The following is a 54947-nucleotide window of genomic DNA, read 5'->3' as shown; positions in this document are numbered from 1 at the left end:
AACAGGAAATGCACCTTATATGATAAACATAATCCGATTTACATGACACTTATGTGTGGTCTACATGTGATACTGAGCCGCCGCCTATAATATAACCACTCCCACTTACTCAGGCCACGCCCCCTTTCATAACATTTGAACCGTTTAAGGTAGAGTCTTGTGTGAGGTGTCATTTAACTCAGCAGAGACTTCCTTATTCATTGGTGATGGTTTGGCCCGACCCCCTATGTTTAAGCCACGCCCCTTTTCACAGCTAATGAACTGTATGACTTGAAAATGAGTCTTGAGAGAGGTATTGGTGAACTCGGCAGGAAGTTCCCTTTTCATTGGTGACGATTTGCGGCGTCTGAGTGCCGCGCAAATGCATGGTCGCAAGGAGCGGCGTCCCCCGGTAACCCCTATGCGCGCAGAGGCGCGAGGGCCCGTCCATCGCTGCTTGCAGCTTTAATTTCAATTGTACTTGAGTAATATTTCATCAAAGTATTGGTCCTTTTACTTGAGTACAATATTTTTGTACCTTTTCTACCTCTGGTTTTTATTCAGCATCTTTAGAACTTGGTCATATACTTACATTTATAACATGCTAGCTACCTGTTTCCAGTTTTGATCCTAAATTAGGTGGCTAACTGGCTGGCAGTAGCTTCATATTTAGAGTGGTGTTGATCTTCTCATCTAATCAGTGAGAAAGTGTATTTGCCCCCCCAAAATGTCGTAACTACTCCTTTAACTTTGGTGTACTTGACGTGACTACATGACGCGCATGTAGTCACTATATCAACAAGCTTCCAGCACCACCAATTTCCTATTTGGCTCTTACTCTGCTCTCCACACACCTTTACCCTGCTGCTCCAGGCAACAGACTAACTGCTGGAATAAAACCAATCTATTTTTAGCAGATCACCTGCAAGGAAGGTCTATCAAATCTTTATAGTATCCAAAACCCCACTGGCCAACATGAACACTCTAATTAATCCTTCACTAATGCGTTTTTTCACTGGAACAGTGAAATTTGCAATAGCAATGGGATGATTTAGACCCGACTGGGCTGAGCCCCTCATATCTGCTGAGATGAAGCTTACTGTGCATGCACTGATGCCTACTTGAAGCTCATTGGTGGAAATCCAAATGAGGGCACATCACCCCAGATAGTATCCATATGTATCAGCCGACCAAAAGGGTTCAGGAGAGGCTGCAAAAGACCATCCAGCTGTTGTGCCAGTTGTGTGGTAAACACAGCAAGGATTAGCCCCTGCTCTAAAGCTTGGAGATAATGATTTGAAATGGCCCAGGGTCAAAGGTTGATTACAAGTGTCCTGTTCTGTGGGCAGCATATTATGCTCCCTGTATCTTGTCTGCATTCAGAAATAGAAAGACCTCTCATCCAGGTCAGTCCGCCGTCACATCAGATGGACGTCACATGCAAAAACAAGCTGACACACACACACACACACACAAACTCACATAATACAATATACAGCACGTCATTTCCTCTCTTTAATGAGCAAGAAAGGCCTAAAGTGACCTTACAAGCACTCTAAACCTCTGCATAAAGAGTATCATTTGCACCAGGTCATAAGAGGTCTTCATTAGCATAATGGACATTAATGAGTCAGCTTAGCCCATTAAAGTCAACTGATGAATATAACCTTCACTCAAATATTATATATAATACTATTGCACAATACCGTCAGATCGGAAAGAATAATGTCTCTCCGTAGTAGCTGTAGCAGCTGTAGTTATTTGATATATTCATAGTAAAATTCATCCAGTCCAGAGCTCAGAGAAATCCATACATGGCCATAATGTACCTTCAGAGTTTAAAGCAGTGAAAGGCTAGAGCAATTGTTGATGGTGGAAAGCAGAATTTTGTCAGACATGTCCTGCTTCAATGGCACACCTTCTTTCATATATCATATGTGTGATATATAGCCTAGTATAACAAGCATCTGCAGTAAGGGGTGAAAAATAGAGCTGTTATATTAGTAATGCACTACCTAGTCTCCCCGACATTCCACTTCCGGGATTGTTGTTGTAAATCCAGACACCTAGCTAGACTATCTGTCCAATCTGAGTGTTCTATTGCACGACCAGGGGCGCCGCCAGGAATTTTGGGCGCCATGACAAAAAATCAAATTGGGCCCCCTCTGCGCAGCTGTTACCATATCACCATATCTCTAGGACCTAACTGTCCCATTAAAAGCTTTACATAACTCTAATTAAAGGCTTGCAACTGTCTTGCTTCTTGTAGTTCACTACAGTTAATATTGTCTGTATCTTACATGCAGGCTCAGGTAAGCTACTCACTGTTTCCAACTGTCCAGCATCCAGTAGGTTGTTGTTTTTGTATTTTATTTCATAATGATCATTATGTGAGAAAATAATTGTTATTAATGTGTTTGAATTTCTGTCATTAATAAATATTTCATTTTCTTTTTTGTAATGGTAAAAAGAGCAAGAGAGACAGAGAAATCCCCACAGACTCCCTGCTATGATGCTAACTGGCATGTCATTGAACACAATGTTGCTCACCTTCTTCACTGGGACAGGGAAGGGCACAGTTAGGGGGAGACTGGGGTGCTGCTGACTCATCCATTGTTAAAGCAGCCATATTATGCTCATTTTCAGGTTCATAATTGTATTTTAAGGTTGTACCAGAATAGGTTTACATGGTTTCATTTTCAAAAAACACCATATTTTTGTTGTACTGCACCACTCTCTCTCACTGCTGCAGATCCTCTTTTCAGCTGGTCTCTGTTTTAGCTACAGAGTGAGACCTCTTTTCTTCTTCTTCTTCTGTACTATCTTTGATTGCACTGCACATGCCCAGTAGCTCAGATGTAGATCATGTCAGCTAGCTAGCTCCATAGACAGTAAAAGAAAGGCTGTTTCTACAACTTCAGTCAGTTACAAGGCAGGATTAGCTGGGAGACTTCTAAATGAGGGCGCACATGTAAGTAGTTCTTTTGTAGAACGAGGTAGCATGCTAGCGTTAGCATGCTAGCGTTAGCATGCTAGCGTTAGCATTAGCGTTAGCATGCTAACGCTACGAGCTAATGGTTGCGGTTAGCCTGCTCGTTTCGGCTTGTGACGTCACAAGCCGTGCCGATTTTGAACAGCTCACCCAGAGACTGAAGGCAGGACACATTCAGAAACCGTATCTCACTCTAAACAGCATGGATGGATTTTTTTCAAAGTTTGTATGTGTGTGGAAGCACCAGAGACACAAAATAACACCCCAAATCCCAGAAAAAGTGTTTTATTCATAATATGGGCACTTTAAGTCTGCTAAAAGGGGCAGGGACAATGATTTAATATGAATATCTTGCTAAACGTTTCCCTGCACTGATTAAATGGTGATTAAATGTAGGCTAACACTAGTCTGTAGCTAGCTAGCTTATTTCACTATGGACATTAAGCCAACAGGTTAATACCACTTACAGACTATAGGCTATCCACCTTTCTTGGTGAAAAACTGGGTTACAGTTTGACACCCTTTCCTTTGTCTTTCCTCTCTTTCCTTTTTTGAAAACCAGATTTTGATTTAACGTTACTTGGTAACATTGTGGTCACTGTAGTTCTGGCGCATCTACTGACTGCAACTAAACACCGTAACTGAGTGCGCTAAGGCAGGACCAAACCATGCAGATACAGGGGGGTGGTAGGTCAGTATGGATGTTTACTTTTTGGTCAATGGGGATATTTAACTTTTACTGCCAAAAACAAGTAAAAACAAAGAGATCATTAATTTTATTTGCATGTATATATACTGAATGATGATGGTTTAATAATTTTATATTAGTTTTTACCTATTTTTTGGGGGCCCTGTCAGTCATGGGCCCTTGGAATTGTCCTAACTTTTCCCCCCTATATGGCCAAGGGGGTAAGCTTCTCCTCGGACCGCGTAGCTCCTATGGCGACATTTTGATGCTACCAAGCCATCACCTCCCGTTAGCATCCCATTGACTGCCATTCATTTTGGCGCCACTTTGACAGCGAATAACTTCACATCTGAAGTGTTTAAAGACTCTATTTGTCCATTGTTTATTTCTAAAGAAACACGACAATGTATAAAAGGCTCCATTACCTTGTACCTCACGTTATGGCTCCATAGCAGGCGTTTTTGTAAAAATAGGCTAACGATTGTGTCATAACCACGCGACTTACTGTCGCACAGTAGAGGAATTACCGTATAGTACAGGAGAAGCTCGCAGGCAGTTTCGTCTCACATTAGCTGTTTAAGTGTAATTACTAATGTTAACTAGCATTTTAGTTAGCAATAATTAGCCTGTGCCTATGTTATCTCCTTACATATACCTACGCTCTCTGTCTCTGCAAGATTGGGAATGATTGAGATTTCTCTTGGCACAGCTACCAGAAGACTTACAACTTTCAGACACGTTGCTCACGGCACAATTACGTTGTCTCTCTCAGTTGGAGGCTGCGCAGTAACGCTCAGCCATCACCGGAAAAGTGCTTCTAATGGCCTTCACTGGTCTCCGTCCAGAGCAACGGGATCTGTTGGTCCACACTTATATACTGTCTATGTATACGGCCCCCCTGTGCACGACTAAAACAACCTTAAACAAGACAAAACAAGTTCCTTCCAGAGGCTATTTTGCAGATGCGCCGTCGCTTGCCAAGAAATCAGAGCACGTTTTTCTCCCAAGCATGAATGCTGTGTCGACTCGCCAGACCCTCTTCCGCAGCGCTGTGGGAGGAAGGTCTGGCAATGCGATACTACACTACTGCACTACTCTTATCACATTAACACTGGCAAAAACTCATTCCAATGTATCCCTGATTTAGTTCAGCAACTACCTTTAATTGTCTCTTTGACATCTTGTCATTTTTCTTACCGGTGAGATGCTTTGCTGCAGAAAGCTGCTGATTCAGTATAGCTCGAGGAGTCAGTGATTCGTTAATTAATTCGTTAATTCGTATTAAGAAGGATGAATTATCTCTTCCCAAAGTAAAACAATCCTAGCTCGAGGTCCACTACTAGCTTTTCCTTTTTGTGTCCCTGGTTGTCATGGAGCTGGGTCTGTTGATGCTAGCTCAGTAGTTGTTGTGATTGTACGTATATCACTTTATCCATGTTGTCTTAAAAGTCAAACATCAAAGTTAATTTGTTGACCTTGGGAACGGTAGTTGCACAAAAATCCATTCATCATCCAGATCCATCTCCATGACACCTAAACAAACTCTCGATGACGATCATGTGCTATATGGTTTAAAACTAGTACCAATAGCCTACTTTGGTTTTTTGACCTAAATCTGCAAATCTTATGACATGCCTATCAGCTGTAGCCATACTTTGTGTTTTGGTGCTAATTAGCAAATGTCAGCATGCTTACACGCTGAAGATGTAGGCCAAAAAATCGGGGCATTCACAAAATGTTGGGGGCACTTCTAAAAATAGTAGGCTAATTAGTGCATAACGTTACTGTTTTTTTTTTTATGTGAAATGAGCCCAGATTAAAATGCACACAGTAATCACCACGTTGTGCCAACATGAGTACATAAAAAGCATACTATTGCTATTATTAGTGCATTTAAACAGCGCTGTTTGTGTGAGTGTATGTTAAAGACGAAAATGGAAATTAAATGAATTGAGTGAAAATAAAATGATGGCTTGATGTATGATTAGAATATTGGTCAAATTTTTGCCCCTCACTCACGTTTTTTAGGGGCATTTTTGCCCTTTGCCCCCCATAATTTCTGACAATGGTAAACATTATAGCCTACTTGCTTAACATGAACATTTCAGCATTGTTACTGTAACCATGTTAGCATGCTGACATTAGCATTTAGCTCAAAGCACTCGCAGAGCTAGGCTGTAGACTCTTTTATTTGTTTATCTCTACATTGCTCTCTCTCTCTTTTGTGACTGTTAAAGGTCCATTGTGTAGGAATTTCTTCCATCTAGTGTTGAGATCATATATCGCAATCAACTCTCTCGCGCCACGCAGTTCAAAGTAAGTATTACAGCTACGGTAGCCTTCACTCTTTTTTTCTGATGACGCCGGTCTCTTGCTCTTTTCAATATCCTTTTTCTTTTTCTGGGCGAAGAAGAAGACTCCTGTTCCTGAAATTTAGATTTTGAATAAATGTGTGGTCCTCCATGTTTCCTTCTTCAAACTTGCCGGGGCCGGGAGGCAACGATACCGATTAGCAGCATTAGTAGCACCTGTGAGTTTATCATATGACAACGAAAACACGAAAGGCGGAGCAGTATGTCCTGTATGTCCCTTACCGGCTAACGTATTTCAAGATGGCGCATGAATATGGAGCGTCTACCCCAGTTCATGCGAATGCAAATGTAAAATTTCAAGCCAAAAGGAATACTTGGAATTGATGGTGGTGGTAAATATTCATGAAAAAGGTTGTTTTTGTGAACGGGCAACACAGATTTTGATAATGAACAACTAAACACGTTACACATTGAGCCTTTAATGTCCAGACCTTTAGTTATGTGTATGTTTTTGGCCTTTAAAAAGATTAGCAACTGCATCAGCAGTCTTTTATGTGATTCCTATGAACAACAAAAGAGTTAATGAATTATCAAATTCAGCTCATGTTTGTTTCCAAGAAAGTGTAGCCTACAGCATATGGGAGTACACCTCCTGAACAGCGATGCCAAATGAAGTAACAGATGAGTTCTGTCAACTCTGTCATGTCCAGTTACTTTCTACTGAAAAACCTGTTCGACAGACAGGACTTGTCTCGCACTCCGCTCACACAAACAGCTTTCCCTGCACAAACATGTTTCTTTTTAAAGAGTCTCCTACTCCCCTGAGGAGACAGGGAGTGAGCATGCATATTCATAATAGGAGTGTGTATTATCATGTTACAGCTAAAGACAGGAAAGCATGTACCTTCTAACCCTGCATTGGGTGATTCTTACAACACAAGTGCATGATGCACAGGAGGCCATGCAGAAAGATAGATCCAGACAATAATTATTGCGTAGTGCCAGTGGAAGAACGCAGCCTGTTTAAGAATGATAGCTGAAAGCCAAGCCATTATGAATGAATGAATGAATGCCTTTATTGTCATTGCATTTACGTACAATGAGATTGTAGAGCCACTCTAGTAAGGTGCATATAAAACTATACAGTATATATGTAAAACTCATCTCGCGGCACATTCATTGCGCACACACACACACACACACACACACACACACACACACACACACACACACACACACACACGTACCGAATACATCTCATCCATCATTCATACCAAACCCTCTCTCGTCTTTCCTGCAAGCACATCCTAACCATAACACAAAAGCATAAGAACACAACTTGCCCACACTCACACTAAGTGGATAGTGAATATTCTAATGTGATAAAGCGCTGAGTAACTGTGCAAACCGCATCATTAAAAAAGTTTAAGAGGTTTAGCTTCATAATTTAGGACTGTTATTGCTTTGAGAAAGAAGCTATTCCTAAATCTACTAGTCCTTGTTTATAGGACTAGTAGATTTAGGGGGCAAATCCATAATGCAGAAATCCCAAGGGGCAGCACCTGTCTGCTTATACAGGCCAAAACACACGTCTTTCCCAAGCACGCACACACGCACGCACACACACACACACACACACACACACACACACACACACACACAGAGAGAGAGAGCATGCAGGGCCAATGGAGGCTGTTGCTGTGTTGGAGTGAGGTGCAGAGTGGGGCCCCTCTTGGGCACTAGGTCTTTGTTCCTCTTTCATGGGCTCTGCTTCCCTCTGATGATGGCCCTATTGTCCGTGCTTCCAGTGGACCTGCACCATTCAGGCTCGCTGATAAAGCCCCCTTTCAGAAATCTGAAGCAGGGGAACAAGGAGGGAAAGAGGGAGAAAAGGGAGAGAAAGGCAGTGATGGAAGTGTGGAAAGGCAAAGGAGATGGGAAGTAAAAATGGAGCGATAAGCAGAGAGGGTTAAAGGCAGGAAAGAAAGGCTTGTGATGGAAGACAGACTTCTGGTGAGACTTTTAGAAGCTGGACTAAAAACCAGAATTAAAAGAATAAAAGAATAACTGGATTGGAGTAGAGTATTTGAAGGTGGATGAAAACTGGCTCCTCATCTGCTGATCTGAGATTAGCCATCAGGCGAACAGAAGCTCTTGTCTCTATAGTTGTTTCCAGCCTGTTAGATCACACACTGTGGAGACAAAACCAGCTCATATCCAGCGTGCATTGCATGACCCTGAATGTGTTTCCATCACTGTTTTTTTTCTGAACTTTGAGGAGAGCTTTATACCACCCTTAATGAGAGCTAACATCAGCGCTTGACTCGCAATACTCTTGGCTGCAGTTCAGAAAAACACAGATTATGTAATTATGCAGATTTATTTATTTATTGTGTGTAACCATGCGACTGAACCAAACATGGGTTCTTTTTGCTCGGAAAAGCGAGCGAAGAGAAGGAAGAGGAGGAGGAAGAGAAGGCAAAAAATGACCGCTGTCGCTGTCATGCGGAGCCGGAGGGGATGCTGCTGAGAATGTCACACAGTGTTCGGTCATACCAGCAGGGCTTGGCCTTGAGGCAGTCTCTCCCCTTTCTCCTCCACAGGATTAGAGGGGTGAGTGGTGAGCACTCATCATGGTCATGCTTGCTTCACAAGCGCACACAGGGAAAACGCACATGCAGAAAGTAATAAACAGTAGCCAAGTACCACAGGAACACATGGATTGGGGCCACAGGCCATGGAAGGACAAGGAAAGAGTGAGGCAGCTGGTCACTTCAGATGGTTAATGATCCAGTCGCCTTTCACTCTGACTAAAAAGCAAGAGACCAGAAATAACAGACTTGAGAGATGTTACATAAAGCAGATTTGTCCCAAAGATTTAATGAGATCTTTCCACCACTGAGATCTTTCTACCAAGAAGTTCATTAATCTGCCCTGATCTAAAAATAGTTGCCCTTACAATGAGAATGTGTCAAACTGATTCTGTGTACTATTTCTGGTTAAATCCTTGTGACGTGATACATTGCAGAAGAGGTGGTCATCATAACATAATCTGTACTGAGCCCGTCCAGAATGCTCCATGTCAGAGTATAATAGCTTTATCTAAGGCATCACACATTGATACTTATGTCCGACCATATAAACACACTTTTTATATTATGTAAAATGTCAAATAGGAGAAGTGAAAGAGCCATCCGAGAGCAAGCTGGTCTGTGCCAACACATAAGATTAAGATGCCCTCCTAGATACAGAAGAAAAAAATAAATCAAAGCTGATGACTCAGTTTGACAAGTCAAGCACTCTCATTTGGACTTTTTAAAGCTCAAATGTTCACCCACATCTGTGAGAGAAAACTAACAAATTGCTTTGCCTATCCTCATCAGAGGGACTTCAAAGCAGCCTGGTACATCACGCCGTTTAAGGTCAAAATAAAAAGTGAACTTTCTGCAACGTTAAAAATATTCAGAGATGATTACAAAGCCCTGCCAAAAGTGCATTAGTGTGTCAAAGCAATGAGCAATTAGAGAGGTGCAGTGTCCGTAGAGTTTGAATTTTCATTCAGTCATTTTAATTCAGTGACTGCACCCATTACATGTCTGATATCTTACAGGCTCATATGTGTGCGCAGGGGTCATTCAGAGGGCCAGAATAGATTTAACAGGTATCAGGAATAGAGCTGAACAATTATGTAAGCAAAGAGACCCACTAAATGAGCATTTGCATAAATCCTTACACAAATAGACATCTGAAAAAAATACGCTGTCGCTTAGACTCAGATGAAAATAGCCATTTTGTGAATGAAGAGGGGGTTGCAAATCCATAGGTTACGATGGTAATTACAGGCGGGCTAGAGGGGAAGACAGGAAGAGCTGAAACTGAGCGTTGAGTGAAGCCGCAGGGAGGATATGTTTTTAGAGGAGACGTGGATGTGTTCAGGACTTCCATCCGCACAGCAACAGGCACTGGGACAAAACAACAAGAAGAGAAAACAAGAAATGTGGAAGGAGGAGAGGAAAAGGAGGATGAGGAGCTGTGATAGGGAAAAGAGAAAAAACAGAGAGGACTATGGAGGAACTAGTGTCTTATGACTTCAATATGTAATTCTGACAGTTGTGGTACTGTATGCGACTTGGATTTAAATTAAATCATACTCAACAAATATGATGCTAATAACTCGCTCAAAGTATATTTCAACCAAATGAACAAAAAGCAGATTCAAGAATGCAAAGTGGAGAGACAGAAAGATTAATGCCATTTGAGCAACAGCGGTATAGAGAGAGAGATAGGGGAAGTTAAGGAAGGCGGAGGGAAAAGGACGGAGCAGGAGGGGTAGGTTAAGTACAAATTTGGAACCACACAAGCCAACCACACACTGAAAGACTGTAATTTGGATTTTCCCAGAATAGCCAGTAAACGAGGGAGAGAGGAGGGACGGAATAACATAAACTCTTTAGCAGCACGCAAGACGCACAACAACACACTCACCAGGACAGCCATCATATCTCACACACACACACACACACACACACACACACACACACATATATAGGCATACATACATATAGGCAATGCATACACCACTGTACTTATATGTGTACACCCCCAAAGGATTAGAAAGTTACATGTACATGTACAGAAACAAAACAGTGTGTGTAGACCGTGAAACTCCCTCTGTTGAAAACGTTGCAAGGAATAGTTTGACATTTTGAGAAATACACTCTTTCTTGCCAAGACTGATACCACTCTGATGTCTGTACAGTGAATGCTAAGCTACAGCTAGAAGCACGTTAGCTTAGCTTAGCACAAAGACTGGAAACTAGGAAATGGAACAGAATCCGCCTACCAGCACCTCTAAAGCTGTTTCTTCTCGTCTTGAGGTCTCTGCTAGAAAGCGAGTATACACCCAGAATGTCAAACTATTCCTTTAATCTTTTGTGTAACTCTCATGTGACCTTGAACTGGATTTTAAGTATAAATGTAACGATACATTAACCTTCCGCTCAACAGAATTTCTCTGCACTCAGCCCCGAAAAAAGGAAATGATGTCACATTTCTGATGTGGGTGATAAATTATTGAGCAAAGTGATCACAAACTGTAAACAGTGTTTGAGACCAATCACACAGTTTGTAGTCTGGTAGTGTAATATTGTACAAAACAAGGTGATGATGCACCTGCAAAGTAATTGGTTTTAGCACAGATTAAACAAATGAGATATACCTAGTTAATTAGTGAGCTTTAGAGGCGCTGGTAGGCCCATTTTGTTAGCTTTGACGGAACCAGGCTAGCTGTTTCCCCCTGCTTCCAGTCTTTATACTAAGCTAAGCTGGCTGGGGCTTTAGTGTGCAGACATGAGAGTGGTATCAAGCTCAGGAGTTGGGATCAACCAAACAATATCCTTGGCACTCAGGTCTGCACGATGTCTTGAGATTTGGGAGGTGTCGGCTCCTCTGCAGTCCTCTACATAACACCCTTCACTTCATAGACCCACAGAGACGTTTTTGTGCATCCTCAGAGAACCATAATTCCAGCCTTAGACTTTCCAATGGCGGTTGCTGTAAAGCTAACAACACAATTGATTTATTCTTAAATTTTTCTTTTTTTTCCCTCCTGTTTTTCTTGCTGTGGTCATTGTTGTTCTTTACTGACACAAATGTCTCTGTAACCGATCACGCCACTTCTACAAGTAATTAATAGTCCTGGTATGTCCTAAAACAGCTGAAACTAATAATCTCATCAGCAGCAGTAGTGTCACAGCTGATTTATGACTTTGCGTTTAACACTCCTACACAGGCCTGCAAAGTGGTGCACACAGTGAGCTCTAGATATCCATCTCTGTGGAGGTTATGTCCTCGTCAAGACCCTTTCAGCTGCATGTCAGTTGTGCAGACAATGCGCAGAGATGTGTGGCTTCCAGCAGCTGTCTATCATGCTTGCCGATAGTTTTAAATATATGCATTCAGCATAACTGGACACAGATGTTGTGAAAAAACTCTGCAGGATTTGACAAACTGTCTAAAACCTTAACGGCATGGATTGCAGAGAAGTATAAACAAAGTGTCATTCACCACACAGCACTGAAAAAAGATGGAAAATCAGCTCTAATATGTCAAGCCTCACCATATCTCTTTTTCATGCAGCTTTACTTCATTATCATTTTGTGAATGGATTTTATGATAGCACGATTCTGACTGGAAGGTAGCTGGTTTCAATTCTGGCCCTGCTGGGGAAATCTTAATGGGGAAGAATAAAAACCGTTAAAAACTGCTCTGTTTAATTTCAGTAAATGCTGCCCTTTAGCAATGTATCAACAGTGGTATGTTGTGGGTGAATGAGGCAGCTGTGTACTTGAAGCAAGGCAGCAAAATAGTAGCAAGCTTTGGTCCCACTGATAAAGGAGTAAAACAAAAGACTGCTTTGGTGTTTGACCCTTCAAGGAGGTACATGGACATAATTACACATAAAAAAAAAACTGTAGCCCAGTAATGGGCAAATGCAGAAAGAAGAAAATGATTAGAAAATAAATAGTGTTGAATCATTTTTAAATTAAGAGTCCTATACTATCTTTCAACTAATCTCTTATTGTCAAAACCAAGACAAACTAATGTATAATGATACTCTTAAACTTGATCTCTTGTCAAACATAAAGTACATTTCTTTGGACCATAGTCACGTTAATATCTCTTTTTTTTAAATTGGCAGATTATGACTACACACCTACATTTAGACTGATTAGTAAGCTAAAAGAAATGTTTTTCCAAAACAAAATGAGTCTTAAACAACTATAGTCATAGTAGCTGAGAGTTACTATAAACCTCATCATGCCAATCCTAAAGATCCATATCGTTGAGTACAAGGTTAACCTGAAATGTAATGTATTCTTGATTGACATCTCCATGTTCGTGCCATAAATGTAATAAACCACATTCATTTAGATGAAGCTTGCTTATCTATTTTTAATGTATGTGTTGGCTTGTCATACCGGCAGAAATATTTACACAGTCACTGCTGTGCTCTCTCTGGAGTAGAACCTTTTTATTCATGTTCACCTTGTCTGACTCACTGTGCATTTACATCTAATCGCTAGTTTAGATGGAGAATGAAAACAGTGAAAAAAGCTCACGAAGACCGTGGCGATGCTGTAAGCCCTCCGCCCAATGCTCTGTTACAGCAGGTCAAGCGTAAGAAGTAGGTCAGCTGTTGATTGAAACTGGGTCAGGTTGGCCTATTGCTGATGGCCCTCGGGCCAGCCAATGTGGGTATTAAGTATATATGCTTCCCTCATTAACAAACAATAATGTTCACTGCAGGATTAACACCCTATGGTCCTACTCGTTGACTTAACCTAATGTCATTTTGACTGTTAAAACTAGAAACTGGCTTGAGGATGGAAAGAGATTAAGGTTCGTTCACTTTTAGATTCTAGGCACTTAGCAGAAGCTTTGAAGTGCATCACTAGAATTCAATTCCTAAATCAGCAGAATTACATGCAGCAGCCAATAGTATTTCCTCACAATATGAATGGGCTGGGTAGTGCTGTATCTACAGGAGTTTTTTTTAGCAGGAATCATTTGAATGAAAAAAAAAGAGTTTCAGTGAGTTTACATCTTTTTGGCCAAGAGTTAGATGAGAAGATTGATACTACTCTCGTGTCTATACATAAATATGAAGCTACAGACAGCAGTCGGTTAGCTTAGCTTAGCACAAAGACTGGAAATAGGGGGGAGACGGCTAGCATGGCTCTGTCCACAGGTATTACAATGTTTTTGTACTGAATAAACAAACTAAAATATGAACATGTTAGTGAGCTTTAGAGGTGCTGGTAGGCTGATTTTGTTACATTCGGACTGAGCCAGGCTAGCTCTTTTCCCTTTGTTTCCAGTCTTTATGCTAAGCTAAGCTAAGCTAACAGGTTGCTGTCAGCTGTTAGCTTCATATTTTCAGACTTCACTTTGCAGCAGTTCAGGTTGTTTTCAGATGTCCTACCTCATTAATCAGTGACTTTAACCACTGAGGAAAGCCTTCCTTCCTGTGGGATAGTATTCACTTGCTTAAACACATTTGTGAGTTTATTGGCTCGGAGTGTGTGTTATTACCACAATGTTCTTCTTCTCCATGGTTTCTGAAAAAGCAGCCCGGCGTGCTAGTCACTGCTGAGATGAGTCAGCCCATCAGAGAAAACCCATATCACCACCAGCCATGTGTCATTATGTATTCCCTGAACTTCCTTTCATAGTTCTGTGGTCGTCCTTCATTGTGTTTCCAGATTTTGAAAGACATTCAACACATCTGTGATTTTCATCCTTCATTAGGCAAAGCAAATAATCTAAAGGTAGAGCATCAGGGCTAAACCACAAAGACATGGCTTCACTTGTTTGGTTTGATTTGATGCAAGATTGAATTTCTTGCCAGCAGTAAACAAGCTGGAGGGCACACTTGACATCAGGGGAAAAAAAAACCTTGGTTGTCATGACAAGTCATGGAGATGGGCTTGATGGCATTGTTTTGCACAAAGCGTGGGGCATCATCAGTCAAATGTTGGGAAGGTTTTTTTGTTTTGGTTCTGCACGATGATTGCTCTTTTGCCATGATGCCAAAATCAGTCAGGGGGTGCAGTGGGTAAGATCATACTGGCTCTCTGTTAGTCATTTAAGCAACATTGTACATTTAATAGGGCTGACATACACCCTAATTGTTGCTGAGGACACTTTGTTTCCATGTGGGACATCATTCTCTTCATGTAGATGTGACCACATCATTTTGCTGTCTGTGAAAGTATCCCCATACAAAACTCATTATTTTAGTTCCCAAGGTCATTTCATTCTTCAATTAAGAAATAAAGACATTTTTGGCAAGCCCTGAACCACGCTTGGATGAGAATAAATCATTCTGACAGTTAGGAATCTTTTAGTGGCTTTCATGCAGCTTTGAGCCAAATGTCCAGGATAATTATATTTGATCCAAGGATCTCCTCGTCACAGGTTTCTCTGCTTTAAAAAAACAAACATAGTGAATAGAGCTAGATGAAAGATTGTTATCACCAAGCTGAATGTGCTCAGGTGTGTTTGTTCTTCATGCAAAGGTGCTGCAGGCCATTTACACAGCCATCAAACATGCACAAATGCAGACAAAGCAACATTTAATCACACGAGATGCACACATGTTCATACACATGCCTGTACGCACTAGCACTTTGTCTACATTACATAGAGGCACATGATTTATTATCAACGCTCATGATTATATCAACAAATATACTTTTCGGTTTGAAATCCTTTTTGCCGCAAACTGTTTAGCTGGTTGAATTTCTACCCCGTCACAAAAACAAAGATAATTATTCTTGGCAAAGGAACAAAACTCCCCTCATTTTTCCACAAAACACATATCAATGCATCATGTCCAAACTGTGCTTAAAGCTCATGCCAGTTGCTTGTGTCTGGTTTAGTCCTGCTGTTGGCTACAGTCACACCCAACACTTTCACAAAATTGACAGATGAATTGAACCGTTTATTTTGGAACTCTCATTTCCATCCATTTTACTTCCGCTGCCTCCCTGCCACCGGCAGTGCTGAGTCCTTTCAATTTGATTAGTATATTCTCTGTCATGTCAATAAAGTTTTTAAAGAAAAAATCACATCCCCTCATGCCTGGGGGATCCTCTGTGCCAAAAACAACAAAATATTCTAAGAAAAAGTCTTTTAATTTATGCTTCATCCATAAATATGTACTGAATTTTCGTTGGGTTATTGTTGATCTAAAAGCATACTGACCTGTTTTCCAAAAAGACTGAACTCTCCACTGATATTCCAGTTTGTGTTTGGTCTCCTAGTGACATCCCCATGTCTTTGTGTTATTTTGTCCTGACCAATGACTGTATTTACTTAAGTTGTTTTTTCTGTGTTTTGTGGTCTTTTGTGTTTGGTATTACATAGTGAGTGTTTTGTTTGACGATTTGTAATGTGGTCAGCACTCACACGAGAGACATGTCCAGTGGAGGGTGGTTGGATGATTATTGCGAGCGTGTGAACTGAGCTGTACAACTGAATAAAAATATCTGCATTTTTGGGTTTAGGTTTGTCCAAAATGTATGCATCTCTACATTTCTAAATGTGTGTGTCTCTGCAGTTCTAGGAAAGTCTTCTCCTTCTTTCTTTCTCTTAACTTTCCATCTGCATGTGTTTGTATGTTTGCATTGGGAGAAACCTGGGAATGGCCAGCGTCTGGACAAACCAGGCAGACAGACGGATGAACATGCCAAAATGTGACCAAGAGAGAGGAAGGCGATGTTAAAAACAAGGGAGGACAAGAGGAGGAAAAGGCAGAGAGAACTTGGACGGTGGAGAAAGTGGAGAGAGATGGGGCCCCTGACCTGACCACACCGACACACTCGGGTCTCTCTCTCCTTGCCAGCTGTGCATTGTGGTCGATTTGTAGAGGACACACATGCACACACATATACTTATCTACGCATGCTGAGGATGAGGACATACTTGGCCTGTATGCATGTGTGTGTTTGAGTGTGTGTTTGGATGTGACAGCCTATCCATGCGTGCTAAAGAGAGTGTGGATGCTACCAAAAATCCTACCGTCTGTGTTTGTTTTCCTTCCAGCCTTTGTGCCTTTGTGCTCATGTCCCTGAACCTGTATGCACATCTGTGTGTGTATACGTATATTTACACGTCTGCTGGAGTGTGCTGGTGCTCATTTCCATCTGTTTTTCTTGCTCGGCAGCCATGAGCGGGCAGGATATTGGTGTGTAGAGTGTCCCCATGTACCACTCCATCATCTCAGCCTCTTCGCTGTGTCTCCACATGTGTGTCACGTCTGCGAACCATTAGCAATGTCGAGCACAAACGGAGTAATTAGGAATAAGTGCTCAAAGGTGCAACAGTTAGACCCCGCAAACCCCCCAAAGATACCTTCCCACAATGCTTTGCCGCATTCTCAGGCCACCGTTCCCACCACTGGAGTCTGACTGTTACCCAATGCTCTCGTCTCTGCAAATAGAAATGGTGCTACTAACAGGCTATGTGGGCACCCTGTGTTTCCAGAGTGGGCCCCAGGGAGTGCTGACTGGCCCTCGAAGGGGTTATTTTTACTGTGTGTGGAGTTCTGTTGGACTGGCAGCAGAGATGTGCAGGAAATGCAGCATGGTCAAAGAGTCAAGAAGGGGAAAGTTCCCTCTTAACACAGCAGTTTGTCATGTGTGTGTTTCATTCTGAGTGTAGTGCACATGATTGTGTTTATGTGTATCTATGGGTGTGTATGTGTACATTACACTGTAACCAAATGCGGGTGGGCTTTTACAGTATGTGCGCGCTGTGTTTAGGCAAGGAGAACTGCCGGTGTGTTTGTTTGTACGAGTGTTGTGTGTGTTTGTCTCCCCCATTTCTAGGAAACAGGCTTTCCTTAGCAAAGCCGACAAATCTGCTGTAACCTCTGTAACCCCCACCCACCACAACCATCACCACCACCTCCACCCTTCCCTTCCTGGAGACAAGCTGGAAATCGATACTCAGCAATCTGAAGAAGTGAGCGTGCCAGCATCCGTAAGCTGAGGTTTTGGGCACGGAACATCAGTCAGTTACATATGCGCATTGGAGCATCCAAACAAATACACGTAAACACACACGCATGCACGCGCACACACTGCGCACACATGTTAATGTTTGTGTGGACAAGGGGACTTCCCACACAAGCTCATGACATCTTAATTCAGCATCACCGAGTGCAAAGTGGTACACAGCGGAGAGAATAACAGAATGGAAAAACTGTATTGCTCCAGCTGAGGTCAGTTTTGGAGACGAAACCCCTAGATAAGTGAGCAAAGTAAAAACCTGAACTATGTGCCTTAATCGCTGTCCTTACTCTGCCCTCCAACGATACGTGCTTCTGCTCGAGTCAAACAAAGGACGAAAAGGGAAATCAGCACAAACATATTTGCATATGCTCACAGTTTACTCTTGAGCGAATGCAAATGTTGTGTGGGAAATGGATCTAAACAATTGTAGGCGTAGTCTAATTAAGATAACGCTTTTTCCATTGGTTCTGAACAGTTGCACATATAAACAAATGTGCCTGCTATGCATAGATTTTATGGATAAACACACCTACTCATACACACAATCTCACATACACACAAACGTAAACACACTGAGGCCACCATAAATTACAGTCGTCCCATCTGGGAGCATTAAGAAGCTGTTAATGAATAGGGTGCTGGAGCAGCAGCCACAAGTGGAGCAAGGCAGCTGGAGGAGGGAGGCATGGTGGAGGCAGGGAGGATGGGGGGCTGGGTAGCATCTGGGCAACAGATATGTGTGTAGTCATGTAAAAAAGGTTGCGGTAACAGTGCACGTCTTGGGGGAGGAGAGGAATCAAAAGATGTGTTTTGAAGCCAGTGCTCTCTGTGACCTGCCGGGTAGAAAATGTGCTCTGTGAGTGTAACAAATGCAAATAATAACTATAATCACAATAATGTTTCTTCATAAAAAATAAATTCTGTGGAAGGTCAAACATGAGTGCTCACATTTTAAGCTCAAACCTTTAACATTGTATTAATAAGATCGGAAATTCAGATAAACTCAGTAACCCTGCACACTCCCCATACTGCTGAATGGGCTCACACAGAAGTGGGGCTGCAGGGAAAGGGCAGCTCAGCTCCAGACTAATGGCTTCACCTTATCTATGCGAGGTGTCGGAGGAGGTGTGGCAACAGAAGGGCCAGTTATCTTAAGTGACCTTTTAATACCCTTGGCCCGTTCACAATACCTCCACTGGCGGGCATTCAAAGTGGACACATTGGCAATATACGGAGCAGAAGTGTGCCTCAGAAGAAGACAAAAGACACCACCTGTATGCTAATGCATTGTGAGGCTTTCAGAGAGAGGCCAGTGCTGCAGAAGCAGAAGGATGAAGTGTGCCGCTCCTTTGGAGAAGGCCCGGGGCTGTAAAATGAAAGCAGAGGCCAAGAAATTGATTTTGGACCCTCTTTTTTTGAACAAGTAGAAAGGGAAGAAACAAGAAAAATCTGAAGTGTGCCACTTTGTGAGGGAGAGGGTGCTGTAAAATTGATTTTCTCCTTCTTTAAGGTTGCAAAGGAGAGAGACAATAAGAGCAATGTGGATGAGTAACTACAGGGTGGTGCTGAAGAGAGAAGAAAGGGCATGGGCAGTAAAATTCATTTCCAATCTTTGTGTTAAGTAATGAGAAAGAGAGAGAGTGGTGGAGTGTGCCACTTTAGATGGGAGGCAGGGGGTGTCTGAGGAGACAGATAGGACCAAAGGCTGTAAAATTCATTTTCCCTTCCTCTCTTTAAGTAATGGGAAAGCAGAAGTCGCTGAGGGTGAGTGTGTCATTAAGCAGAGGGAGTTAAAACGGGGTAATAAAATTCATTTCCTCTCTTCTTATTCTGTATTTTCTTAAGAAAGAGAGAGGTTTGACTAGCAGAGTGTGCCGTGGCAGAGGGACAGCTGTTCATATGGAAAAAAGGAAGCGAGGTCAGAAGCTGTAAAAGTCTTTCACTTGTTTCCTCAAGTAATAAGTAGCAGCATGTGCCTGTTTGAATGGAGGGTGGAGTAATTGCTATTAAGCAGATTTTTTAGCACGGCACACAGGGACACAGCAGCAGAGACAGTTCCTCCCTTTAGAGCCCTAGACCACATATGCACACTCTTTGCTCATTCATAAACACACGTATGTAAACACATCTTCAGCATACACACAAGCTCACCATTTGTGTCAGTTGGATTTACCACTATCTCTGGGCTCCTCCAGCAGCAGCTTTTTTATTCACACTATCTTGTTTCAGCTGAAAAGCCCCGAGCCATCTATTTACCACACTGTCTCTCAGTGTGTATACATCCAGACCTTGTCACTGCATAGTTTTTCACACCATCTATTGCTATGTGTCTGCAAACCATCTTCAATTATACAACGCTCTATCAAAACATGATTTTTTTCCCCCGCTTTCACACTATCAGCAAAACAAGTTGCAAAAGGAAACATCAGAAAGTTGCATGAATACTATTTCCCATCTGTCAGCAGGAATCAGCAGCAATGCCACTGCAGCCGTAGAGCGAACGTGTCTGTAAAGTATAACCTCTTGTTAGCAATGGTGTCACTTGCTGTTGCTGTCAGTGTGACAGTCACTACGGCACAAATTCTGGGCATGCCAACTGCCTATGTCTCCTCTCTCTCTCGGCGCCCAGGGCCTATCATTGCTGAAAAGATCTGGGCACTTTGGACAGATCGCTGCTCTTTGGGGGAAGGCAGAGCATGTCACTTTCAATTCAACATATTTCAGGGGGTAATGATCAAACGTGGACGGCTTGGGCTTCTTCAAAATTGACAGCGTGGGTACATGCTGTTCTCTCTCAAATCTGGTTATGTTGACTCCTCTCTGGGATCAGGTGCATCTAGCCTACTCTTCCAAAAAAAAACAAGGCTCTGCAAACCTTGTCATTGCTATTAAGCTTCCTTTCTGCCTTTATTCTCTGGAGAAAGGTGCTCAGCTGGCCCCTGTGAGATTGTTAGAGCTTACTGTATAAGTGTAATGTGGTGCTGGGTTGTTTACCAAGCGATATGATTTTGGTTTCCCTTTTCACTTCACAGTCTTGTATTTGCTGTAATGATGTAATTGTGCTTTGGCGTGTCGTTGTAATTTAGCTGGGCAGGTTATTCACGCTGAGCCTCCTATACACTGCCAGGCTGTTGTGTTGTTGTGTCAAGGAATAGCAGGGGATGGTAAACAGAGCCTCTGGGTGGTCCCCTTTCTCTGGACTCAGACTCCCTGGACACACCGTAAAGTCTATTGACAGGAGAAGAGCTCTTTTCTTTTCAACACAACCTGCGTAGCTGCTCTTCTCTCCTTTCTGTTCTGTCGCTTGTTTGTGGCTGCCGGAGTCTATGGAACTGCTCTCATACATATTGAAGGGGCTTTTGAGAAATCTACCAGTGTGCGGCTATTTAATCCAGCCTACCCTCCTCTCCCTATTTACATTTGAGTGTCAATCTCCCTCTCTTTCTCTCTGCGTCTGTCTGTATCTCTCTTAAAAGTACTTTTGCATTCCACTATTCAATTTCTGTTTTTCTCTCTCTCTTCCACCTGCCCACTTCGATGCAAGCCCCCGTCACCCCTCCCTTTCTCACACCACTTAGCTACAAATTTCTTTCTGCTTCAAATTTTTTTGCCTTTAGTTTTTTAGATCAAAACTCTTGAGTGAGCATCTCTCAAAGCCTGCCTACCTTAACTCATACTCCTCTCCATCTTTTTCCCTCTAAATCTCTCTCCCCACTCACATTTCAATAAATCTCTGTTTCTCACTGTCTTCTTAAATTGTTTTCTTGAAAACTATATCTTTTATGCTTTCAAACACTTTCTTTCTTATCTTTGCTATTTTCTCCTTCTCCTTCTCCTTCTGCTCAAAATGTCCTGTGGTAAATACAATAATAATCTATTTCCGCTTTATTAAATCATACTCATACGTCTCCTCACTTCCTCTTTATTATCTTGTTCCATCTTTCCAGCCTCACTCTTGCATGCTGCCTCCCTATCTTTGTATTTGTAAGTTATTCCTCATCTGAACATCTTATTAAATCTTGTGCCTCTCCTCTATCCCTCTGTCCTTTTTTGTTTCCTGTCTATTTCTATCTTTCTCACTGTCCTCGCCGGCACCCTCCTATTCATTTGGCATCCATCCCTGCTTCCGCTTCTTCTCTGCACTCACTTTCGCCTCAAATATATTTACGTTTACACACTAAGTCTCTTTTCACCTTTATTTTAAACCTTCCTCCTTCTTATTTCCTCCTCGTTATTACACTTCCTGTCGAATTCTATCTCACATGTAGAATCGTTGGTGTTTTTGCACTGCTCAAAGCTGGATGAACGGGATGGATGAGGCCTCCATTTGCTGCTACTATCCAGCCTTTCCAAATGACTCTGCATTTCCCAAGAGAAGGCACTGCATTGTTCATTTGTTTGTCTGTGAGTCACCTGCAATATCTCAGACACCACTTACTCGTTTTGACAGTCTAAGGGAAATGATGCATCGCACCTCTAAAATTTTAATTTGCCCGAGGGAGGGAGCCATAATTACAGGTCAGTAAAGGTAACATGTTTGCTAATTACTGGCCCAAAGGTTTCTCTGCATCATTTATAGGTGAAAACATGTTTATTGTTGCCTCATGGTATATCCCTCCTTTGCATATTGTCCTTCTTAAGTGCATCTTTTTTAAGCTTGTCACTCTCATCTCACACGCCTCCTTAATTTTTCTTTCATTCTTGGTCTTACACTCTCGTTATCTAACATTGTGTTTGCATTTCTCCTCAATCCTCCTCCTCCTCATCCGCCTCCTTCTCAGCTGCTCTTTGTCTCTCAGTTTGGCTTGTACGGTGGGTATGCAGGCGTACATTTTTGTGCGTCTGTGTGTGTGGGTGTGGGTGTGTGTGTGTGTATGTGTGTGTATGTGTGTGCCTTCCTAAATGTCTAAGCACGGCGACTGCCTGGCTGTCAGCAAGGCCACTCGCTACGATGTCATCTTAATAGTCTTTCCTGAACTCCAATCTCTCAGCTGACACAGTGATCATTGGATACGGCTATGCATAATCAACCACCTCTTTGTTTACCTCTGATAATTAACTACAGTTAATTAAGAGCTGGCACTTATCACTTTATCTCTTTGCTGTAACGCACGGGTTACTTACTGATTACCTTTGTTTTGCTTTAAAATTGCTCCACCTAATCATTAACTTTGCTTCTATTGCCTCGGGAAAGTCAAAGGAAAATCAACAATCGTGCCAGAGCAGACAAAAACAAGACCATGAACAAACTTGTTTTTTATAGGCAAACTATTGGTAGGATGGTTAAGCTACCTTTACTGCATCTCTATTTCATAAGAGGAGGTAGATCTGTACAATGCTAATTACAGGACACGCTTTATTTCCATTGTTTGCAAAGAAAGAGCTCATAGGTTTAGGAACAACTCCTGCAGAGGAGCTGCATTGACTAACAATGGAGGCTGATGCGACACACACTGACTGGACCGAGCGCTGCTGGGCTGCTGCACAGTTTACGCCAACACAGTTCTCTTATTTAAATAGATTGTGGTGTTGTTTGGGGATGGGAAGATGATGATAGTCTATCATTAAAGCTAACATCACAGCGAAGGCACCACCAAACACTTCTCTCTCCTTTAATGGCCATGCTGTAGAGCAAGAAGGAAGAATGTGGCAACAAGCTTCAACACAAGAAGGCGACTCACTGCACATTAATGTTTGATAACATATTAAACAATTTGAATCATGCAGCAGGTTATAAGAACTGTCCCTCGTGTAGGTGGTTCTCATACAGAGGCATATATTCTTTATAATTTTCAGAGATTTTGGAGTGAAAAAGTTATCGAGTTTTGATTTCTCTTTTCAGGATCACAGAAAGTGCAACTCTATGACATCATCTAATTACTCTGGTTGAAATGGTCGACAAAAACAAATTATGGACAGTCAAGTTCCCATGCCTACATGAAAAGGTTTTCCCTATCATTTTCCTATATCTTATTTTCATGCCGCAGAACAGGCTCAGTGCAAATTCTGTCAGGATTTGAGGTGGATAGGGGTGTGTTTATGTGTGTATATGCGACTGCGTTTGTGTCTATGTGAACGTGCAAGCCTGCAGAGATCCATGCATGTGTGTTTGTGTGTGTCTGTCTGCTGTAGAAAATACATATATCAGGGCTGAGCTGCAGCCTTTCGTTCCACTTCATCTTTCTATTTACTCATTCAGTATTTCAGGTTTTAAATTAAAGGTCTACTCATTTGGCTCCTGATAGAGTTTTGACATAAATGTCTGTGGCGTGGCGAAAGCTTTTCCACAACAATTTTCGATTGCAATGCAAATGACAATTATGTTGGCAGTCTCTCTAACCCTTTTATCTTCCCACCGAGCCAGAAAAAACAATTGGACTCTAAAAAATTGATCCACTGGGATGAGCACTCTTCATGAATACAAAACACATTATTTAGGACGACCTGCTTGACACTGAATAGCACACAATTACCATATATATGTGCCTTTCTGCGTTTGTAAATCTGAAATGGTTTGTCAGTTTGGATTGAATTTTTAAATGACAATTGCCTGAACTTTGAATACTCAGAACCAGTGAACATAGAATATATTGCCTGTAATATACAGAGAGAACTCCACTTGAGTTTTTTGCTACATAATGTAAATACTGAAAATAAAGGCATTATGTAAAACGCTTGACGAAATAGTGTGGGTGTCTCATAGAGGTGATTATTCAAAGACAAGGACAACACAGCACAGAGTCGGACAGGAGATGAAAATAGATATTAGTAGTTGCTTAGTCTGGTTGGAGCACCAGATGAGTGGGATGTAATTGCACTGTGACAATTAAACTGTCAGATAAACTGTTGATTTGCAATCAGCAGTCTACCTGACAGTTTAATCATCTTGCGAAAACGTTGGGCCTTCTGTGACAGCCGCAACCTTCTAACATTTCATGCACTGTCTCCTGTGGCCAGCCCAGTCTAGATGAGATCACCTAAAGCAAAAACATCAAATCTTAAAGGCTCCATCTCAGGGCTGCACATAGCCTCATATAATGTAAGAATACCTGATTTATTTCATTCTTTTTTTATGTGCAATGGGATACCTTACAGATTAAATGTCACATTATGGCTATCCCGCTCTCTTTGCATTCCTTCACTGCTTTCTTAAATATGGACCAAATCCCTGCAGAGTTTCACATCCCTAAATATTTTGTATATATATATTTGTCCTAAAATGGAGTCAATCCTCCAAACTATGTGCAGTTAGCTGTTTGAATGTATTACAGTATCCAGAATGGTTTCCCCTTTTTTTACTTATTTTTCTTTACTTTTTGTTGATATCTTTTAAGCTGTTGTGCTGCAAAGCAGGCATAGCAAATAAAGTGCCATGTCAAGCAGAAGCAGGCTTGAAACCCCCCCTCTGGCAATATGGCTCACTAGGCTGAACAAGCAGCTTGCAGTCCAGATTATCCTTGTCAATAGAACAGAAAATGAGAATCGGGATTTACAATGTATCTAACAGCATGGAGGTTAAATGCTTCCAGTTGACGGTACAGTCTTGACTATCTACATTTGCCATTTTATAAATGATTTCAAAGGCTCAAAATGCCATCATATTCAAAGTTAAGGGGGATTTTACTTCCATGCTGATATTACAAATGAACACATAGTGAAAAAGAGTCATAGAAAACCTATAGATAAGATAGATAAAAAGAAATAACTGCGCAAACACACCAGATACGGTACTCAGCAAGGCTGGTGCACTTCAGTGAATGCACCACCCTTGCATTCAACATTGGAATGAATAGCTGGAACAACTGTACAAGGAAATGCAATAGCCTTGCAACAAATACAATAAAATAATGTTTTGCAGCTTTTAATGTTCAGGATTAATTTACAATGTGCAGAGAGCTGCTTAAATAACTTAAATTTTTTAGGCTGTATTTTGTGTTTTTAAGTGTTCATGTTTTTGTCTCTCCTGTAGGAGAGAATTTATGTTTCATAAGTGCAATGAAAATGTTTAATTAACATGCCAATAACGTAAAAATATATATATCATATGAATAAATGATGAGTGATTTCCTGTTTTACAACACTTTTTTATATGCAACATAATAAAGGCAGTGACTCATTGTGGTTTATACCTGTAGCTATTCTCAGAGCATGATCTGATCAACTTTCTAGAGCTGGTATAATCCTTGAGGAAAGAATTTAAAAGTATAGGGTACTAAAGAATTGTAGGTATACTATAAAATCTGCACAGTGACATTTTATTACATTAAAAAAACACCATGAAGTATGATACGGTAACTGTAAGCACACATTCAACTGTCCAAAGAAATCCAGAAAAATATTTCTAAATGTTATGTTGCAGGGCAATTTCAACATACTGTACATGCTGGGCTTGTAATAATGTGTACAACACGTAAACATACATACAGTATACAGTGAAACCTGCGGAGCTCGCGTCTCTCGGACAGCCCTCTGATTGGTCCCTCCGGTAGAAAAGGCGGGGCTCGTGGCTGTGTGCGTTTCACAAAACCAGCCACCACGCAACTCGAGCGTTCATTCACTACGGATTTGTCGAGTTGCCCATACCTCTCTACGGTTTTTATTCCTGTACGAATCTATTTGCTTTTTTCTTGTATACCTACTGCATGCGTAAAGTGTTTTTAATCACGCAGTCTCCAGGTGCGCGGACAAGTTCTTCTCGGTGAACTTTTTGGTGTTTTTTTTTCTCAACCTACCTGAGTTGTTTCCTCTCTGCACGCCTCCACTCCTCTCCACCATGGATTTGGTTTGGATTGTGGGCTTCGTTGTGAGCGTCTGCGCCTGGTTTGCTTCAGCGGAGCGACACAGCGTCTACTGGAACAGCACGAATTCAAAGTAAGTATCTCATTTAATTAGTGTTTTCCCGTGTTAATTTAGGGCTCTTGAACCCACCCTTGCACTCACTTCTTTATTTATCAATGCACAAAGTTGCATAGTGTTGTTTTAAATATACAAGGACTTGTAACCTAATTCTCAGTGCCGATTAGATCATTATGATCCATACTCAGATGCATTTGAATACTTGCAACTCATGCATATTCAGCGAGCTTGTTGTGATGAATTTGTGATGGAAGCAACTGGCTGCTGTTGTCATGATAATGCAAGACAGTTGGGAGTCTCTCCCCCTCCCTCCCTCCATTTCTGGGCTCGAACCTGTTATTATCTGGCAGTTTACCTGTAATACTTTGTCGAACCTGTTCAGATTTAATCACAATGTTTCACAATATCTGTGTATGCAGCAGGATTAGTTACACCAGGTAATGTCATCTATTTATCTTTGTGAACTGACAGTGAGCTAATAGCACATACTTTTCAGGCGATAGCTCCTTTAAAGGAGGTTTCATGGACAGAGAAATGCAAGAATGTTGTTTTTTTTTCTTCTATATTTCAGGACATGATTGAGTATGACCTTTGGATACTACTAAAATACATCTTATTTGGACTCTTTATGCACACATATGTGTCTTTTCTGCATTGTCTTCTGAGTTTATTTATTGCAGGAGTGCAGCAATAATTTAGCAGTGCAGCACTCAGTTTAAATACACTGTTAAAAGTCAGTGAATTTGTGTTATATTGGTTCTGTTGCGTCTTCATTCAAAGGCCAGAAATCTTATAGGGGATGATTTTTCCCTTAAGAGTTATATATTTTTTGTGTTGGTTTTACAGGTAGGACTCACAGCACAACGTGTTGAAATATCAGTTGCAATATCCTCCCCATCTGACAGAGTCCTAACCTTTGTGTGGAGTGCAGCAGATCCTAAATCAAGAGATATCACATGGGGTTTGCGTGGCTGTCAGGGAGACATAGGGGTGTTCATATTTCAGGTGGTGAGACGAGTAATAATGGTGTATGACAGAGACAGAAGAGGTAACTTGAGGCCTGCCCAGTAGGTCACGCTGTGGGAGAGAGATGGATTGCTCAGGGAGAAGAAATTGGAGCTGAAATTGTTGGGGCGAGGGGCCATTCGGAATAAGTGGGGGTCAATTAGAATTATGTTTGATGATGGCTGGGGTGAAATGGCTCAGGGGTACCAGGAGGGTTAGGTTTATACACCACAAATGAACTTCTATATGCACCCACACACAACCCACCCATTTGCTCAATCGGACGGGCAAGCACAAACCAAACTCCTGGCAGACAATCACTCAATCACAAACTAGGACACTCAATCACACCAACTGACTAAATCTAAATCAATCAGTGTTGGGCTCACACGCTCTCTCTGCTGTACAAACAGATGCTTTGTCTTGGTTGCAAACACCCAGATATTCAAATATTCTCCCACAAGCTTAAATACAACCACTGTAACCCTGTGGTTAAAGCTACAGCATTTACTGCTATAGAAAGGTCACAATTACAGCGACAAAACCTTTCACTGAAAATAAGAAATAAAGTCCCAGATGGAAAGGCGTTTTGTATTCCAGCCGTGGAACGACCATGATCATTCCTGTATATATAGGCTACTGGTAATCCTCCCTTTTGCACTTGCTATTTTTTTTCCGGATGACTGTGCTAAATCTCTCTATTTGGCTACTTTTAATCCTGTATTCGCAGAAAAAGCACAGAGTCTCTGAGATGTTTTCATTTGGTACTTTTCATCATTCCTGGTAATCTGCTCTCCCCTCTGACCCGTTACTTGATCCAGTGTGTTGACGTCCATCTTTTCTCTCCTGAGATGTGTTTTCCCTCTGTGTGTTGTTCCATCCCGTTGGTCAGAAAGCTGGCGTTAATCAAATTAATCTCAGATTGATCACGTTGATCCATGTGGTGCAGGCTCATTTCCTATTTTGTGTGTATGTGTGTGTGTATGTATATATGTGTGTGTGTGTGTGTGTATATATATATATATATATATATATATATATATATATATATATATATATATATATATATATATATATATATATATATATATATATAATAAATATATTATATTTGTATTATATTTGTAACCTTTTGTGTCTAATTAGCAACAGCTTAATTACCAGCACCGGTTTCTTTCCCAGAAAGAGGCTCCCCAGTATGCCCAGTCCGTTCGGGTCCCTGCATGCAAGTATGTGTACGTGTCTTTTGTGAAGGGAGTGTCTGTGCAGAAGCCCGCGTATGTGTGTGAGCACTCACAACATCACCAGATTCGAGTGACTCACACACTCTCTTACACATTAACCCCAGTCATACACACACACACACACACACGTCACATAGTTGTGAGTGATGCTAACATCATCCCAGGAGCCCTCTGGACTCTACAGCTCCGATGTGAGGCAATAATCTGCTCATTCACTGCTTCTTCCTCCCTTTTCCCTGCTGACAGAGCATGAGTAGACCACCAACCTCCTTCTCTGCTTTGTACCTGTCTCCCCCTCTCTCCAGCACCTCCCTCCCCCTCTTCTTGGCCAAGTTCCCTTTTCAACTTCTGTTCTATGGTCTCCAGTTTTGCGAGTCTGTTAACCATTTCATGGCTGTCTCATGAGAGAAGTTTGAGCCACTGTTTATTTTAACTATCATCCCCATCATCACCTTTTCAGTTTTTGGTAACCCATTTTTAAGATAATCTGTTCTAACTATGAAGTCTTGGTTTTTGCTATGCCTTTTTTAATCAGCTTTTTGATTTTGTTAAAACGCTTCCAGATCATTTCATCTTACCATTGCTGGTGCAGTGGTTTAATTCATTCAATTGAATATGCTTTTGTGCTGTGTTGACTCAAATGAGGGAGGTATTTAAGGCATGTTTCACCCACATGAAGTTTTTTTTGTGGTATTTACCACTAAAAATATGGTTGTTTTGTGATGCTTCCCATACAAATTGTGATGTGTTTTGTGATGCTTCCCATACAAATTGGGGAATAGTCTTCACGGTGAGCCACAGAAAGAGAATAGTAACTGGTGTGACCGATTGGGGGTCAGAGTTCGCTATGTGATGAAGTGGCACAGCCTCTATCAATCTGTCAGTCATTCTGTCACGGCGGTGGTCCCTGAATACTGGCTGCCACTCAGGCCAGCCCCTCTTCACACGGCCGTGGCTCTGCCTCTGGGAAACTCTCATTCTTCCCCCTCCTGTCTTTTCGGTCCCCTTTACTCCTTCACCAGCTTTTATCTCAACTTTACAAGCTGTCCCTTTTCAGTCTATTATTTCCTTACCTCCAACTCTGGCTCACGGAGCAGGGGGGAAGGAGGGAAGCATGCTAAGAGGTGTGGAATTTTTATATCGTTCTTGGCACCCATGGCGATCCGTCACAAGGCACTTTGCCCTTTCCTTCATGCTTTTTTTTTTTTTTTTCCCTCCCTCAGCTTTTTCTTAAAGCTTCCTTATTCTATCTCCCCATGAAAAGCCACTCTAGTCTTCCCAGCAAACCTGTTTCTTTTTTTCCCTCTTGTCTGTGTGTGCTTCTCCCCTCTTCTTGAGTGTCTTGCTGAAGCAGTGGAAGTGGTAGAGCCAGTCTGAGAACTCAAACCATGTAAGGACAGTACTTAAATGAAGAAAAAAAAACAAAGGTATACATGTAGGAGTGGGTTAACATGTCTGTTTGCCTTCCGTGCATGTGAGTGTGCACGTTTGAGAGATGAAGAGTAAGATTGGGTAGTCAGTGGGTGTGATTATGTGACCACAACAGATATGGGATTGCTGCGATTTCCAATTAATCTGAACCGAAGCTACTTTCCTTTTTAAAAACTGCATGTTTCCAGCCTATGCTCTAACCCCCTCCACCACCACATCTATTCTTCAGTAAAGTTCTAAATCTATCTAAAAAAATCAGTCTTTTTCTTGCATTGTCTGCCCCCTCCCACCACCCTTAATCTGTCTTTATAATCTGTCTGGTGAAATCAATCTGGGGAAAAAACTCTGAGATGGTCAAATGGATGGTAATCGCCTCTTATAGGTTCAATGTGCATTGAACCTATAACCTATGAACGCGTTTCCTATCTTATACAGTCTGTAATTGTCTGTAAGAAGACTTTACCTTAGTGACCAAATTGACAACGGTTCCAAAAACTGATTGTTCGATATTCCCACTTTTGTCAGTGTCAAGGGCAGGAGGGTTTGTTTTATTGACTGCACTAGATAAAGAATCAGGCCAAATGTTTTAACTTAACTGTCGGCATTACCAAAGTCTGCACACTGTCTGCTGTGTATTTCCCTATGAAGTGCTGCACTTCCTGGCTACGTCTTTTCCCGGGAAAACAGCGTATCCTGTCTGCACAATAAACAATACAGTTCTCACACCAACACACGCAAGACTGTAAAAGTCTGGACTCTGGAGTTGATTGAATTTCCCAGGCTTGTATGAGAAACAAATTTGTTCAAACTCTGAGAATAGGTATATTATTTGTTGAGGGATTTTTAATAGTGATTGATTTTATGAGGGATGTGCTCAGCTGTCGAGCTTTGAGGATGATTTGGGATCCGCCTCCCTGCCTGCGCTGCTGTCAAATCTCTGTGTCTCTATTTGGGGTTCTCCTCTGATCAGTGTCACCCCCGCCAGTGTTTCTCTGCCCCCTGCCCATCCTCATGTCCCTACCTTATCTTCGCAGCAGACTTCCTCTCTCCTTTCCACTTTGCTCCTCCTTTCTGCACTGCTTCACAACTCTATAACCCCACACAAAAATGAAAGAGGAAGACAAACTCCATTAGTACACAGATTTATGATTAATAAGTGGAGCCTGCACTATCATTCTCATAGTATGTGAGGCAGAGATAGTGTGTGTGTGTGTGTGTGTGTGTGTGTCCTCATAAACTTGTTTGTCAAATCTTGGTTACATTCAACAGCGTTGTATCTGTTTGAATGAGATAGCAAGAGTTAGATATTATCTCTGAAAATGAACCATTGTGTTTGTTTTGTTGTGTAAATAAGGGTCATTGTGTAACTTTTGTTTTTCTCTTTCCTTTTTTCTCCTGTTTGTTAGATGTCTAGGCTAGTGTGTAAACATATCCCCACAGCAAATACTGCCACCCCCTAGAGGTCAGTTGTGTTATTGCCATTATTACTATTAGATATCTGTAAAGAAGAACTACTAAAAAAAAATCAATTTATTAACTGTGGCCTGTACTCACATATTGTTTCCCCATGGAATTCATTAAGCCACAAGCTCAGACTGTGTTTGCAGAAAAAAAGAAACATGAGCATGAAAGATTCGCCTTGTGGAAATCAATCCAGCAAAATCGATTTTCTTGTACAGATATTTGCCCCCTGAGAAATGTGATGTCAGTGGTGACCTTTGTGTTCTGGTCCTTCTTTTTAAGATACAAATGGCTCAGGGGACAGCTTGAGACAGTTGGAAAGAGCATATATATTCATCTAAGCCTTCTTATTGCAGTGGAATCAGCCAATTATTTCTCTGCTGGACTTAAAGCTTTGTCACTTTGCTGGGTGGCAGAAGGAGCTATGCAAGTTCAGCCAGGAATGCCGGCAGAATGACCAATGTTCCGGACAGACAAAGGTTGAATGACAGACGGGAGAAATCTGATTGAGATGGATGACAAAAAGTCAAACGGTGCAAAGAATGAAAGCTGAAATATTATGTTAAAAAGGAGGAGCAAAATGAGTTGGACCATATTTGTTTCTATGACAACCCCAGCATACCCACGCTACATTGTGCTCTGCAGAACGGTAGGTCAGAAAGTTGCATATTTGGAATACCACCAGAAACTGTTTAGTGATTGGTTTTGCAAGTCTGGGGTGGGGGAGGGACAGAGTTGACATGAGGATCTGGTTTGCTTATTGAGTGATGAAAGACGGACAGAGAGTGGGAGGGGACGGGTGACATTGATGGATGAATAGATAGACAGATCAAACAAAAAGAGTTTGAGCAAGAACATTAAACAGTCTGGCTTAACTAAACTCATGATGCATCTCTAAAAGGCTTCACCTCCATCTGATGTGCCACCTCCCTTGTGGAGTCGTGTAGAAAGGCTCCCTTGTGTTACTCTTTTAACACCTCTCACTTTCCCCTCTGCAACCATGGACACACTTTTACATACACATTCATATGTCTCTTTTTGAACTCCCAAAACTCCAGTGTAAAGAAGTAATACCCCTTCTCTGTGTGAGAACAATAGGGATGGAAAAAATACTCCACCCTGCCTATCTCACCCTCACTCTGTCCCCAGCCCTTCAGCCCCTGCTCTGGGCCTCCCTGTCCACTTTAAGCCCCTGTATTAAGCAGGGTCTGGTGCTGATGAATGGACCAGAGCTGAGCCTCTGCTCCACCCAATAATCCAGGCTTGGACGAGCCGATTAGGCGGTCCCCACATTCCGGTTCACTCATCTGTGACGCAGGCCAGTCACCTTTTACTTCGCATTAATGGCGTGTGTAAAATCCAGGAGGAAAATAATCGTGGTTATATGGTTTGGGTGACAGCACAGGTTAAGTAGACTAGAGCTCCTGTTTTTAGATGTAGTGGTGGATATATGCGGTTTGTCCTTTGCCTTTTATGGGCCTTAAAATAGTTGTGAATCGATCTTTTAAAGAGAGCGGTTCCCGTCATTGCACCTGTCTATAGAATTTGAAATGCACAAGGCCCCTTCTTGCTGACTGTTCATGTATAAAATTCTCTGGTGCTGACTTGGCGATTGTCCGACCTTTGATCCACATTGCGGCCTCTTCGCACCAGAGGTCCAGCATTCCACAGGGCGATAGAGTGCAGAGATGAGAGGGTGATGGATGGATGAAAGGAGGGGCTAGAGGTGGAGAAGAAAGCAAAATGCTGGCCAGAGAGATTAAAGAAGAGAGATTAGACTCCTGCTCCTGAAGAGGCTCCAGTAAATCAGGAATTCCTACGTAGGAAGGGAGGAAGAGTGGCCCGGAACAGCCTGTAGTCTAATTTTCACCAGACTGTGCGTTCACATACACACATTACTGACATTTATTATCCACCTTATCATGACTGAAACACACTCCCAGATTCTTCAGAGCTCTACAGACGCAACACGCACATACTCCAACACAGTCACACATTTAAACGTCTCCGGCTAAGACAGACACACAAGCACATAATCCCTGCTGCATATCTGCCATACCTCAACAAATCATCCTTAAGTAGAGAATACAACCCCTCCATGCTGTTACATCTGCTGAAATTTCAAGCATCACTGTCATTTAAAGAGGGCATCCTGGGATAAACAATGGGAATAAATCAGACGTCCTGTTGGCAGAGAGATGGATACAGTCTGGTGGTGTAACAGGGCAGATGATTTTGTTTGCTAAAGTGAAGGTGGCATGATTTGACTTTGTCAGCTAAACCTTTTCACACAAATGCCTAAGCTCTCTTTGAAGTGTGTTACTCCAATCAGTTAATTAAGCAGATGATGTGGAACGTTTCAATGCATAGGCGTTAGAGGGGAACAAAAGGCAGCAGGATAATCAAAACTATTTGCCATTAATAAAAGGGGCTTGACCAGCCTCCCCGGGTGTATTCAGCCACTGTTCTCTCTGCTAAGTGATGTATTCCATCAGCATAGCCATGTTGTGAATAGAGACACTGTATGAAACGGTGGCATTGATAAAGCAACTGTAGCACTTTCATAGATACTTTTACTGAGAGAAACTTCAAAAGCCAATTCCAACTCAAGCCCTTTGACCCCGCCCACGCCTATTCATGCCCTCTGCCTCCCCCGAAAAAGGGGCTGGGAAGTGGGGAGCAGGAGTGCATAATTACCCCCTCCAGGGCAACTTTAATACCCTTTTTTGTGTTTTAATTGCACCCCCCCTTCAACCCCCCTTTGAACACATTGGGAGCATACCACAACCAGTTTGTAATCCGGGCTTGGAGGGAGGGATTGGTATAGGGAGTTTGTTTGTGTGTGTTTTCAGTGTTTGCAGGGGGGTGATAACTCTGACAACAGTGTTTGTTCAATAGTGTTATCGATTCGACTGGAATTGAAAGTGGCAGGGGGAAAAAACACTTTTGCTCCAATCTGGTAAACAGAGCGTGGCAGGCAAACTGCAGATAAGCACTAAGCTGTCTGGAACATGGCAAAATGATAATTATTGCCCCTACCCCCAAAAGTTGGCTGGGGCCCACTATTATCAGCCCAGTTAGATGGAAGTTTCATCACTATACTGAAAAGGTGGTTGTTTTCTAATAGGCCCGTGCTGCTGTTGTAATGGCGTTGCTGGCTAATCTGGTCATCAGTATTGAGGGAATGCAGTCAGGCGGAGAGGGAAAAGGGATGGGGGGAGCAGGAGTCAGGGCCCGGTGTTTGGAGCCACAGCGTCTGTCCTTTTTACCAGGGGGTACCAGGGAGACCCCTGGCCAAAAACAACAACAACAGCAGCTAACCAACAACAGGGGCCTGTGCACTTTGATCGTTAGTCACACATATGGACCTTGTCACACAAACTCCCCAAATGCTGCTTGTTACATTCAGGGGGTTTTATGAGAAAAACTCTAGAAGAAACATCTACTCCTGTGTTGAGGTTTTTTTTTTCCTGTGAAATTTGACATTACTCCGATTGGCACCCTGCAGGCTTTTGGGAACTCATAACTCTTTGAGATCTATAGATCTGATTAAATAGCAGTCCGTAACTCACACTGGCTGCCTGACTCTTTTTTTGGGGTTGTTGAAAACCTGATGAACCATTCATGTATTCATTGCAAAAGCAACAAAACCCTATATTAGACACACATTCTTCTTGTGTGTTGTGAAAATATTGAAGTCTGTCAAATTTCATCCATTCTCGGAGAACCCCTGGTGATCCAGAACAGTAGTAGATGGTAAACTGATAGGCATTTCTTTGGGGGGAGGGGCGGGGTGTATGGGTGCAAATAGTGGGTAGCTATGCTTTAGGTTGTTGAGAGATGGGAATTACTGGGAAGTGTGTGTGAGTTTGTGTGTGTTGCTAGTGGCCAGCTACTGCTCTAGGCTGGTGATAGATGGCTTTGGCTGAGAAGAGAGCATTAGCTGTGAGCCGCCCTTGGAGCAGTCACTCAGTCAGGGGGAAGGGAACAAAGCTGAAATACCTTTTTAGTGACAATTCCCTGGAGATAAATTCATAATATCTCTGAAAGAAATTCCAGGAGGGGGAAGGAATCATGGACAGTTGAGATAAAGCTCATTTAAACATATATTATACATTTGAAGCATGCTGAAATAAGATTTCTGCGAGTGCTTCTTTGACCTACGTCCAAGGGGAGAGTTTACTGAAGACCATCATAAAGAGGGTGGAGGAGGGAAGGGAGAGATGCAGGGAGGAATGGAGGGGAGGCAGACAGTCTGACTGTGTCTCTCTATTTGTAATGAGAGGGAGTGTGGTGGGAGACGGTTACAGGCCGTCAGCAGACTCATTTTGAATGTGTCCGCCTGTCTCTCTGACCCTAATGAATGGCTTAAAACATGTGACTTTTTACTCTTATCCCGATCTTTAGTATACTTTGGTGTGTGTCTGCTTCTGTTAAAGTGAATCTGTAATCATGCATTCTGCCTCTTTATCTGTGGGTGTTGGTGTGTAGCTTTGCAGATGTCGATACTCATCTCCTGTCTTGACGGGCTGACTGCTAATGTTTCTCTGTAAACATCATTTAACTCCTGTGGGACGTAGGATCAATGTGCACTCGTTACTAACTCAACATGGCAGCAAGTAGCAGCAGCAGCAGCAGCTACACTGGCCTCACGTTCATCCATATTTATGCACATGTTCTCTGCAGATCATTCTTCCCCTTAGTGCTTTTTCCCCTCTTCATTCCACTCCAACACACACATGTATCCTCACTCACAAACTCTTTCTCCTGCTCTCTATCTCTCATTCCCAGGCCTCTCATTCTTTCCTCTGATTTCCCTGTTGTACGCTGGCGTGTAGCCGATCAATATATAATCACAGGTTTTGAGGCTTATATTTATTACTGCTCCGATGCTATAACCACGGCTATCAGTCTCCTGCCACTTGCATAACCGTCCCCTTCTGCCTCCTCCCTGTAGGTTTCTCTGGGACGACTACACCGTGGAGGTGAAACTCAATGACTACCTGGACATCGTTTGCCCCCATTACCCTCAGGGTGAGGTGCCATTGCTGGATGCTGAGCGATACGTGCTCTACATGGTGGAGCATGAGGACTATGAATCCTGCAAGCCCCAATCATACGACCAAATGCGCTGGGAGTGTGGCCATCCGTTTGCTCCTCACGCCCCTGAGAAGTTCTCGGAAAAGTTCCAGCGTTTTACTCCATTTACTCTGGGAAAGGAGTTCCGCCAAGGAGAAAGCTACTATTATATCTGTAAGTGTCAATATAGCCAAAATTATTAGAATTAATCTTGAGGGGGACTCGAATGTGTGTACCAAATTTAATGGCAACCCATCCGATACATAGGATTCGTCATATGGGAACAATATCATGGCAGTCTTAGAATTGAGATATTTCAGTCTGGTGTTAGACTGACCGACTGAAGGAATTGAGGGCAAAGTTCTGCATTTTTGCTATGTTTTTCTACTAACTGTGATATGCTGGACCTAAGCCTAACATGGACATTTAACTGGGGTGTCAGCTGAGTTTGCCAGGTTTATTCAACACTTACCCTGCTAGAATGTAACCACAAAGAGCAAGCAGTGTTGTCACACTGACCATAGCTGTAATTAGATAAACTGCAGGACAAGACACACTTCGCCTGGTCACAGATGGCTTCCTAAGCTTTGTACATGCTCCTGTCTGTTGCCAAGTGTTTGTGTGTGGGCGCATGCATGAAGGTGAATTAAGGAGCCAGTGGAGTATAAGTGCATTAGTTAGGATGTTAACGCCTGTGTGGTTTCTGCCCGGCAGCCAAACCTTTGCACCACCATGGACAGGAGTGCCTCAGGCTCAGGGTGGACGTCGTAGCTGCTGATGGTGAGTTTAAACTCCTTTCTGGCTGTAAGGAGAGCAGTTCTGATAGTTGTAAGGCTATACCCAAGCAGAGTAATTGAAGGCATTCTTCTTTTCCTTCAGGCTCTCAAGAAGCCAGAGTGGCTAAAGGAGGCACAGGTGAGGCTGAAGTTGAAGCTGGGGGTGGGGTTCACAACCCGTCCAACAGACTGCCTGCAGGTATGTTAACCAACCATGCGTCCTTTCTAATTATCCCTGACCATAAAACAATCAAGGCACATTCAGGATTACTTTGGGGTGTCAATATGTGGTGCTAATGTGTATTCTTTATCTCCCATCTTCAAGCAGATGACCCAGTGGTAATTCTGCCAGATGTCCAGAAGAGTGTACGGTCAAACTCTGAAGTGACATCCCTCTCAATCCTCTCATTGCTAGTCCCATCATTACTGCTATTGTTGCACTGAGAGTACATGAAAGGACTGCTGTTGGCAGACTTTTTTTTTTTTTTCAGGGACTACAATGAAGACAGTCCGTGGGGATGAAACCACTGACTCAAAAAGACAGTTATCCATGCCCAGTGCTGGCCACAGGGAGAGACTTTTGAAGCTTGTAAAGTACAGATGGACTCTCTTGCACTACATGTGCTGAGTAACTCCTGAGCATTTGAGACAAAGTATGTGTGCTTAGTCTTATTTTCCAAAAGGTGACAGTATTTTTCTTTTCATGGAAAGACCCAAGTTCTCCTTGATTTGTATTTTTTTAGGGCTCTGTCAAAAAAAAACAAAAAAAACATGAACCTCTTTTGGATGACAACCCTATAGAAGAAAATATGAAGAAGTTGAAGAGGAACCTAAAGCGGCCGAAGAACAATCAAGAGCAAAGGCACCAACTCTGTTTGAATTACATAAATTTAGATGGGATGAATCCACATTCAATGGAAAAATACCTTACCTTACCTTTTGAGCCAAAGATCAGTCATCTCTCCAACTTGTACACTATTCCACCCTTGAGTATCGTGTACTTTTTGTTGTATTGTTATCGTAATGGTATTGAGTGGCTGATGTCCCAAGTGATTACTTTCTCTAAATGTAGCATTGGCAGACACAGGGGCTCTTCTCGTGACTACCATTCCTTTGCGAACTCGACCATGTGCTTATATACTGTAGCACTAATACTGCACAGTACAGATACACCAAGATACACTCCACAACACTGTTACACACACACACACACACACATACACACACACACTGACATCATAAGACATGAAAACACACCACATTGAACTGTGTTATGTGTACATTCTGTGAAGATAATTTATAACATTTGCAGCTGAGATGTTTTACTGTATATACCATGTGCTCACGAAAAAAACATGTTTACTGTTGGCAATGGGGAGAGCTTTTTTCTCTCTCCCTCTCCCCCTCCTGGTAGAGTGTGAAAGGAAAAATGTGTGAGTTGTAGCGAGAGTAAGAAAAGGGAGCAATTGATTGAAAAGAGTGATAAGACAAAATGTTTTTCTGCCAAAAGCAAACACTGAGATGTTGTGTGTATCGCAGAGAGGCTGGACTTCTCTGTTTGTTGAATCTTGCCGCTGTATTGGTTAAACTGTCTGACATGAAGTGCTGGTATCTTTCATTACAACAGGAACCAACCTTGTGTATCATGGTGCTTTCCTTCATAAGTTCAACACCCAGCATATACTTCTAAACACAAAGTGAAATTATTTACACTTTCAGAATAATGATCACAGTTTTGGATGATTTGAAAATGTTATAGTTCACAACAGACTAGACACGGCATCACCCCGAGTTGCCAAGCACATCTTCACCTGACAGCCTGGCTGGCTTGATCAACAAAGCACAACAGTGTATGACTACCATTGAAGTCAGTCTTTTTTTATCTGAATTCTTATTACCTAATTCTTTTGTACATGTGTAAGTAGGAAAATTGTATAATATGTATATATTTATATATATATATATATAGAATATTATATAAAAAGACCTGTTTGATAAATATGCTAAATGTGAAAATTTCATGTGAAATAAAAGATATTTTTGGAAATCCAGAACGGCTTTCTTATGATTATTTTCAGCTATGGCTTGCATGTCTAGGCATGGTATGGCTTGCATGGCTCTAGGGATGTTGGTCTGTCTGTTTTGTGGTTTGAGTGAAGTGTCTCAACAACTATTTGATGAATTGCCATTAAATTTAGTTTAGACATTCATATCCTCAGGATGAACTGTAATAACTCTGATGATCCCTTAACTTATTTTATTTAGCACCATCATCAGGTCGAACTGTTAACTTGTCTAATGCTATGTTATTAGACCAAATAAATGTTAGACCTGCAAAACTAATGACATTACCATCAGCCACAGCTGCACTTTGTGTTTAGTGCTAATTACAAAATGTTAAATGTATGCTAACACGCTAAACCAAGATGTTGAACATGGTTAACATACCTGCTAAATATCATTATGTTAACATTGCCATTGTAAGTATATTACCATGCAAGCTTTAGCATTTATAGCTCACAGCATCACTGCCAAAGTCCAGCCTCACCAGCTGCTAACAGGACTAGGAGTCTTGTTCACACATAATTTTAAATACGTGTTTAATTATCTACCTTAATAAAGAACTTTTTGGTGCTAAAAAGCTTTTTAGGAAACCCAGCCCATTTCTACTTTTGATTACACTGAAAAAAAGATCTCCACAGAAGGAGCAATAGCTTAGATAATGACTCGCACACACTAATGTGACAGGAGATGAATAGAATAAAGGCCAAGGTGGCCGAAGACCAGCTACAATAGAGAGATTTAAAAAAAAAACAGGTAAGGCCTATGTTTATCATTACCATTAAGGTTGCCTTTTGGCATGAAGACTAAACACGTGTGATCCATCTACTGTCTTTATCTCAACCTTCTGGCGAGCCTCCACCCTGAATTACAACACACCCCTCCCAACACACACCTCATCTTTTCTCCAGCCATGATACTTTGCTCGTCTGCAAGTTGCATGACAAGCGATTGTTCTCATCTCTCCTTCTCTTGCCTCTCCCTTCCCAGGGGAGCTTTACGGCCGTGACAGTAAAAACAGCTGTAGCACCAAAAACTGGTGCCACTGCCTCACAACTCCCCAATGTTTTCAAAGGGATGGCCATAAATTAAGGCCGGCCAACAGGCCCCTTAACCGCCCGACCCCGAGAAGAGGCTTCACTGAGTATAGCTCGTCAAGAGGGGACAATTCTTTTTTATTTACTCGTTCGGCGTACCAGCTTGAGTATATGTGAACAGCAAGTGTGAAACCTTTAATGCTGTAGTAAATGTTAAGGGCAGTCAAGAGACAACCAACAAACTTGGAGCACAGAAAACAAGAACATCCTGAAGGCAATGTTTTCACATGCCTAAAGGAAGAAAAAAAAACTATACATAATGTTCATATATCAGATGCATTACAAGCGGTAGCAAAGACAGCATGAAGGCAAGATGCTGTATAATAGTGTGTATTTAAATCTAGCCTCAGTTTGTATATCTCATTTATTACCATTACATTATATTCATACCTAAACTTTCTTTTTTTTTTTTTAAACATCTAGAGCTGTTCTGAAGGTATCTTCAAAATCCTCAAAGACTTTCAATCATCTGGTGGAAAAGGAAAGCATGTCTGCTGCATGATGAAGACGATATTTCTCCCATTTCTCAAGCTGCTACTATATTTCCTATAGAAATTACATATCTTCTTGCTTTCTCCTCCTTTTGTACAATACAAGAAAAACATAAACACATTATTTTGTATTAAAGTATGAAATGATACAGTGTTACATCAATATAGAGAAATATAACTGTGTTTGTTTCACACTGTAGGCTACAATATGAGCATGGCCATACAGTACGTAATTTCTGGCTATGGGTAAACCGGTAAAAAGAAAATCTTTTTTTATCATGCACTCACTGTCTTTATGTAGACTTTAAGGATTCTTGAAATTCCTTCAGAAAAGCGGTAAATGTTGTTAAACAAACTTATGGTTTATTTAGTCATGCTGGCGGCACGGCTCTATGGGCTGCAATTTTGGTCTCTCAGCCCAGAGCAAACCCCCAGGAAGTGTGCTGGGCTTTGAAACAAATTTAACATAGTGGCCAAACGGTGGAATTACAACGCCTGGTTCGTCACATGATGCCCTCTGGCCCAAAAAAACTTTCCCATAGACTCACATGCCGAAAGACACGTCTATAAATCAGTTTTTTTAGCCTCACAACGCCTGAGAAATGACTTGTTCCACTATGAGAATTTGATCCATTCAGTGTGTTGGAAAGTCTAGAAGAGCCGCACAATTAAATAATTTAATCCCCATTCAAGTTAGGGGAGCTCTGAACTGGAAGTAGCCGGCTCAGCCGGCAGCAGTCTCTAGTGCACCTGCTCTATGGGCCGCACAATGTGAAAGCAGTGCCAATCATCTAGGTAAATTTTACTTCATGATGGCTTCATGCTTGTTGTTCATGCGCTTTGTTTGAGACCTGTTTCTGTCTCAGGAACAAATTATCGTGAGATTTGGCAACACAGATGAGCTAACATCAACTAACGTTCCCCAAACGCTGTAACAAACCTAATTTTTGTAATGCTAAATATCGCTTTTAGCTGTGTAAATATCTAATGTTAGCGAACGAAAATATAAATACATTTAGCGAATATAACTTTTCATTTATCCACACGATGTTCACTACAGTTTCAAATGAGGCCATGCCCATTTAGGACTAGGAGACAGGAATTGTGTACCGTTTTATACCATTGGGGCAGCTTGTAATGCTCTATCTTTATTTATAGAGAATCTTTGGTCGGTCCACCAGTTTGATTCAGACTGACATATCTCAAAAACTATTGGATAGATGAATCCTACTGACTTTGGTAATTTTCTGACATTTCATCTCGCGCTATCAGCAGGTCAAAATATTCACTTATCCTGTGAAATATCTCAAAATCTACTGGAATGATTGCCACCACATTCATGGTCACCAGATGATGAATCCATACAGACTTTGACAACCCCCTGACTTTTCCTCTTCCATGAGGTTGAATTTGTGGTTTTAAGTAAAATGTCTTGACAAAAATTGGATCGATTGCCATGAAATTTGGCACACATTTCTACCCCCCTGAGGGTGAATTGTTACAGCATTGTGAGAACTTTTCTGCGCCGATGTTAGCATTTAGCTCAAAGCACCACTGTGCCTAAATAAAGCCTTACATAGCTACTAGCATGGCTGTAGACTCTTAGGTTTGTTCAGAGATGACAGTATTGGGTCAACCTCTAACTCTTCCGGTAGAGTGTGCGGCCTGTAGCCTGAGTCCTTAGCAGCAGCCTGGGTTCAAATCCATCCTGCAGCCCTTTGCTGCATGTCATCCCCCCCATTTCCAATGTATCTGCACTATCTAAAAATAAAATAATAAAATAAATAAAAGATGCCAGTATCAATATTTCTAACAAACAAATGATTATGACTAATGTAATTGCAATACAGATGCACAAACTGGAGCTATATTTAGTTTAGTTTATTAGTTTATAATGTTGTGGACAGTTCCCTTTAATTAACTGCAAAGTAAAAGGAGCAGCTTTAGCCTCTATGGCTAATTTCCAGCTGTAGTCCCTGGCCAGCTGACAATAGGCATCCTAAAATATATATTAAATCAAACTAAGAAAAAAAAAGACATTTGTCAATTTATCGGTCGTCATTGTGTAACCGAGAGAGAGCTGAGCCAACATTGTGTGTAACTAAAAACTGGTAGGAGGTCATAAGACGCAGCAAGAAAAAATCCACAATTCAGAGCAGGTTTGGCATGCCCAGCTGGTCTCTCTTTGCATCTCTGGACTGAGTCATACCTCACTATCAGCAGGAGACATGAAGACCAGTCCCTGTCTGCCTGCTAGCGTATGTTACTACTCGGAAGAGCCAGGAGTATCTGCTTTACAGGGCCTCTGGGAGGTTACCTAATGTTATTGTAGCTATTTGTAGCATTTATAATCTTCATGCTGCCCTAGAATGGGCACCTGGTGTCTTGTAAGTATCAAAGCAGCTGTTTATGAGCAGCGAAAAAAAACAATAGGCTAACCAATAAGTGACTTTTTAACCTCCCTCACATCATTTTTATTCAGCGATGATGCACTGCATGCTCGGATTAAATGTTTTATTGTAGCGGCAAGCTCCTTTATTTCCTCTTTTGTTTGAGTCCTGCTTTAGTGCCTGTAAAAGCTTTAGATAACAGCAGGGTCAGACAGGGCTGATGGGAAGGAAACACCTTGGTTATACAGAGTAAGTCTGAGCCTCTGGGCCAATCAGGGCACATTTTGGTCCCCTGCCATCGCCGGCGGTCGGGGTGTGGTCTCCTCTTCCCGAAAAAAGTCCTGTCACACACTCACTGCCAGGGTCATCTGTCTTGTTCCAGCTCATGCTTTGGTTTCCTGTCCATGTCACTTAGTCATTTTCCTTTTTTTACTCATTTTCACTTCCACACTTCTTTTGTTCTGCCCCTTTAAACCATTAACTCTCCATCTGTATCCATCCATCCCCCCCACACACACACCTCATGTCACTCTCTCATGATGCCATTACTGTTGTTCACCCTTTTCAGTATCTGTATCAAATCTCTATCTCTTTTAGCTCTGGGCTCCATCTCTCTTTCTGTGCGTCTCTAGATGGGTTTGAGGTTTTGCTGTGAAATGTGTGGGTGGGAAAAAAACTCTTTTCTGTGCAGAAAAATGATAACCTATCATTTTTCAGTCTTGGTTTTCAGCTTGTTAAGATGGATTTGCTCCCAGCAGTGTCACTGAGTGTCTCTAGAAATGTTTTTTATAGTGTCTTAAGGTCTCAGTGGGGCCATGCTGCGGGCACAACCCCATGACCTGCCCCCATGACCTGCCCCACTGAATACACTGATACAAGAACGAATAAATACTTTATATATTTCATAATAAACCAGCTTTATATCTTCAATGTGAAAAACAGCTGAATCTCAACTTTGGTTTTGTATTATTTCAAGTCAAGTTTAGGTCAGCTTTTACCTCAAAGTGATCTAAATCAGAGATCTTCAACAGGGGGTCCGGGACCCCTACGGGGTCCTCAGAGTTACTGCAGTGGGGGCACCAAATTATTGTTAAGTTTCCAAGAAAATTAAAACATGTTAACATGAATCCAACATATTATTAACAAATATAAATCAGTTTATTTGTGAAAAAAACATTGATGATAACCATACTGGCCTGTAGGTAAGGTAGTCACTTAGATAGCCATCCACAGATACAGTTAATCCTAAGGATTCACTTTGCCACATGTATGTTTAACATTAAAATATGATTTATAAAATCATACCAGCAATTAGCGTAGTATTCTATGCAAAAAAGGTATGTATAAAGGCTTAAGGGCACCCTACATGTTATTGTAGGCCCAGTTTAATACGCAACTTAATTTTTATATAATTTAATAAAATTTGTGCAATGTAGTAGGGGTCTCTGCACCGTCTCTCTTTCAGTTAAGGGGTCCTTGGCTTAAAACGCGTTGAAGACCCCTGATCTAAATTATAATAATTTAACTGTGTGAAGGTTTGACAACTATACATGAAAGGTCATTCTCGCTGGACAAATAAAAAATACTTATGGTAGCCTAAGCCAGAAATTTGATTTACTAAGGCTTTGTTCAAACTGACTAACTGCTATGCAATCATTATGGATTTTGCGCTATGCTTCAAATTACTGTGCTTTATCTGGAGCACAATACTGCCAATGTGAACACTGCCACTTGCTCGCCAAACAGCAGTAGTGATGCTAGTCGTCTCACATTTGCTGCAAATGAAATACATGGAGATTTAGAAAAGTATTTGAGGTCGTTTTTGATAGGACAGCTATTGTTACATCTCTGTCTGTGCATCAGATTACAATAAATTACACTTACTATCATGTAAAGGGCTAAATCTGGGATGAAGCTTATGTACTGTATGTTTGAAATAAGGGATTAAAGGGAAAAGGCACTGTATATGGCACTGTTTGGCCTAATCTGATTTATATTTTTGTCTGATAGCCTTCAGAATGAAAATGAACAGATGGATGTCTTCAAAGTTAGATTTGGGGAGAATGATGACAAAGAAAAGTGATTAACTATTTCACATGTGGTTACGAGTAAGAACATAACTGCTTACCAAGGCAAGCCTTTGGTGTAAATATCAAAGTATAAGATTTTCTGGTAAAAAGAAAAAACAGGTTGCCTTTCATCCAGTCTGCTCTTGCAACAGCTTGCAGACATTCATGGGGGGTGACGTTGCAGGGCATGATGGGGCTGCAGCCAAACGGCACAACAGGCAGAGTGTGCAAAAAGAGAATTGCCAACTCCGTTGCATTTGTTCTAAAGTTATGGGAGCTTTTGAAACCCCATAATGATGCCTTTGGCCAGGCTATGCTTTGTTTATACCCAGTGGGAACTCACTGAAAATGAGCATAGGCAGCTTTTAAGGCTCACACAAAAGAACTGTACTTGCCAACATCAGATTAGTTCAAACCCTACATACTAAGCTTACATTCTCTGATTGGAGCAAACCTCTGTGAGGGTAGAAAAGGAAATGCACATTTCATGTCGTTAACTACTGTACAAAATGGGACAAAAGTGTCTTGTACAGAGGGAGGCATTGAGAAGTTGATATAAAGCCCTGAGCCATGTGGGTTATGCTTGGAGAAGGAATGCATCATATATGCAAGCACTCAAGCACATACTCGCATACTTCCTGGCCCTATTGGAACCCCCAACCCACAAACACACACACATTTGTAGTCAGAAAAACTGAAGAAAAATAGACTCCAATTTAATTAAGTTCCAGCAATAGCCCAAGGTCACAAGTCTGAAATTGGACAATGGAATGTACATTTCTTTACAGATAAAATCTAGTCCATCTATACAGACGAGCAACAATCTCCAGACACACACAACAATGTCCACACTGTGTAGTACTATTTGAGATTTGACACAGATTGAAAGCATCTGAGAATTCCTAGTGGTAACAGTCTTTAGTGAGATTGTTCCGGTGTGACCCTTTGGTTTCATTTGATGGCATTTCAGTGATCGGCAACTTAGATGATAATTTAGCAGAGCAGTGGTTCTCAGGGGGATTTAATTGTGTGCCATTCGCATCCAAAGACAGCACCATGTTTGTTCACGGTTTAGCTCCTTTCTTTTATCTGGATTGAGGTGTGTTAATCAGTTAAACCACCTGTTACAAAATGATTCAAACAGAAACTGGTGTTGTTGAATATAATTCCGTTACTTCATAAAAGAGGTCTTTAAATGGTGAGAATAAAAAAAAAAAAAATAGTCAAACTGCTGTGTTGTCACTTATGAGTAACCCTGAAATCACTGGCCGTTAATTTCTAATTTCCTGAAGCACATTTGATCTATGTCTTATTTGAAAGAGATGACACTACATAACACAAAACAAACTATGCTGCATAAAGAGTCATTATAACTGATGTTCAGATCATGTCTGCTGAAAACAAAAAAAGAGGGAGTCAGACAGGTTGTGTGTGAAAGTAGTCCGTGCATCCCTTTCAGTCTCTCAAAAGATCCTCCATTAGTCCTTCTCAAGTTCTACATCTTTAATCCCTTTTTCCTTAAGTCCTCTTTGGCTTCTTTTATCTGCCCCTGCAGCTCTTTTGCCGCCTCGTCACAGTCATTAAAGGTGGCCACCCTGTATCCCACCGTGGCCAGGGAGTAGCAGCCAAATGAAACCAGCAGGTACAGAGGCATCGGCCAGGCGACCTCTCTGTAAGTCTGCGGCAGGCTCAGGTCCAACAGGTCGAAAGAGACCAAAGCCCAGGCTGCGCCCACCACCGACACACCGAACAGCCACTCCATAAGTTTTGTCATGATGAGAGCTGCCGCGAGGATTTCAGATGAGGAGCTGGGAAAGAACCTGAAGGAGAAACGAACGGTTAAAAGGTTATTTATTCATACATACCGTTAGCTTAGCTTTAGCACACCAAAGTAGCATCGTGTTAGCTAACGTTATGTAGCTACAACACACGAGGAAGACAAACAGCAGGTAGGCAACAGGAATATGTGGTCATACACAACCAACTAAAGGGAAATATTTATTCGGTTAAATAGCATTTCGTTCAATGATACGTTTTAGAACAAATAATCCGATGTGTTTACCTCCTCTCAAACGCCACCTCAGCTCTGCGCAGAATTATGACGTAACCGTCACGCCTTATGGGAAATGCAGTCACTGCTGTGTTGCTTCAAAAATTCCAACAGATCTACTGAATTATTGATCAGGTAAGATGTAAGATACGAACTTTATTGTCATTATACTGTTGTGCAAGACAACAATACAATGAAATTGCGATGACACTCCCTGAAATTAAAAACAATCTATATGAAAAAAAGATAACATATTTATTTGTTCATTTTCTTTTAACTTACAAATCGGAGAATTAATTATTCACAAGCAAAAACAAGTTTTATTAAAGCTTAAATATTTAATAATTATTAAGATTTACAACTCGAATCTCAAAAATCTTTTGTGATCTATTGAAGACATAACTAGATAATTAGCCTAGTATTTTGCATGCAAACCCTTAACTATTTATCTATCTACATATTTAATGATGTATTTTGTTACTATTGTTGTCACACTATATTCTACATGTCCTGTTTTGTTGTTGTAATGACCCACTATTTGTATGAGGAGTGAGAAAACAGTGGTCAGAAAGATTACTACATTCCCTCATTATACTTATTACTCAATAAATCTCAATGTTTGCTGCTGTCTATGTTTTTCATTAAAACGTTGCCGTAGACTGTTGTCTGATGCATTAACAACACCAGCGCCCTGTCAGCTGAGAGACAGAAAACAATTTGTTTCAACTAAGTCTATAATGAGGCCCCCAGTCAGGCTTTTAACACACATTAGACCTTAAACTGTTTCTCTGTGCCATCCTCTTAATTTAGAAAAGCCATTTTGAAAATTAGTTTACCATTAGTACTAGCTGAAAGCTATCCATAAATACTAATGTTATTCCAAAGCGGGGAATCCAACAACAATTTCATTAGGGGCCTCCGGGAGCACACTGTCTGACCTCAGTGTCTTTAGGTGCGCTGGGGCACGTCCGTTCATTCAGGGCGGTGAACTGTCCAGGTGCAGAGGGCACAGACCTCTCCAGAGTGAAATCAGGAGGAGTGGGAGATGTAAACATCATTCAGTTAGCTGGAGAAAGGGACGCACCAAAGAGCCACTGAGAAATAAACATCATTCTTTGGGGGAAAATGGAGAGTTATTCTTAGGACGGTGATGTTTATGTTTGTCTGCACCAGTGTTAATAGTGTAAGTGACAATCTGCGTGTCTGCCAGAGGGGTGAAGCCTGTTTCTTCTGTTTATGGAGACTGGTATATGCAAGACTGGAAGATAATCTGGGTTTATGTCTGTTTGCTGAAACATAAATCTTGGAATCCTAATAATCAACAATTATCTTTCCAAGTCTGCAATGTAGTTCGAGGAATATGCGTATGGCTTTGTATAACAGCTATGATACTATGGCCTAAATGTCCACCGATGTGTATTGTGTTTAAATTTCCTTTACAAGAAGCTGCAACTCATGATTATATCCATTATTGATTGATATGCTGACTATTGTCAGATTACAATCTTAATAAAACATATATGTTTTATTAAGATTTTAATTATTTAATAATTGAATCTGTAAAATCGCAGACAATTTCCCACTGCCCAAGGTAACATCTTACATTTCAACACCCAAAGATATTCATTTAGAGAAAAACAGCAGATCCTAACATTTTAGAAGTTGAAACCAATAAATGTTTTGCATACTTTTGCTAGATAAATTACTTAAATTATTAATTAATTAATTATCAAAATTGTGGTCATGGAATGTTCTGTCAATCCGATAATAACCAGACTATATTCAAAGTTGTCTCCTTAAGAAATATAGTGGAAAATTAAAAGCTAGAAACTCAAACCTTCAGACTGAAATTAAATAATACTTTGAATTGGTCAGGTTACTTCACTGCATCGATAGAATAAAGCAAATCCAGGTGGGATTACCCATGACATGCTGCATCATTACATACATCATCCATCGGTATGAGCAGCAGTGTGAGTGTGTGTGATGCTCAGTGGGAACAGTCGAGCTGGCTTTTCTCACTGTATCTCCCTGCCAGCTCCTGTTCCGTTCCAGTACTCAGGAAACCTGTGCTCCATCCGAGAAGGCCTGGCAGACACAACACAACAGCCTGTGAGCAGGAGGGGCATTAAAACCGAGAGAATGAGAGAGAGACACAAAAATAGAGAAAGAAAGGGAGAGGGAAGGGGACATGTAGAGTGAGACAGAAAATGAGATGGGGATATATAGGGAACCAGAGTGAGAGAGGGGTGAAGCAACGGCAGCAGTTACTTTTTCTGGAAGAACCAGAAAAGAGAGGGAGGGGGGGTTTCATAGCTGACAGGGCAAGAGCGAGAAAGCTGAGAGGGCCAGGAATAAAAAGAAAGGGTGACTGAGTATGTGGACGAAAGAGGAGAGGGCAACAGAGAAAAGAGGAGAGGAGGGAGCAGACAGGGGAGAGAGGTTTAGACAGGGGGGTGAAATCAGGGGATTTGCAGGTGCAGCTTGAACAACCAATGACCTTAATGGTGCATTAAATCCAGCTGTTCCTTATCCAGACTTTCCTTCAATCCCCCTAACACCTTCAACTGCACAATAGACTGCATGCAGCACCTCGGTTCCCACAATGAGGAGTGAGTATTGCAGCGTAGGCTGATGGGACAAAAAAACAAAACAAATGAAGACAGTGTGTGATAGGGAGCGATGGAAGCGGAGATACTTGATCTTCAAGTGCAGAAATGAAAGTCACTGTCACTTCATCATCAGAACAAATATAAGAGGCATAGATAAAACAGAAAAAGTGGTAATGGTGAGTTGTGTTGACTATCTCTCTGACTTTGTCAATAATAGTCGAGTGAAAGGTCCAGATAAGAATGTGTACTACTAAAAAGCTATATAGGGATCCAGATTTGGCTAGATAATAATTGTGTAATATCTCAAGTTTGTGAAGCAAGAGCTAGGGAGGCAGAGAAAACTAGAGAGGGAGAGAGAGAGAGGCTGTTTAAGATAACAATAGAGCTTGGACTCAAAAACAGGAACCCTCTGTTTCCTAAGCTGGAGACCGTGTGTGTGTGTGTGTGTGTGTGTGTGTGTATATGCGTTTGGGAAAAGGAAAGAATGATTAAAACTGCGTCACGATGTCCACGTTCCAGTGATAGCAGATAGATAGAGCCTGGCAAAACCACCTGAAATCTTTAAAGCTCAGATTTTGCTATGAAATTTTGGTCCGGAAAGAAATACAGTCTACTGAACCTGGCAGCTAATGATCATGATTTTCTAGTTGGAAAATTTGAAGAAACTGGGTCAAGTCCAATTCAAGTCTTAAGTCAAGCGACACAAGTCTATGTCATATCTCACCTCTTGTCAAACAAGTCTCAAGCTAAGAATATTACTTTCTTGAGCTGAGAAAGGAGAAAAGTTATGTTAAAAGCCTTTATTTTGTCGGGCATAATTGTTTTAATGACTGGTTTTAACCTCACATGGTCTTCAACAACAGACAACTAATGTGGCAGGCTCCACAACTAATGGATGTGTATAGGTTCGGTGTGTGCATGTATTTCGTGCCTATATGTGTGTGTAATGAATAATAACAACTGAGTGTAACATTTTTATTTCCCCAATGAGGGATTAATAAAGTAGACAATACACCAGAAGTAAAGAGTATTCCATTGCAAGAGAAAACAGCTATCACAATGATATTAAATATCAATATCATGAAAAAGTTCTCTGAATGATGAACATGAGAAAAGCACAGTATTTGAATATGTTCCTTCAAAGCTGTGTTGTGTAAAAGTGCCTTTCTACATAGCTGAGAATGCATATGCCTAATATTAGTCTATTCATAGTCTATATCCACTACCTTCCACTTCTGGGATTGCTCCGGTACCGCCGGAAATTCCGTATGTCCTTCTTTTCGGCTGGATGTCTGTTACCTTACACTTTCTTTGTGTTGGAATTTTAAACTCCGATCGTTTTTTGCGGACTATGGTTAACTGCTCCTCAGATCTTTGCAGGGTAAATCGAGACAACTAGCTAGTCTATCTGTCCAATCTGAGTTTTCTGTTGCACGACAAACTATTGGTTTAAAGCCATGCCAATAAACCAGAGCACGTTCCTCTCCCATCCTAATCGAATACGCCCATCTTGCATTATTGTGCAGGATGTGTAGCTATGCCAGATGTGCCTGCTGCTGTCTGCTTTAAGACAACAAAACTTAAGACTTGATTTTCTTTGCTTGTCTCAAGTCAAGTCTGAAATAAGTCAAGTCCAAGTGTCGATTTTTGTGACATAAAGGGATACTTTGCCGATTTCAGTCCAGCTCTGTGTAATCTTTATGTAGGCAGTGGGTTTAGATGATCAGTGTTTGGCTTTCCTCCGTGGCGCCCGTGCATGGAGGTCTGCTGAGAGATTACGTGAAACGAGGATTTCAGCAGACCTCCGTGAGGCGCCTCGCGTCATCCGGTAGATCTCGCCACACCTCCGCTGCTCTGCTGGGAGATCCATGCACTGCTGACATTTAGGGAAGCCAAACATCGTTCATCTAAACACGCTGCCCACACTGCCATTACACAAAGCTGGATTTTAATCAGCAAAATATCTCTAAGTCTGACAGTCTCATGTCGCAAGCTTTGTGATAGCCCAACAAGTTGTTCATTCTCCCAATCAAGTGTTAGGTTTGTGTTGTCTCTTTTGAACGAGAGTAGTTCTTCTCAATACTCTGTTGTACTTCCAACTTGAAATGTCACCTGCCCCTCGCAGATTCCTTTTGTGCCCGGAAAGACCATATTGAGCGAAGTAGAGTTTGTGGGGTGACTTTGCAGGAGGCTCCTCAGACAGGTGAGGTGACCACAAATCAAAATGGATGCATCAGGGCGGAGAGCCCCATGATACCACTCATCAGGGGTCCCAATTCAAAGCAGGGCTGCTGAAAGTTTTGACGTTGATAAGCACACTGCTCATAAATATCCTTGAGCCAAGATCGTTTATGAACAGGGAGAGTCTGCTTGAAATTGCTGAGATAATAGTTGTGAGACCCCTGTGCTACTTAGGGCCTACTTAATGAAGTCTTGGGCTACTCAAGTGGGTGTAAGGTCAGAGTGTGGTCAAGTGTGACCACTCTGAACCATGTGAGAATAGCACTTGTCTTGCCCTCGGTGCTCCCAGTAAAGACATGCACCTGTTTCAGCTGCTGCTGTGACGGCCGCAGTGAAACAACGGAGGAATGCGCACCCATCCCCTCTTCTCTCTCTCCACGCTCTCAATGCTGTCCTAATAAATCTCATCACACAGCCTGTGTTTGTCCCACTATTGCTTTGTTTGTTGACCTTTTATAAGACGTCATTACTTATTATCTTCATGGGTTGTGTAATTTTGCCCCATAACACAACCCCCTCAACCACGTCCACGGCCCACAATATGTGTGTGTCTGATCAAATGCTTCTTGTCAGTGTAACAGCCATTAACAATGAACAACGGGCATACGCTTGATGAGGTTTCCCTCCTCCTTCTATCTATCCTCTCCTCTCACCCTAGAACACAATGTCCTTTAGCATTGCCATTATTGACAGTGGAACTAATTGGCACATGGTTATGAAAGTTCCCCCTCGGCAATTTTAAATTGGACTGCACAATTTCCTTCAACATCTCATAGGCAAGTCTGCTCACGGGACCTGGGGAGGTATTGATTATAAATGTATTAATGTGGGTCAGGGCTGTGTACTCAGCAAGGGGCGAATGATGTAGGGCTACATGTCTAGACTAGAACAAACTGACTTCATCTGGTGTTTACATAATGGATCGTAATGGGAGAAAGAGGGGAATTCTGTCCGGTAGTTTTATCTGCTCACTACATCGTTTTCCTTTGGTAGATGTGTTGCACACAGGTGTTAGGGAGAAGTAGCTACTGTGAATCTGATTGTGAGCCGTATAGAGCTGTAAACTATCAGGAAGACAACATATTTCTTGCCAATACCACATTGATTTCAGGGCAGACACTGCAAACTTTATCGCCTCATTTCACTGATGTAATGAAGGGGCTCCGGAGAAACTGGGGCATACATTAGATAGCCAAACACGCCAAACTGAACATAAAGTGACATACAAAAACTCATTAAGTCCAGTCGAAGGATGCGAGCATCACTGCCTGCATACAACATATTGCCTTTAGTCTCTCATTATCAGATTAGATCCGCCGTTCAGGGCTAAAGTCATGTTGCTTTGCATGATCAGAGAAATCACGTGGGTTCAGTCATTCAGGGACACATCAATATGCTATTGATTGATTCTACAGACTAATTACAGTGCAGTTTGCATTGAAACAATCCACCCAGTTAAATTATTGTGCAGTATCTAATCAATAACCACCACTTGAATCAGTTTTGGAGTTGAAATTACACAAATGCAATGTACATTTGTTGATGCCATCGTGACTGTCATTGACTTTATGTTGGAAATGCAAAAGGTCAAGGATTATGGATTTGTGGTGGGCAGTGGGTAATACCTTAAAAGCTGATTGTGGCCACCTCAGACAGGCGTGGCTGTCTGTCAGTGCTCGTAAATGAAGTTGATTGGGTGAGACTGCTGCTCTGTGGTCCTGTCTATCTCCTGCTCTGGATACTAGACATATTGTCCCCCCCTGCGGCCCCTGCCATCACTGCCCTACTCGTTCAATCCAAAGTCTGCTTGACATCTCAGAAATCTGACCCTAAGGCTCCCTGCTGCTCCCCCAGGCACCTGCCAACCTTTCACCTCTCCACTGGGTGAGCATCTGGAAGGTGTGTGAGGCCAGGGTGGGCTGTTGTGAAGTATTGATATGGTAACAGATAGGACTGTGGAGTTGTCAGACTTCAGAGAGATGGTCAGACTGTTTTTCTCTTTACACAGATCAAATACCAACTCCCCCTCCTCCGCCTCATATTCTGTGTACGTCTGTTGTTACATGTCTGTCTCTTTTTCTGTCTGTTGCTTTCTTTATTTCTGTCTATCCCGTCTGTCTGTCTTTTATTTCTTTCTTTAACTGTACACACAGATCATGCAGGCTATGATGTATGCACAGCTGGTCCTGACAGAGCCGTCCAGGAAACGTGTGGTTTACAGATCCCCTGTTGACATACTGATTTGACTTGCCTTTCACTTTTCAGAGACCTGGAATTTTAACTGTGCAGGGGCTATTGAGGTCCGACTCAGCATGTTTGACCAAGGTGGAAAACCACTCAAAATATGCTGTGTCCGGACTGACAGATTGACACGCTGAATGGATATGTCATAGTACATAAAGCTCAATCAAAAATCTTGGTTTCTAACCACACGTGCAATGGTCCCACACCTGCTCACACCATTTGTTACAAAGAATTTTGTATTATTAGTCTCGCTAAAATCCTATTCCACACCTTGGTTTTATGGAAACAAT

At 41.7% G+C, this 54947-nt stretch overlaps 2 protein-coding genes across 5 annotated transcripts; one reads left to right on the top strand and one right to left on the bottom strand.

Moving 5' to 3' along the window:
• Positions 1 to 26090: 26090 nt before the first annotated feature.
• Positions 26091 to 38272, top strand: efna1a (ephrin-A1a). Of its 2 annotated transcripts, none has more exons than XM_031296050.2 (5): positions 26091 to 26421; positions 36505 to 36800; positions 37341 to 37406; positions 37506 to 37601; positions 37731 to 38272. In XM_031296050.2, the coding sequence occupies exons 1-5, from the start codon at positions 26324 to 26326 to the stop codon at positions 37844 to 37846; spliced, it is 672 nt and encodes a 223-aa protein (XP_031151910.1). In that variant the 5' UTR covers positions 26091 to 26323; the 3' UTR covers positions 37847 to 38272. The 2 variants fall into 2 exon arrangements, with proteins under 2 accessions (XP_031151910.1, XP_031151909.1); XM_031296049.2 differs by having other exon boundaries at positions 37728 to 38272.
• Positions 38273 to 46202: 7930 nt separating this feature from the next.
• Positions 46203 to 47696, bottom strand: dpm3 (dolichyl-phosphate mannosyltransferase subunit 3, regulatory). Of its 3 annotated transcripts, none has more exons than XM_031296051.2 (2): positions 47573 to 47696; positions 46203 to 47330 (listed from the first exon to the last, which is right to left on the bottom strand). In XM_031296051.2, the coding sequence occupies exon 2, from the start codon at positions 47282 to 47284 to the stop codon at positions 47006 to 47008; it is 279 nt and encodes a 92-aa protein (XP_031151911.1). In that variant the 5' UTR covers positions 47285 to 47330; positions 47573 to 47696; the 3' UTR covers positions 46203 to 47005. The 3 variants fall into 3 exon arrangements, with proteins under 3 accessions (XP_031151911.1, XP_035849184.1, XP_031151912.1); XM_035993291.1 differs by having other exon boundaries at positions 47544 to 47629; XM_031296052.2 differs by having other exon boundaries at positions 46203 to 47318; positions 47573 to 47625.
• Between the last annotated feature and the right edge of the window lie 7251 nt (positions 47697 to 54947).

The sequence above is a fragment of the Sander lucioperca genome, chromosome 16, assembly GCF_008315115.2.
Source record: "Sander lucioperca isolate FBNREF2018 chromosome 16, SLUC_FBN_1.2, whole genome shotgun sequence".
In the NCBI taxonomy this organism is placed as follows: Eukaryota; Metazoa; Chordata; class Actinopteri; order Perciformes; family Percidae; genus Sander; species Sander lucioperca.
The sequence above is the reverse complement of the archived record's forward strand: the minus strand, read 5'-3'. Positions and strand labels throughout refer to the sequence as shown.

Coding starts and splice junctions, on each gene's coding strand:
- efna1a (XM_031296049.2), top strand. CDS start 26,324: ATGGATTTGGTTTGGATTGTGGGCTTCGTTGTGAGCGTCTGCGCCTGG. Junction 37,407..37,505: donor GGACGTCGTAGCTGCTGATG/GTGAGTTTAAAC, acceptor CTTTTCCTTCAG/GCTCTCAAGAAGCCAGAGTG. Junction 37,602..37,727: donor GTCCAACAGACTGCCTGCAG/GTATGTTAACCA, acceptor CCCATCTTCAAG/CAGATGACCCAGTGGTAATT.
- dpm3 (XM_031296051.2), bottom strand. CDS start 47,284: ATGACAAAACTTATGGAGTGGCTGTTCGGTGTGTCGGTGGTGGGCGCA.